Source organism: Scleropages formosus, chromosome 5, assembly GCF_900964775.1.
Source record: "Scleropages formosus chromosome 5, fSclFor1.1, whole genome shotgun sequence".
Lineage (NCBI taxonomy): Eukaryota > Metazoa > Chordata > Actinopteri > Osteoglossiformes > Osteoglossidae > Scleropages > Scleropages formosus.
Genome location: NC_041810.1, coordinates 12,712,882 through 12,773,829, shown reverse-complemented (window position 1 = coordinate 12,773,829; position 60,948 = coordinate 12,712,882). Strand labels below are relative to the sequence as shown.

The 60,948-nt window shown below is 44.2% G+C and overlaps 1 protein-coding gene across 1 annotated transcript; it reads left to right on the top strand.

Annotated features, from left to right (window-relative positions):
* Positions 1-818: 818 nt before the first annotated feature.
* dhx15 (DEAH (Asp-Glu-Ala-His) box helicase 15) lies at positions 819-23,674 on the top strand. Its single transcript, XM_018759726.1, has 14 exons — positions 819-986; positions 4,940-5,282; positions 7,098-7,291; positions 8,181-8,340; positions 9,296-9,514; positions 12,268-12,435; positions 17,236-17,322; positions 17,611-17,760; positions 18,245-18,353; positions 19,569-19,760; positions 21,194-21,316; positions 21,645-21,835; positions 22,584-22,753; positions 22,917-23,674. Exons 1-14 carry the CDS (start codon positions 916-918, stop codon positions 23,032-23,034), a joined length of 2,295 nt encoding a protein of 764 aa, XP_018615242.1. The 5' UTR covers positions 819-915; the 3' UTR covers positions 23,035-23,674.
* Positions 23,675-60,948: the final 37,274 nt, after the last annotated feature.

The window sequence follows — 60,948 nt, the reverse complement described above, 5'->3', positions numbered from 1 at the left end:
TAGTGTCTCTAGCAGTGTAAGTTACCGCGGTGAATAAGGTGTGTGGGCTCATAACACTACATAAAGTTCATTAGAAGTCGCTTTGGAGAAAAGTGTCTGCTAAATAAATAAATATAAATGTACTTCGCCGTCACACTATGTACTTCAAGACATGGGAATCAACCTTGTACAGTGTTTTAAAATCCACATTTATCCACAAACATCTTTTTGAGCTGTATTACCACAATTTTTTTGGTATTTTTAACTGCTTTATTGTTTCCTACCCTTTGTCTTATTTGTAATGGTTTTAATGTATTTTGAAAGTATTATTTGTAGTCAGTCACTTGTATAAAAATAACCTACAAATTCGTTTTATAAAACAGGCTGGTTGTCATGAAAGATCATAGGCGCATAATCATTGCCAGAGTATTTCAAGATGTCTAGTGATCCTATTTTTTTAAACTCAAAATATAATATGTCAAATTTGTGATGAGATGAAAAACCGTTTAACAGTTTTTGCCCTGCATCCTTTGATAACATTTTTGTAATATTTTGAAATAAAATGTTAAAATATATATAATAAAAATGAAGTGTTTTGGACAGACTGTCTTGTTTATCTGAAATAAGAGAAACAAACTACAGGAGGGGCAAGTGGGTCCAAACTCTTTGAATCACAGCGTTCCCCAACCACAAAGTTCACTTTCCTCAGGGTTTAGGTGAAGCCACCTAGAGATTCATTCGTTCACGGCAGTTACACGACTATGTCCGGGACAGAGTTCCACAGCCCGGTACAATAAACCCACGAGGGCTGATGAGGTAAGAACTTCCGGTCGCCATCTTGTGTCTCTTCCGGTGTGAGCGGAGAGGAGACATCGTCAGGGAGTGATTCATTTCCCTGTTAACTTCTTTTTTCGCATTTACTTTGGTTTAATCACGATGTCTAAAAGACATCGGTTAGATTTAGGGGATGATTATTCATCCAGCAAAAAAAGAATGTCTTCCGAAGGGTAAGTTGCGGAGCGAGTCGCTGTTGTTGTGTGAATCTGACTGAATCGCAAGACTCAGACTGAGCAGGCGGTCCACGGAGCGGCCTCGTCCAGCTACAAAACGGCGTCGGCTGTCAGAATTATTTAACACGGAGACACGTTTTCTTGAGCCCTTTCATCCGTGTCGACCGAGGATTTTGTTTGGGTGCGTGGGGTGGCGTTTGTGCGGTCTGTTCTCGGTCTCGCGCCGCTTTGCTTTGCTTCCTTCCCCGCGCTCTCGCGAATGGTAGCGCGTGCACGACCTGACCGGTATCTAGCTACCGGCATGGCGCTACTAGTCGTTTAAACTTTCGAATTGCCGGCTGTGTTCTTAATTTATTATTGTCCGCGGGGTCAGTCTTTCCCCCGTTTTTTTTCCCCTCAGCGGTCGCTCCTTTCACACATGTTTATGTTATCTTTTCCAGCAGCAGCCGCGAACTACAACTAGTCTAAAACACAAGTCACACAGTCTGTTCTGTAACCCCCCGACCCCGGCGTAGATACCGTGCCGGGCTTGGTTTCAACAAGTTGCCGTTTTTACTTTACTTACTAGAACCGTGCGATATCGCGAAATGGCTGGTAGAAGTAGTTTTTGAAGATAACGCGTAGATTGCGCCCCAGCCCGGGGGCTCATCATCATTTCATTTGTTCTGGGAGCTTCAACTTGTTCGTAACGGCTGCCGTTACATTTGAATTTATTTTGCATTCATCTCCAGTGAGTGATCGTCAGTTAGGTTTGAATTTTTTGTTTTTTTTTTAATAAAAAAAAAAGTATTTCAATAACGGGGAGCCAGTACGGTAGCTCATGCGAGGCAAGGAGGGGCGGATAACCGGCACGAGGCCTCTGTTTTGTTTCGAGGCACGTTTCTCAGCACGTGACACTAGGTCACGCGGGATCCGGTCGTTTGGTTGGATGACAGCATTTCCGGACAGGTGGGGTTCTACTTCACTTTATGCTTGTTTATTTAGCGAAGCCACGGTGTGAGGTTGGAGTGGTAACCTGCGTGCATGCATTTGTTCAGCGGTATAGTTTGTTGGGTGTCAGTTCAGGGAAAATGCTTTAATCAGGTACATGATTACAGCAGCAGGAGGTGGAATTCAGACTTGGGTCCTTCCTTTGAGTTGAAGGCAGCAGCTCGAACCACTATGCTGCCAGGGATCTCACTGTCGGCGTGGGGTCTGACGATGTGGTCAGGGCCTCTCGCCTGCTTCCTGGACATTAGGGTCCAAGACCTCTGAATGTGTGGTCACATTCTCATCGTCTTTGTCTTAGATCTGTGTACTGTATTCTAGTCACATTGTGTAGTTCTGACTTTGTCATGCAAAGAGACGTTTTGGCAAAGTTTAGCTTTAAAGGACGATTTGTAGCTGTTGACCTTGTGGTATCCAAATCACACTACTATTTTTGATCGTAATGAACTTGAATGTATTCACCTTTGGAATTGGGGACAGCTGGTAGCATAGTGGTTGCCTTTTTGTCTTACATGCTGCAGGTTCAATTCCCACCTCCAGCTGTAGTACCCTAGATTATCCTAAATTGTTCTAGTAAAAATTACCCACATGTATAAATAGGTAAATAATTGTAAGTACCTTAACACTGTAAGTTGCTTTGGGGAAAAGCATCAGCTAAATGAATAAATGTAGGTTGCTGGTTCAAATCTCACCTGTGTTGTTGCAGTTCTCTTCAACAAGGCACTTACTCTGAAATGCCTGAAGTTACCTAGATGGATAAATGATTGTAAGTAGCTAAACACCTGAAAGTGCGTTGGATGAAAGTGTCAGGTCAATTAATAAATCTAAGTTCTGCCATCTGTCAGCATTGCTGTTGACCCATGGAGTGAATTTTGTTTCTGTATTTATTAATGGAAATAGTCCCTAAACTGTACCAGTTTTTCTCGTTCTGTGATATGGAGCCAGATCTGTGACAGTTAATGCATTTCCCTTCTTCAGTAGTAGGTCATGAATTATTTGCGTTTTAAGTTTTGGCTAGATCAGTTCTGGCCAGACTTTGTTCATGTTTACCTGGAGCATCAGGTGAGAGGAATTCTGGTAGGCTGTGGAAATAAGATATGAAATGGTCGGGATTAAATGTTGAACATTTCTCATGCTGCTATAAAAGCAGTTATGTTTTTTTTCAAAAGCAAGAAATTCCACTGCTGCCGCCAGTGTACAAGGAGGTTTTGAAAGGTTGTGGTTCGACTCCTCTTCTTATACAGATGCTGGACAGATACTGTTTGAAACAGTTTGAATTCGGTCTCTCCAAAACCAGCTTCTTTTCCTCTCTGTCACATTAAACAATGTGCAATTTGGTTGTATGGATGAAGTTGAAAGTGGCCGGAAACTATGAGCATTGCACTGTCTTATAGGATGAATCTGTAAAGAAGTTGTGGAAGTAAGACCTTTTTTCTCCAAAAGTTTTAAATAATTTGTAATTGTACAGTTTCAAGTTTTTAAAAAATTAAATTCAAAGTGTTTCAGATATTTTTTTACAGTATTATGTTTTTGCAGATCCAAACCAGGAAATAAATTGTGGAACATCTGTATAATTAACCTTTTTATTGATTATGAATTTATGGTGAAATTGGATTTACGAGCAAATGGAGTTATGAATGAACTTCTCGTCCTAGGTATTTCTAGGTTATGGAGGTAGAATGCATGGTCTTTTTTTTTTTTTTTTTTGTAACTACAGGTCCTGTTGTAATTTTTACTTTCTTGGTCACTTGTATGTCACTTTTATACTTCAAATTTAAGTTTCGTACGTTAAGATTAAGTGATTGGTTTACCAAATACTCGCATAGCCTTTCCTACTGTAATTACTGAGGGTGAACTTCTGTCCTTTATTTTAATAATTCCCTGTATAATTTCTAGCTGCAGCGCTTTAATTCTGAAGGTAATGGTTTGCTAGCATTTATTAAACTTGGTTTGAACCTGAATTTTAAATAAGTAATCAGCTTCAAGCTGAGCTGTCATTGGACAAAAAAGTTTATGTTGCTGCTAAATATTGCCAATTTACAGATTAAAAATAGCCTGGCTATTAATTTTGACTCCCCCCCCCGTTTTGTTTATTTGTCTTCAGGTTATTTATAAATAGCTTTGCGCTTAGCGTTACTGAGTTATATACCTTTAAGTACTGTATTCTCTTTTTTTTAAGTTTAATGAAGTTCAAGGTATCTAATCTCAAGTTTTATTTCAAGCAATGCAAGTAACAACTCATTACCCACTACAGTGGTAGACAATAAGCAGTGATTTTCTAAAAGCAGAAATGGTATGAATAAAACATTAATACACACACACACACATTTTCTGAACCGCTTGTCCCATATGGGGTCGCGGGGAACCAGAGCCTACCCGGTAACATAGGGTGTAAGGCCGGAGGGGGAGGGGACACACCCAGGACGGGACGCCAGTCTGCCGCAAGGCACCCCAAGCGGGACTCGAACCCCAGACCCACTGGAGAGCAGGACACGGTCCAACCCACTGCGCTACTGCGTCCCCTTAAAATATTAATAATTAAAAGTAATACATAATAAACAAATGTACTAGTGGGATACCAGTAGTAGTTTTGTTTTAATTTTTACATTTAGTTTTGTCGATCAAGGAAAACTAATTTCACTGAAGATGGATTTGTGTTGGATGCTCTAAGAATTCTATTCCTCCTTTCTTTTCGATGAGAAAAGAATAAGTGCACACATCTCCTATTGATCCCTTAAAGGCCTTACCCATTTGGTACATCTATCAGTTCTGAATTAAATATATTGATGTTATTGGTGAGGTGCTTGTTTTTAGTCTCATCAGATTGAGGAAAAAAAAAAAAGAACTCGCCATAGGATGGGCTGTGTTCGTGTGTCACTAATGGTAATCATCAAGATTACCAAGATTTAGATTTGGTGTTTTTCACATTGCACAGAATAACCCAGTTTGTTTTCCATTGGCAGCAAAGACCGGGACCGCGATAGAGATCGTGATGAGCGGTCCAGGGACCGAGATCGAGACCGAGACAGAGACCGTGACCGAGATCGAGACAAAGAGAGCAGGGTACCCAGCAGTCCCCCCGTGAACCCACCACTTCCAGGTGGGGGCTTGCCACCATTGAAGCCAGCTGCCCAGCAACAGATAAACCCTTTCACCAATCTTCCTCACACGCCGCGCTACTACGAGATCCTGCGGAAGCGTCTGCAGCTGCCAGTATGGGAGTACCGGGAACGCTTTAGTGACATCCTCTCTCGCCACCAGACGTTTGTGCTGGTCGGCGAGACCGGCTCTGGGAAAACCACACAGGTGAGGTCTCTGAAACACCTGGTTTGGTACTCGCACAGTATAGTGGTTGAATTTGAAACTGCTTTACCAGAAAACCATCTGTAATAATAATGTGTGATGATAAGCCATGTGACTGGCCCACATAAGAAAATTAATAATTAATTTAATTTAATTATACATGGTGGTGGCAAGTAGCCAATATGGAGAACATGATCTCTTGAAGCGGCCATTTGTTTTTTCTCTGACGTGTTTTTACTCCCCTTCTGTAATGCACCAACACTAGAATGGCGAAGAATCGCACGTCTCCTTAGTCATGCAGTTTGACTGCTGCTTTACACTCCACTAGTAGCAGGGTTCAACTAAAAATGTAGCACATGTGAGGAGGTTTTACATCTGAGATGATGTTCAGATGTCAGTGTTCAAAGGTAGGATTCTCCCCTAACAATTTTTATCTGGTAATGTACACATAAGACAATCAAGTCAATTACAAAAGAGATTTTTATTTTCAATGGGATTAAAGTTCTATCATCCTTTAATATCAATTTTTATGTAAAAATACTTTTTAATATAGGATTGCAGTTCAAAGAGTTTCTAGCAGGCCGCATAACAAACAAATGTTGAATGGTTTCACGGCTGTGTTCACAGAAAGCACATTTGTCAGGGAACATACTTACTTGTCTCACTCACTTTGGGAAACATGAGCTACACAGGGCTAGTGTGGGGGACCAGTTTTCTGCTCTTTGGCATTTTAGGTAGACTCTGTATTGTAGCCTTCCTTTTCTCCATGTGCTACATGTTTGAGTTTTGTGTTGTTGGAGAGTGTTGCTGACAAGATTCTTCCTGTAGAACTTATGATGTGGAGGTTCTTAGTGGCTGGCTGCATAAAAGCATGCACAAGTATCTTTTGTGATGTGTTGGGCTATGTTAAGAACTTCCAGTACAAAATGGGACTAGCAGAAAGCCCTCGATGCTCATGCAGAGAGCAGTAAAAAAACTGTAGAACATCTGCTGGATTACTGCCCCATATAGACACCCACACCAGTGGATGTGACGAACATGGTTGATACAGATGTTCAACTTTGGCTACATGAAGCCAGTTTTACAGCTTAAAGCTTGCCTTATGTTGCTGTAGGTCTGTCTTTGATCATATGATAAATAAATGAACTTCTAGTGTTACTGTGACTGTGGTATAGGCAGTTAAGGCTCTGATGGGCCTCTATTCAAACCACATGTTCGAGGGGCTGAAGTTTTAGTATTTTTTGTTTGAATTTTGTGACCACTGGTAAGATCTTCAACATTCTCCCCTTTTCATTCTGTGGATTTGTTGGCTTATTAAATGTAGAGCTTTCTCATAAGAGGCTGAAAAGGTTGCCTAAGCTACTGGTCAGTCATCCAAGCTCAAAGGCTAATACTGTGGAAGGAAAAGCATTCAAAGTTTAGTTCTCTTAGAATATTTTGTTTTTTTTTTTTTTTTTTTTTAACCATTTGTGGATCTCCAGTATGTATGTAGGCAGGTTCTCTATCAATCTCACCAAACTTCAGCCCCACCTGAACGACATTCTGATCATTGCTCCTGCTCTCAATTGATATTCAGTTGATACACAGCATTCTGTGTTTTGCTTTGGGCCTCTCTTAAAAATCAGTTGGGTGTACTTCACTGGGTTGAATAAACTGTTGTTGGCTGAGAGCTGGATGATGTCTCCCCTTTGTGGACTTGCAGGCCCATCTTGGTTTTAGGTAGAAGTACGATGATAACACCGTCACCCTGTCTGTTCCTGTTCAAGAAGGCATGTGGGGAGTCGATGTGTATTTATGTGTTCTGTGGATTTTTCACAGATCCCCCAGTGGTGCGTGGACATGGTACGTGCACTGCCGGGGCCAAAGAGGGGTGTGGCCTGTACACAGCCCCGCCGAGTGGCAGCCATGAGTGTGGCCCAGAGGGTGGCTGATGAGATGGATGTCATGCTGGGCCAGGAAGTTGGTTACTCTATCAGATTTGAAGACTGCAGTGGTGCCAAGACCCTTCTCAAGTAAGACCTGTCTTTGTGTCACATCTCATTGTGTCTAAATAGCAATGCTTTTTGGACAGTATTTTAGTCGGTTGTGTTGATGTAGCTCCTGATTAGGGTTGGACACCAGTATCTGGAATTAGCTCCATATTGTTTACTTCTTAAATTTTATATTGGTAAATACCTGTTTTACTAATTTCTGGTACCATTATCGGTATTTTAGCTTCACAAAAACTTTATTTTCTATATTACGTCTCCCTTAAAAAAGAAAATGCAATAAAAATGGACGATATTTGTCAAATTTTGCTGTCATGCTTATTTAAGAAAGATGAGTCTACAGTCATGTGACCAAAATGATACTCGTTTGATTTAATCATAGCATAATCCATACTTCTCTTTGTCTGTGGCGCAAGTTTCCAGTGTTGGCAACTTTGGTGCTAATGTATTTTTGTGTATCAGGAAGAAGTGTGGATGATTGGAGAGTGTTTTCTTTGGCGAGTAATAAAGTTAGTCAAAAGAGGTTTCGCATGGATACATTGAAAGTTAATTTGCTTATTTTAAGAAAAATGCTGATTAAGTATTTGTAATAACAAACTGAAGACACATTAGCTTGTTCATCTTATTTGTAACAAAAAATGCAACAAATTTACTTGTTTGGTTTGTTTCATTGTCTGCATCAAGTTTATATTTAAACTGTTGTGCATAAGATATACAATACTGTTAATGATACTGTTAAAACACCATACTGGTTAGTTGGTACTGATGCTGTACCCTGTCACTTAAACTGTAATGGTGTCCAACCCTTGTCCACATGTATATTATTATTTAGTTTTTATAGTGCATGTAGTTTTTTTAAAGACCTCATAAGATTCAAATGTATGTTTGTCTGCTTTCCTTCCACCTCTTTAAGGTACATGACTGACGGCATGTTGCTTCGGGAGGCCATGAATGACCCTCTCCTCGAACGCTATGGTGTCATCATCTTGGATGAGGCCCACGAGCGCACACTAGCCACTGACATTCTCATGGGCGTCCTGAAAGAGGTTGTCCGGCAGAGAGCAGACCTGAAGGTGAAGTGACAGTGGAGAGGCACTAATGGAGAAGTTCACATGCAGAACCCCTTTATAGGGAGAGGAAATGGGTTGGGTGTTCTGGTTGGCTGAGTTTCATGGTGCTGATGCTGGTCCTGAATACGCCCCTCTTTGCTATTGTTGACAGTTGGTGATGAAGTCACTTAGTGTGACAGCTGCATGGCCTTTCAGGGAATGCTGGGTGATGATTCCCAGGTCAACCCGTTTACAGCCATCAATCCAGAGGGAAGAGAAGCGTACGGCTTTTATAGATGGAATGTTCTGGACACAATTCCCATAAAGCAGATGGGTAATGACTGCTTGTTGTTAGGAGTGAAGCAAAGGTTATACATGTGTTCAGAGACTGTTAAATGAGGTCTAGGTTATTCTGAATGATCTCTTCCCCGTGTCCCTTCTAAATCTAAAGTTTAATTTGCCTTGATTAAGAGCAATTATAATGTTTTGCAGTGCGGAAAGCGAATACCGAGACGGTGGCCCGAAATATTTAGATTGAAAATTGAGAGCCGCTTCCCATCAGAATCCTAATGTGTTTTATCTAATGGGCTCATTGGAACAAAATGTGCCGTCCTGGGTGCTGCGTGTACAGACTTATTTAACCTGGGGTAGTGGACTGGAGCCGAGGAGAAATGGGGCGGCATCCTACTGCTTCCTCTGTATGTCTGCAAGGCTAGCAGGTAGCCTAGTGGGTAAACATATTTTGTTACTGAAAAGTTTCAGGAGGGACCTCTGTTACTCAAGACTACAGCAAGATTCCTTACCTGAATTCTCAGGGAAAAAATATCCAGCTACAGTAATTTGCAGGACTTAATTACTTTGGATTCAGTGAGATGCCTACTGTACAGCTATGCAACCATAAATGAATCAATGAGCACATGAAGCTTTGTGCTCAGCTTGCCAATGGAATCCTAACTGTTTTCTCTTTTGGTGTGGATAGGTGATCATCATGAGCGCCACATTGGATGCTGGCAAGTTTCAGGTGTATTTTGACAACTGCCCACTGCTCACCATCCCTGGACGCACGCACCCTGTCGAGATCTTCTACACGCCTGAGCCAGAGCGAGACTATCTGGAGGCAGCAATCCGCACTGTCATCCAGATTCATATGTGTGAGGAGGAGGAGGGAGATGTGCTGCTCTTCCTTACCGGCCAGGAGGTGGGCATCCTTGGGACACTTTCGGGCTGATGTCATCACTTGTGGTCTCACAGCTGGATATAGGCCTGCTAGGGGTGAAGTCATTTTTCAGTTATGAACAAACTCCACAACACAACGTGTGGGATAATGTAGAAAATGTAAGCTCTTATTCAGCCGTCTTCTATAATAAAAATTTCATTGTCATTGTAGATCTCTTAGGTGACACATATTGACAATATCATATTTCACCATCAGCCAATGTGACTGTCATGGCAGATATTAATATGGATTAAGGTGTCACTCTTTTTCTTTAATGGGGATGGGTTTTTCTGAAAATGCATACATGCAATTTGTTAGGAGGCGTGTGTGGCTTCGTAGACTAGTTGAGCTCAGGCAGAGAAACAGGAGGGCCACCCTAACACTGTCCTTGTCGCTGAAGAACATTGCCCGAGGATTCCGGTGGTGTGCTATTTCCTTGCCGTTGGATATTTAGTTGTGATAAACCGGAGAAACAAATGGAGCGAGTAGTGAGTTGGTGTGTTTGCTGTAATGCTGTTTTAAGTTTTGCATTGGGGCCAGTTGTCACAGAATGTACCGGAAAGATTTTTAATCTTTTTAAAAGATCTTATTTGACATGTTTTTTTAATCTTTTTAAAAAGATTTCTAATCTTTATCATTTTTAATCTTTGAAAACATTTTTAAAGAGTGTTTTTGACTTGCGGATTCTGTCCTGCCCTTGTTCCTTTTGTGGATACTATAAATATCTCATTGATGAGCTTGTATTTCAGCCTGTAATTTTCCTTTTTTGTACATGTTTCTGTGCTAAGCTTGTGTTTCAGATGACTCTAAGATGCACGTATCTGTTTTGCATGCACCTCCTTAGCTTGCCCTGCATCAGGCTCTATGCCCATGGAAGCTCGGGAATGGATTGGTTCAGGTACTAGTCCTGTGACATGAAAGTGCTCAGAGAGCATGGCATCTGTTCCACAGGCCAGGATTAAATTGCAGCATCTTCAATGTCATGCTGCAGCCTTGGGAATGATAATGAAAAACAGTGTATTAGGAAATGGTCCCGGTAATTTCAGAGAGCGCCTCTGTAGAATGTTCTCTTCTGTAGATGAAGACATGTGATTCATTGGTGGGATGGGTGGGGGAACCACATGACTTCCACTCCCTAAGGAAGGAGCTGTGTTTTCCCCTGCGGCCTCATGATGGTGCTGCAGGACTACCTGAGGTGTCATTGGGTCTTGCTGTGAGTCTCTGCCAGGGATGTAGGTTCTGTGTTGGAAACGAGGGCGTAAAGTTAGTATTGCAGGAAGAGGAAATGGAACTGGGGTTGAAGGACAGCTGGGTGTCTGTAACCTGAGTTGGTGTCATGCTATAGACCAGATAAGATGGGGTAGAATGGTGTATTCCTGTGGAGATATACTGGTTGCTCAGGATAAATTTATATAAAATGTCAAATAAATTTGACATCCAAGAGATTTTAGTTTGTTGCTTGGTCTGGGCTGAGACAGGAGGGCTATGCTTCCATACTATAGTTGTATGTCTGTAGGGGAGTTGTTTTACAAATGGGGGTAATCTGTCTGTTTTCCATGGGATGTGCATCACCCTTTTTTCTCTTTCCTGACACACAATCTACAGTCAAGGGATTTTAAGGGTTTCCAGGCAATGTGCCGTTAGCACTAGACCCTGTTCCTCACATTGGTTGTTTTGTCCATATAAAACATAAAGAACTATACTCAAGAGGGTGAAGATGTGAAATGTTCTCCTTGACCTCAAACATCTCCTGAGGTAAAATTATCAGCGAGGAAATTGTTCAGTGGAGCCAGTAAACCTAGCCATTGCAAAAAGGAGAAAGGAGTGTTAATTCTTAGTTAATTGGTGCCACCGATGATCCCTTTAGTCACTCTGAATACGGTCAAGGGGAGATTTGGAGGATTGGGGATTGACTTGAAGCCTTTATTAGTACAGAGCTGATCTGCCTGCTACATTCTGTTAGTTTTGGCCTTACAAGGCTAGAAATAGATATCACTATACAAGTATTGCTAATATGAACACCATTATTGGAGTTACAAATACCATAGCGAAGATGAAGGTGCAAGGAGCTTTTGACAAGTGCGCCAATCCTGATATGTTGTCCTTCCCCTACTGCTTCTGATTGCCTTGCCATATTTACACACACTACCTGTGTCTGTGGTACAGAATTCCACATGTAATGTTCATATAAGGAACAGTTGCTCAGTGTATACTGTCTGCACAAATATTTAATTGGTTATCTATCAAAACCAGCATTTTCTCATTTAAAATCCAAAAATACTACAGGATGGCTTAATTTAGAAAAATTTTTTACATATATGCAGGGAAGTTGAATCTTTAAGAGTTTGTTCTGTGGTTTCTTTTTGGGTACAGCCACAGCCTTCTCCTTGTGTCTGTAGTGCAGATGTGTGGTGGATTGAAGCTGGGAGGGACTTACAATTGACTGTTTGCTGAAGAACCTTTGTTTTTAAAGCACATAATTGACTGGATTATGACTTCAAAATTACTCCTGTTTGATTGCCCAGAGGCTCTGTTGTTCATCAGGATTTTAAATCAGTGCCTAATTTTTTTTTTTTTTTTTTTTTTTTAAATATGTCTGGCAAAGGCAAAGATGACCACCACTTCTGGCATCTTCTTACCCCTGTGGTGGCCTGCCAGCAGTCTACCAGGTGATGAAGGTTCTGGATGGACCCTCTGGAAAGCTGTCTGTTGGTGACCCTGCTGGTGTCTTTCAGGAAATCGATGAGGCCTGCAAGCGGATCAAGCGGGAGATAGATGACCTAGGTCCTGAAGTTGGAGACATTAAAATCATCCCCCTATATTCCACGCTGCCCCCTCAGCAGCAACAGAGGATCTTCGAACCGCCACCCCCGGTGAAACCCAACGGAGCGATTGGACGGAAGGTGTGTAGCCAGCATTGCGTTACTTTGCAGCTCTTCCTATATGCTTGTCAGCTAGTTGTGAGGAACTGGGGTTACTCAGTGCTTTGCTGCAGAACTGACTCACAGCATTTGCTCTTTTTTTGTGTTTGTGTGAGATAGATAACTGGAATATTACTCACTCTGAGGCTAGGTAAAGCACCCATCTGTTCTTTTTGTCCAGTTCACTGCTGGTTCTCTTCGTTCCAGTTCCTATTCGGAGAACACAGGCCAGAAAAATGATCTGCTTTCTTAATGCCCCCCCCCCCAAAAAAAAGCATGAATTATAGATGTGCAGCCCCCTTGTGCAGCTGTGTGTTTTCCATTGCGTCCTGGCACTGTCACCAGCAGTTGTCCCACTGATTTCTGTTTCATCATTTTGTCAATTTATGGAAATCACGGTGATGCTAGTCGCTTTCAGCATTTGTTTTGTTGTTGATTTTAAAAAATGAGCACGTCACAAGCATAAATCCTAGCGGATTGTCTCTGTTGGCCCAGGATCTGACGGAATATTAACTTTGATAGTCACCAGTAAATTTGCAGACATTTAGTGCAACATCCTCTGGCGGTTTGATGAGTGACTCGTCTGCTTTGGCTTCCCAATAGGAGGTGATTGATCTGTCGATGTTGGTGCAGATTATTGATATCTTGAATTATAAAGTCGCTTCCTAAATTGTATTGTGTACCAGTTGCTGTTGAAAAAGAGCTTGAATTTGTGTTAACTTTCCATAAAATCAATAAAACGTTAATGCCGTGGATGCCAGGATTTGTACTATCAGTTGCTGCTGTAAAAACATTGCTTTTCCTTTCCTTTTTCTTTCTGAGCTCTGTATGCCTGCTTGTTCTGTTCATGATGGATCAGAATGGTGCTTCTTCCCCGGAAGCTATTGTCTCCTCTGTCCCTACAATTGACAGGACAGTTGCATTTGATGTTTTTAATGCAACTCTCACTGCCTCCTATCTCAAATAGTAACACCTCCTTTCCCAGCCCCCTGCAATGGTGCCTGGGTTGCATCGGAATTGTACTCCCTTGCTGGCCAGTTGGGTATAGTTTACTCTGCTGGCATTTCTTCAGGCATTTGTGCCATCTTTACTTGAATAAAAATGGAATGTTGTCAGAAACAGGTTGCGAGGGCTTGGTGAAAGTAAATGTATGGTTAACTGGGTATTGTTCCCTGAAATATGTCAGGCTTTTTTTGCAGTTTTAACTATTACTGGTTTTATTTTTTTTTTTGGTGTTGTCATGATGACATTGCCTTTGTTGTCTTACAGCAGTTGATTTTAATTTGCTCTGAAGGTGGTTAGGTTTCAGTGACTGACATTCTTCTATTCTTATTGGGGAGGAAATGCCCCTGTTGCACCCTTGCCTTCCTGCGCTCTGCCCTTTATTGCAGGGTGAGGGTGTGCAGATCACTGACTTTGAGAAGACTGTTTTCTCCATGTCTTAGTGTTATTAATGTTTAGTGAAACATTCTTATTATTTGGAATGCACAGATCTAAGCAGCTGGTCTCACAAAGCTTTTTTTTTTTTTTTTTTGTTCTTCCGAAATCTGAATCTTTGTTCTTGCTTCAGACTCCACTTTGGTTGTTAGTTTTCTGAAGTCTCCGATCTGTCAGGTGACAGTGAAGGTTTCACAGGTGTTCGTGTCATATAAACCTATCTCCTCATTCTACCATAGTCACATCACTAAGTACCATTAAGAGATTGATAGATCTGACCTCATCTGAAGACCTACATGTGTTGATCCGTCAGTGTGTCGCTCAAGATGTGGAAGTTGTGGTCTGTTGGGTTTGCCTCTGCTCCTTGCTTTCTTGCAGCTTCAGCTGCAGCAGCAAGCAGTCACTGCTGTTGTCTGGTGGGTTGCTTCCCTCTGCAGTGGAATGTGAATGTAATCCAGGATGATTCACTCAGAGGCAGAATTAGGCAGGGTTAAGGCCCAAGAAAAGAGAATGATCCCAGGCATTAATAAGAGAACACATGGCCCTTTCTCTTGGGACTGGAATGTGCTTTTAAAAGGCAGGATTTAGGTGTGTCTGAAGCTCAGAACTTTGGCTAGGCAAAGCAGACAATTACCCTGCCCCAGGTCCTCTGGTCCTTCTGGCATTTAGAGTTTTAAAGACTGTGGCATCCAAAGGAGGTCTGTGAAATCATGGCACTGCGTGGGTTTGCTGAACTGCTCTTCTCACCAGTGGAAACTGAGCCATTTGTGACTTTGGGAGGAGATTAATGTTAACAAATGAACTAAAAAGCAGCGTGGCCTGTGTATCAGGTAAACTGACCTTCAGGGCAGGGGTCCTTCTGAGATTTGCACCAGCTTTGGCATGCACAGACACGAGTGGAAGCGGCCTGATTTCACAAAAGCTGATGAATTGATGGGGTCGCTTAAATGCCAGTGCCCTGGATGCTTTCGTATTATTCACTGCAAATGAGTTTTATGAAGCAGAACACGACAATGGCTAAGGTCGGTTTAAATAGAAGACGTGTTCCTAGTGACCCTGGACTGGGCCTCGCTGTCTTACCAACAGAAAGAAATAACAAGCCTGGCTGATTAAGCATTCTCTCATTCAATTTATACTGAGTATAATATTATGCCTCTACTTATGCAAGTTGCATTTTAGTAATACTGAGGTTTTTACTTTTTTGAAAATGAGGCATGCTCTCAGAGTATTAAAAACAGAATTCATTTTTTTCATAAATTGCTAGTTCTGTTGAGGTTATCTGGGTTTTCTTTGCTATTTTGGGAGGTAGGAGAGATACCAAAGTGGAACTTGAAGCTTTAGGCTTTCTTTTGATCATATAAACATCCATCCCCTGCAGGAGTGGTTCCTGATTGGCACAGTACAGGTGCCCATTCTTCCAGCCTAGATTATGGCTTGAGTTGGAGCCACACCACCTGGACCTGGCTCTGCTCTACCTGGCATTGCAGTAGTGCATAGTTTTACCATATCCCAGGCAAAACAGAATTCGTGGGATGTCACATATCATTCCTACCCCATCACTGAACTGTCCCGTTGACTAAATTGCTGGAGAGGAAGACTTCTTAGTAGAAAAACAGTGGAAACAGATCTGATTGCAAAAACATAGAATTTTGATGGGATATTCTGTTGATCCCATTCAGAGATTCCCCCCAATCCAAACATTCCACGCATGCCTCTCATGTTGTTTGTCGTGCTCTATTAAATTAGTGAGTGCAGAAACGTTGGCGGCCTGCTGCTTTGATCCGCTCGTGCTCGGATCTGACGGTGAGGGTGGCTCTGTGCTGCAATTCGCTCTCTAGGCAGTGCTTCTTCAATGAAATGCAGTCTGATGTTACTAACATTAGACTTGGAAATCTAATCTTGTTCTTCCTCTTGTCTTTCCCTCTGAAGCTGCTGGTGTAGTGCTCCCCTTTCACGAGAACACGACTGGAGCATCGCTCACTTGCTCACGAGACTACCTTCTTAGATAATTGCACTTATCCACAAAGCTAATTAATTTTAATGCAACTTATCTCTTGTTTCATAGTTGGTTGTCAGTGTGAGTGATTTTAATTCGGCCTGGTGCTCTCGTTCTGCCACCGGGCACGTGGACCCCCAGGAGCATGAATCACTCTGTGTTTTTGTTTTGTTTCTCAAACGTGACAGGGTTTGTTGTTCTGGAGCAATTTACGGTTTGATTTACTGTATCTCTCTTGTGTTCTCATCTCTAATGGCTCCAGCTTTGACAAAATAATGAATTCCAAGCATGGAAGCTCTCAGACTCCAACATTAGTCTACCATCAGTGTGCAGTTTTTGTGACGAAAAATAATTATTGGCCTGAACTTTTTTGTGATGTGTGGATTAAAGGAGGATGGCGGTCTGCTCCTTTGGAAGCACAGTGGCTTCTGGATGACAAGGTAGCAGAACGTGGTGATAATTCACCCAGACAGCACGCTCTGGCGGAAGGGCCTGTAAGCTTGCCTGTAGTCGACTCGGCACTTCCCCTGTTCGGCTGCATTATGGCTCATGTCGGGTACGGGTTGCGACGCTGTCGGCAGGGTTTAATTCATTCAACTCTTGCCATGTTGCTCTGCCTTTTGTATTTTTTTTTTTTTTTCCGGGGGGACCTGTAACGGAGGCTGTATTCACTTTGGGAAGTTTTTTCTTTAGGAAGCATCTGACTATCTAATCAATAATTAAAGTTGTGGGTGATGGTGGAAATAGTATTCTGTTGAGACAGGGCACTTCTTTACTGCTTTCCTTAATGCTTTTGCTTGTTGTTTGTATTCCCTGAAGAGTATTAGGTATTGACATCATGCTCCATATTTACTAAATACTATGAATGATGCAAATGTGTAGGCAATTGCAGGTACAAACTGTTTTCTGCCGATAGCAGATTTACTAAGATTAAGAGTGTACATAAAGGCAGCTGTAATTAACAAATTTAATTACCTGTTTGGCAACATGAAAGGGAGAAAGTACAGAACTGCAGGCTCTGCTTAAAAAGAAGCAAATTTCTCTCGATGTATATCAATATTTCAAATCAGAATAACTTTATCCACAGATATAAAGCCTTAACTCAAGATTTTAACTTGCTTCATCATTGGTGTTGCGTGATTCTTGTCTTAAATGAGCACCAATATAGATGCGTTGAAGTCATGTGTGACATGAGCAATGAGGAATTCATAGCACCTACGTGATTGGTGAAAGTCACACATGCGTTGTTGGACTTATTATTGTTTGTGGAGCACATTATTTAAAAATGACTTGCTCTTGACTGACGAATGTTTGGTCCCTGTATTCAGAAGCTGCTTTCTTTCCTGCAGGTAGTGGTGTCGACAAACATTGCTGAGACGTCGCTGACAATTGACGGCGTGGTGTTTGTAATTGATCCTGGATTTGCCAAGCAAAAGGTTAGACTCTGTCTCCCGTTTGCGTAATCTCCCCTGCACATCTGCAGCTGTCAGCTGCAAAATCCCCAGATAAACAGTCATACGTGTTTCACTGCACTGGGAACAGAGCACCATTTTATTTATCCTGCTGACATTTAGGAGCACTTGGAAACCATTGTGTCAGGTGGAATTCATTCATGTTGCATGTGAGAATGGAACCAGTTAAGTGGGGGTTAGTTCAGAATGCTGGTTGTAGGCGCTTGTCTTCTCTGAAATACTGTCTTCTCCTTCTGTACCTCCTCTGATCAGGTATATAACCCACGCATCCGTGTGGAGTCCCTACTGGTGACTGCCATCAGCAAGGCATCGGCGCAGCAGAGAGCAGGACGTGCCGGCAGGACACGCCCAGGGAAGTGCTTCCGCCTCTACACAGAGAAGGCCTACAAGACAGAGATGCAGGTGAGCACCACTGGGGATAGGAGGTACTTAGGAAAGCCCCCCAGGCATTAGAGCATCATGTTTAAAATGTTCACTGAAATTGATCTACATGTTTAGTAACAAATATGCTATAGACTGGTGTAGTTCCTGTTAATGTTTGGATTTCTGTAAACATATTGGTTTAACTGGTAAACTGGTGTGAATTTTTTTTTAAATTATAAAAATTCATTGTGAGTTTGGCTGGTGTGTCCCCAGTGTTCGCTTTAGCCTATGACATTGGAGCAGATAGTCTGACAAATGTTCAGGCAAAAGCGAAGTCTTCACTTTTAACAGGGTAATTCTTTAACGTCAAGCAAAGTGCCAAAGTGAATTTTAAAACAAGTTAAATAGCCTTTCCAGCACTGCAGTCTGAAGGTCTCTTCTCTTGACACATGAGCCTACATGAAAAGATAATTGGATCTTTGCTCATTTATTTCAGTTTTCCTGGCTTTCTTCTTTTTGACAGGACAACACATACCCTGAGATTCTGAGATCCAACCTAGGTTCAGTTGTACTTCAGCTGAAGAAACTGGGCATCGATGACCTGGTGCACTTTGACTTCATGGACCCCCCTGGTGAGACTCGGAGGAGTAGAACAGACGCTGAACTCTGAAATCCAGTCCTGGAATGGCAGGCTGCCGAGTTGCCGTTCTGGGCCAAATGCTGAACCTAGCTGGCTCTCGGCCAGTTTGACACATGGGTTACCTGGAGGTGTACATTTCAAAGCAATTTTTCCTTCGGTACTTCAGTCTGAGGTGTCCAGCTTGTACTGTTAGAGAGCGATGTGGCGTCCCTCTATATCAAAGGCACATTGCAGTTGTACTCTTTTTGGTGGATCTTCTCTGACCTTGTTTGGTGAGGGTTCTGGTCTCATTGCAGATGTTGCCCTGGATAAATTGTTGTTTTGCTGTACATCATTAGACTATATTAATCCTGAATGAGCAAGATTCTGTGAGAGAGGTTTAATCGAGTGCTGCTTTGGCCTTGACTGCAGCCAGGAGATGATGTCATTGTATCCTTTTTCTGGTAGATGTGTCTTGATGGAGGTGGTGTGGCGGCCTAAATTAGACATGCAGCAGGGGGCTTTGGGTCATCTCTCATGAGACTGCAGATCAGAGTATAATTAACAAATTGTACAGTCATGAATGCCATTGACTTTTAGTCCTGATTGCATTTTAGTTTTGCTAAATTGAATAGAGGACTTCATTTGTTCAGCAACCAAGTCAGTAACCTTTGATATCTGTATGCTTGGAAGGCAGATTCCCCCCCCCCCCCCCCCCCCCGCCTGCCTCCACATTTAAAAAGCCGTGCTGCAGTTGCTTAGGCTGTTAGGTGAGCAAATTACTGAAATTATAAAGAAAAAGGTACTGGTTCATGCTGTTCATGGAGTCCTGGTGTTTTGTGACATTTGCAAGCCTGTGTTCAAAGTCAGCATGATATTAACTTTTCCCCACCTTTTAGTCTTGTGTTTTAATCAGTTTGTTTATGATTAGGAAAGTCCCTTTGTAGTTAGACACATTGTTGGACTTTAGTGTTTTACAGCCAAATGCCTCCAGCTTGTGGTTTGGGGGTGGACTGAGGGATTGGATGGGGGTGGCTTTTGTGTTTCAATCAAATAGGGTAAAACCGTTTTTCTTAACCCCATTTGTTAATTTAGCATTTCCCCTGTAATGTTATCTTCAGGCACTGAGGTTGAATGGGGGGGGTTCACTAGCTTGCATGTTTTAAGATGCTGCTGTTTGCTGCAGTGCACCGAGGCCTCTTGTTAATCCATTGGTTTGTCCCCACAGCCCCCGAGACCCTGATGCGTGCTCTGGAGCTGCTCAACTATCTGGCAGCCCTAAATGACGATGGTGACCTGACTGAGTTGGGTTCCATGATGGCAGAGTTCCCCTTAGACCCTCAGCTGGCCAAGATGGTGATTGCCAGCTGCGAGTTCAACTGCTCCAATGAGATCCTGTCCATCACGGCTATGCTGTCAGGTAACGCCAAGAAGGACGCTGCCACCCTTGTCATAGCACCAGCCAACTCCTTCAAACCCCAGCCTCACCGTGGATGAACATTATAGATGAACCTGCAAACAGGCTGTCTAGGAAACGGTTTGAGACTACAGATAGGTTGCCTGGGAAACTGCTCAAACCCACAGAAGGGTCATCAGGGAGTCTGCTCGGAACCTGTTCACAGGGCTACTCGGGAAACTGCTCGAAACCACAGACAGGAGACTGCTTTCTGCTCCAGCTTAGTTGACCGAGCCATGCTAATCTGGTGTGGCCCCTCTTAAGGCTGCTCTAACAGTAGTGATGTGTGGCGCAGAGCATTTGTGGTGTCAGTTCATGTTTGCTGGGATGGGGAGATGCACGTCCTAACCAAACTGAGTTTAGAGTAAGCGGCAGTACAACTGCTGCAGCAGTGACTGCTCTTTGGGCTGCTGAAGCAGAATGCTGCTCATCAGGATGAAAACTAGATACCTGTGATGTGGGACGGGGAGATTTGAGTTGTGTGGGAAGATGGGATTTAACTCTAGATGTTTGTTTTAGATGTTGGCTGCATTAATATCTGGTGTGCTGGAGAGCCAATGGTCTGCTGAGTTTGCTACCAAGTCATCAGTGTTGAGTAAACACTGAACCACTCTGTTGGACTTGCAGCTGGACAGAACGTTACAGTGCAGGTAGAGATGGACTTTGTGGGGGTGTGGAACCGCTCATAGCAGGCTGATGTGCTGGTCCTTCTTCTTTGCACATCATAACCTGAAACATGTCCTCAGTCCACCATGTTGTCATCAGTTTTTATTGGAAATTAGTATGCACGGACAACTCTGCCTGGGGTATCAGTGCAGTGTAACACAAAGCAAAAGTGCCCTTTGGCCACTGTGTGTTTTTGAATTTTTTTTTTTCCTTATACCCAGAAAAAAAAAGTTCAGTGCTCAATCTTAAAAATTCAGTTCAAGTTTTGTTTTCATTTTATTAATGATTTAAGTGGATAAAATAATTTTGTGGAGATGAGAGCTTCCAAGTGCTATAATATTCAAGGATGAGTTTTCATTGTATGGTTCTACTACACTGTTAGTTTTCATCTTCTGTCAATTTCTTCAGTTTTTTCCCTTTATTTTTTCCTGTGAGCTGTTTGCTTTGAGTGGCAGTGCCTCTCTCTTTCCTTGCGTCCTGTGCATTAGTCACGTGGGTCCGTTGACCATCTTCACCCTTGTAAACAGTCTGGCAAATATTTTTAGATGTCTCAGAACCCCTTGGTAGTAGACAGTTTACCCTGTTTTCGTATGGGACCAAAAGAACCTCCCCCCTCCCACAATTCCCTAGGGCTCTGTGAAGTCATGTAGCTGCTAGGCCTTGTTCCTGTGATTGAGTGCTGGACTCACCCCTCTGGGCGTCTGTGTTGGGCCCATACCAACCTGGTTTAGTCCCGCAGTGTTTCGTTCGTCCAACGGAGGCAAAGAAGGCAGCCGATGAGTCCAAGATGAGGTTTGCCCACATCGATGGAGACCACCTGACTCTGCTCAACGTCTACCATGCCTTCAAACAGAGTACGTACTGTTTGTGGTATTTGCCTTCACTTCCGACACGGTAAAATCATCTCTGAAGGTTTCTTGATTCACGTCATCTGCGTGGGATAAGATGAACCCTTTCAGATTGATGCAACTCTTGTCATGTTAGTGTGAAATGCTCCTCTAGTGCTTTGGCTTTGAACTTCTGATGGGCTTGTGTGAAATGCATTGCCCTTGAGAGGAGTATGTGATGTGTTCTGAGACTGAAAGGTTTGCCAGTTGTAACCTTTTCCCCCACATGAAATCTGGAAGGTTTATTGCACCAAACTTAGAACCTTTTCTCATTTATACCATCTACCACCTACAGACCACGAGTCGGTGCAGTGGTGCTACGACAACTTTGTCAACTACCGGTCGCTCATGTCGGCCGACAACGTGCGGCAGCAACTCTCCAGGATCATGGACCGGTTCAACCTGCCACGGCGGAGCACAGAATTCACCAGCCGGGACTACTACATCAACATCCGCCGTGCCCTTGTTACGGGATTCTTCATGCAGGTTTGTGCCATTCCCTCCCTTCCACGGTTGCTGTGTGATGATTGCATCTCACTGGTCAGTGGTCACTATTTCCTTCAGCTTCACCGCCCTCTTGACTTCAAAAAATACCATCGATGGAGAATTGTTTTTTTCCATTTAATAATGTGGTGGATTACCTGTCCGCAGGAAGTCTCAGCAAATAAGATTCTGTTTTTGCATAAGACCCAGTGGTTAATGGAGGAATTATAAATCAAGTCAATTTGTGTCTTAGTGGTGAGATATAAATAGCACTTTCAGAAACTTCATTTCCAGGCACCATGGAGGAGGCAAACCTGCCAAGTTGAATTACTCTGTTGGCATTTAAATATTTGTCAACATTAACCTTTTTCTGACAAATTTGCCACTTACATTGTAGTTAAGGTCATTTTCCCTCCATACCTTCCTTTGACTCGTATTTATTGAGATGATTACTTTGGCAGTCACAACAGCCGTACTCTGTGCATATTTAAGCTTTACAGGTAAACAAAAAAAAAAAAACAAAAAACACCTATTTGTGCCTGCTGATTATGCTGTTGCGGACTTGTCTGCAGCAAACACACTGAACAGTCTCCATTGTCTGTCGCTCTGCTTATGGCTCACACAGCTCTGAACCTGGAAGAAGAGTAGCACTGGGGTCACAAAGGCTAACGCCCCATCTTAATATCTGTATGCGCACATAGTTTATTTTAAACATCAGGGAGCAATGTTTTTCCACATGTTTTGTGACCAGGTGGCTCACCTCGAGCGCACGGGCCATTACTTGACCGTGAAGGACAACCAGGTTGTGCAGCTCCACCCGTCCACAGTCCTGGACCACAAGCCTGAGTGGGTGCTGTACAATGAGTTTGTGCTCACAACCAAGAACTACATTCGCACCTGCACCGACATCAAGCCCGAGTGGTCAGTGTCCCCTGCAACCCTCTCACATGTTTGCATGTTCTTTGGCAATTTATTTCCTCTGCGTTTGTATGGGGCTTTGGCGAGCTCAGTGTGTCACTCGTGTGTGTGTGTGTGTGTGTGTGTGTGTGTGTGTGTGTGTGTGTGCGCGCGCGCGTCTGTGTAGGCTGCTGAAGATCGCACCCCAGTACTATGAGATGAGCAACTTCCCCCAGTGTGAGGCCAAGAGACAACTGGAACGGATCCTGGCAAAGCTGCAAACCAAGGAGTACTCGCAGTACTGAGGGCAGCTCCGGCTGGGGGGAGGGACAGCGACCCAAATGGATCAGAACCCTCCCCTAGTCGTTCTCTGTGCGTCTGTTCACAGCCTTCGTTAGGGAGACTTTAACATTTTTCGTTACTGTTCAGATTGAATTATTTTTATAACTTTTGATCTTCTTTTGTTTGTCTTGTAGCACATTGTAAAACTGTCATTGATGGCATTTATGGAATGGGTGATATTTTTTCCAAAGCAAGTAACAGGTGTCACCTCATTTTTAAGGCTTTCACCAGGAGTACAGTTACTGACCATGTCATGCATGATCATTCATGTGGATGTTGACATTCCTTTATGTTGTGAACTCCAAAAACAGTATGTACTCAGATAGAAAGTCCTTGTTTATTCAGTACAGCTTTGTCTTCAGTAATAAAACTTTATGCCAGCTTTGGCAGTTTGACACATGTGAACTGTGTTCCACTTTCTATGAGTGGTGGGAAGAAATTCACCTGTAGGATCTCTGCAGAGTGAAACGGTTAAGTGTTTGGACTACACTTTTTAATAATCTCATTGTAAAATGTGAACGACTGTTTGCTACCACATCCATATATAACAGAGGAAGAAATCTGCAGGGTGAAAAATTAATAAACTGTTGGAGGCTTTAAAAATATGATTGAAGCTTTTTTTAAAATTATTTTTTAAATGTTGGCCTGCGAATCTGTCCTGTTGGCTGCGGTGAAATGAGTACTTGAAGGACTCGACGTTTACAGGAATTTTCCAAATGCGACTAATCAATTACAGCAGGTGTATTTTTAGCTGACATAAGTGGGAATACGAGAGGTAATGTGAGAGAAGCATTGTTAAATATAAACGCTGGGAAGGGAATCAATGGAAGGCCTTTCATGGAGCTGCGGAGAGGTTTACATGAATATTGCCTGAACTGGGTGAGCATCAGTGAGACCAGCAGCCTGATGCCTTTAATGCAGTTCTGAGAGTGTTAACGAGTAATGGCCTCTATAAACATTGAGTACTTCTCTCAAGGCTGGCCTCTGAATAGTCTCTAAAAGGCTTTGAGTTTCCTACTGTGATGAATGCTTGATTTTGTTTAGACACAGAGTCGGGAAAGCGAGTGAGAATACATTATTGATCTGCGGTAGGCCCGCCCACAGAAAAGAGATTTAGTGATGTTGTGGACCTCCGCACTTCTTGTTTCATCACAATGAGTGGTGTAGTTGGGAGAACTCCTGTGGAAGTAAACCATGGAGAGCCCAAGCCTTTCATTATTTACACCTCCCTCAGATGCTGGAGTTGTTTTCAACAGTACGATAGCTGAACTTCACAATTATTTTGTTTCTTACATGACACTTTTATCCAGAATGATTTTAAAATATTTTTACCTGTTAGTACAACTGGCTCTAGCAGTTCAGGTTAAGTACATGTCTCAGCAAAGCCCTCATCAGACACTTGCACACTAAATCTAAAGTCTTCGCTGTGTGGACTACTTGGGAACAAAGCCCAGAACATCCCGTGGCGACTCGCAACAGAAGATTAAATGAAATGTGAGCAATGGTTGTATCAGTGGGAGGCGTCCAGCCTTGAGTAAGATACTTATATTTCTCACTCTCTGGTTCTGGTTTTATGGTGTAATAAAGGGTGTTGTTCCATAGCACAGCAGTATGCCCTTTAAAAGAGACAAAAAGTTGTTCATTCTCAGGAGGAGCCAACACACTCACCATTGCTGAACCTTTTTTTTTTTTTTCCCCGCGAATATACTTTGACTGTGTTCCTGAGGAAAAAAAATCCAGGCAACTGCAAAACTACAAGCAAAATTTTCCTGTGTTCATGATCCAAGTTCCCTTGTAACGATGCAACTTAGTTTGATATGAGACAAGCACCTGTGTGCTTTTATGGCATATGTAAATTGTCCAAAAAAAAACACTTTTTTATTCCATTGTAAATATGAAGTTATTTGAAGGCCAGCCACATATGTATCTGTACTGAACTGATATCTCTTACTGTCCAACAGATTTTCCTAGTTTGGTAGTTTTCAGGACATCAACAAATGAACTGCACATCAATACCACCGATTCCAGTCCTAGTGTTCTGTCTCTGATTTGGCTTTATAGTTTGCTTCCATTAGACCAGTCTTATTTTCTCCCATTTACAGCAGTCTATAAATAGCTGTAAATACTGACAAAAAAAAAATCTAACTATTCATGCAATTGACCTGTTAAGTTGAAAAAATTGCAGTTCATCAGTAAATGGGTTTAGGAACAGGTTCTGTTTCCCTCTGCTACTTCTCGCTAGAAACATTTTTCAGTTGTGCCTGTAAGTATTTATGTATTCACAGTGGAAAAACAGTACATGAAATTATAGATGTTCAATTGAATTCCCCTGTCAAAGGCAAGTGCTGCTGTATTAGACAATGTTGCATTTGCATGGATATCCAACAGTGGCTTTTCAAGTTGCCTTTCTTTTTTGGATGAGTAAAAACTGCTTGCAGAAGGCAAAGTTTTAATATTCCATGTCCAAAACCCAGAAAATGACACATTGGCATGGCCAACCGGACTGTCTCATCAGGGGCTCCTGAACGGAACTGTCCTGGGTGAGAAATGCGGTCTATTCCCCTCTGTCGCCGCTGCCGTTTGAATACATTCATGAACAATGAGGGAGGGAGTCTTGCCGTCTGTTTGACTGCATTAGGGTGCAGGCTCACAGATGAGTTCTCTGCGAGAAAAGTCACGCCCTGCTCTGTCTGCTGTCAGGCTGGGATTGTCGGAACGTGCTAGAAGCAGACTTTTTCCCCTAAACAGAACAAGAAAGTAACGACTCAACACTTATCAGATTCAATACTTCATTATTGCTTTTTAACACTTTAGGGTGTAAAAGCTTACATGAAATGACCCTGCCCTCTAACTCTGCATATAAAAAGGTATGTGGTTTATTTCACTTTGACATTTATATGGAATTTTGATCGCTTATGACTTTGACCTCTGTTATAGCCTGAATTATTTTTTTTTCCATATTTTTGAGAGTTCTGAATGAGCAGAAAAGAATTTAAGTGAAAATCTTCCTCTTACAGACCCCTCGCTGTAGGTCAGCAGTCCTGACCAGACGTTCTGTGCTGTGAAGCATCAGACCACAAGACGTTTGGCTCTCAATGTCCTCTAATGGCACTTGAAAGGCAACCCTCTGCTCCAAAGACTGGAGGTCTTATAGTGAGTAAGGCCCTGTAATGTGCCAGGGTGCTGGAGGGCTTTGGAGTTCACTGCCTCCGTCATACTCCAGCGTAGGCTTGGAGTTGGCTTTTCCACGCCTTGTAATCAAATGTTTATTCAGTCGGATGCATGAGAACTACAGAAAATCAAAGCATTATTCAAAGTAAAAACCCTTGACGGCTGTATGAACTCCAGCGTTTAGTCCCTGTGGTGGATTATACACAAAAAGAATAAGGTTGAGGTTTTTGATGCAAAGCAGTCTGTTCTTGGAGGCTTTGCATTTATTTTCCCGCATGTGGGTCGTTGCCTTTCACACTCCTGTCGGTGTTGTCTGCATGTTTGCTCTGCTGACGACCCCTTTGTCTTCCTTCAGGGCCGACACTGCAGGGCTAACTGCTCCTCCTCACCTGAGTTCCATCGCAGCTCTGAGGGAAAGCCCAGCAGCCCTTATGATTATTTATTTGACACTTCCCTCCAAAGCAACTTACAGTTTTGGGGTTGCACAATACGCTACGGAAAATGATCCTCATTTATAAACCTGATTAATTTTTACTGTATCCATTCAATCTTCATCAGTCCTGTTCGAGGGTCAGTATCTCAATCAAGGGTACAACAGCACCAGCAGGACTCAAACTTAGGACCTTCCCACTGTAAGACGATGAGTAACCACAATGCTTTCTCTTGTGCTCTGCTTTTAGCGGATGCTGGCAGCGTAGTGGGTCCAGCTGCTGTCTTTGGTTTGAATCTCACCTCCAGCTGTAGGACCCTTGAGCAAGGTACTTACCTAAATTGCTCCAGTAAAAATTACCCAGCTGCATAAATGGGTAAATAATTGTAAGTATCTTAACACTCTAAGTCGCTTTGGAGAAAAGCATCAGCTAAATGAATGAATGAATGTAATATAGTGTCACCGGGTTAATTTAAAAGAAAAACATATTGTCTGCCTCCCACAGAAGGGTGGTACAACCTGCTACCTGTACAGTACTTCTCTGATATCCCAGAAGAACCAGGACCCCTTTCACCTACAGCTCCGAATGCACTGACTGTGGACTCCTTAAGACATTGTTACGGGTCTCAGGCTGTTGTATGAGATGGAGACAGAAAAGCACTTCAAACGAGGCCTAAAGTACACACTTGCCCCGCTCAGTTCGCGTTTCAAAGGCAACTCATCACATGGGGAGGGCGTTTGAAGTTATTTCAGCTTTGCCTTTTCCAGAGAAGAGACATGCAATTTGGTTTTTATTCTGTTTGAGTTGAAAATCACGGCTGCGATTTGAGCGGCACACGAGACCTGGGAAGATTAGCATGTTTATTTTAATATTCTCCGACTGCTGGGAGTCTTAGCGTTCAGCTGACGCTTTAAGCAGATACCTTCTTACACACAAATGTACGGGGACCTGTGAAAAATTGAAGCTGAAAGATTACCCGCCCACTGTAAATGAGTACGGCAAAGAACACAGAAATTTTGGCGGAAAAGAAATTTAGAGGCAACCGATCCTGAAAACAGAGTTCTTCCTGGGAGGGGTCAACATTTCCACCTAGCAAAACTCTAATTACAAAAGTACACTAAAAACAAGTGCTGCAATATATCGTATTCATGTTGTGGGCACATGGGCGAAGGTGAATACTTCGAAGATTCACACGTGCTCTGTCACAGGGCCCAACTGATAAACGTGTCAGGAGAACCGCTGAGAGGAACTTTGGAATTGGGATGTCGTTGTGTTTTACTCTAACCCTGCCAAATTGCACACTCGCCATTGGACAGCTGTTAATGCCCATGTTAAAGCAGTTTCTGTCCCCCCCACCGCTATAGCTGCCAGAATGTAATATGTGTTTCATAACTTACTGTGGCCTGTTTTCAAATAACTTGTTTTTATGTGCATCATATTCTTGGTGATTTGACATTCGAACAGCCAACGTGTGGAAGGTGCAGCATGTCGATAACAGCGCGTGGGGAGGTGGTGCCATCTTGGCTGGATAATGTATCCATTTCAGCATGTGCTGAGTTTCTACGTCCCCCCAGCAGCTCAGTGGGATCCTGTGGGGGACAATATTCTCACATATCTGAGAGCCAGTCTTCTCACAACAGTCCATGGCTGTAACAGCAGTACCAAGCACCCAAGAGCCAATTTGAGCCGTAATGGCTCCCTCCTGGTCTTCGGAGGTCAGAAGCAGGTGGGCCTTGCCGGAATGCATTTTGGGGCACCAAACATCATAGCCCCGTCAACCCCCATCCAGACCACCCCTCCCCAACCTACACCCCCGAATCCTTTACCGGCAGGTGTCTTATCTCCATCACGCAGCCGGAGAAAGCCCAATCTTAGAGCAAGATGGTAACCGGAATGTGACAAATCCATCTGTCCTGGTTTGAATTTGTATGCTAATTTGAAGTAATAGCCCCTCTGGTGACAGAGCAATGGAACAATTCAATCACGGCATCACTGACAGGCCCTGCTGCTCTGTCTACAGCCTGGCTTCAGCACAGACCGCGGTTAAGGCTGATATATTGAACTTGTAGAGCGAGATGCATTCTTTATGTTTCAATGAGCTGTGTGGAAATGACTGTTTTAAATCAATCTCACCTCCACTGGGTGGATCTGTTGAACCAGTGCGCTATAGGCACTGCTCAAAAGATTGAAATGAGTGCGTCTTGATCCTTGTTTTAATCAGACTTGGGCTGAAAGTTACAAAGATACAACAATCGTTACCAAGTTAGAAATATGAACACCATATTGGTACTATTCACTGTCATATCTCAGTACCGAAACCTTCAGTGTTGTGAAATAAAGTTGCTAAATGCTTCTAAACTGTTGTATTCAAAGTACATTACAAAATACTGTTGGTGTCTTCTCCATGCCATTCTTGCATTAAATGCCAGCTCAACTTGTTAGTGCAGCCAGCAGCAGAGCTAAGGGTCCTTTGAGATGCTGTCCTTGTGATGAAGTGTTTCCTCATCTCACCTCCATCTCAAGGTGTTGCTTCCTCCTTGGCTCATTCTGTCCACACAATGAGTAATAACATATTTGGTTACAGGATTGCGATGCAAGGCTTTTCAGAACTGAAAATGTTGCTGAAAACAAGCAATATGGGATATTGGCATTAAGGTACCTCTTTAGAGAAACTGGGCTTTGGTGATGGTTATAGGACACATCTCTTTTCTTTCTGAGCCACTTATCATGTAAACAACCCCCAAAGGATCTATTGGGTTTTTATACCATGTCCTTTATTAGTTGTCAGGTTCATAGAGATTTTCACGTACAAAACTAGTATGAAACAGTAGTACTCTCAATACCCTGTTTCTGTAAATGTATATTCTCTAAGATGTAATAGAACAGTAAGATTCTACATCTTAGACTAATTAGACTAAATAGACTTTACTGGTTGCTGCTTCTGAAAAACCACAGTGAATGCTTTGGTTTTTTGCGCAAAGGAAATTCCTTTATTGGTATACTTTATAAGTAAACCTCCAGGAATTGTGAAAAACCTGTTCTGGATGTTGTAGCAAATGCCTCTGTGTCTTTTTCTCCCCCTGTGCCACATTAGGTGGTGAAGAAACATTACAATGTCAATTTCTCCTTTCCATTACTTCAACCATTGAAGTGAATCCTGACAATTTATTTTAGCCTGTTCAATATTAAGCCACTCAACCAAAATTCAAAAGGTTACGTCTGACGCATGATGCACACAAGTCAGATTGAGGGGAAACACACACACGTACAGTACATAAAAAATTAAATGGCCACCTTGGTCGGGCTGAGCATGCGAGACCCATTGCACCGCACGTTAAAAATGGGACACCGTCGTCCTTGCAAAGCCGACAATTCGAAGAAGTGGACGGAGCACTTCCGCCTCAGAACAAAAGGAAATGCGGGAAGAAGAAGAACACAAAAGGTATGGGAACAGCAGTGCTATAGCAGAGTGTACCCATAGGAATTGTGGGTAAGACTTCATTGAAGCAGAAGGTCAGTATAAGCTGCAGGGTACAGCCACGAGAGAGCGGCCATTCTCCCCATCCAGCAGGTAAATGGCCTCCGCAGTCCGTTTTCATCAAGGGCGGACACACTTTCTGAACTGCTTGTCCCATACGGGGTCAGGGGGAACCGGAGCCTAACCCGGCAACACAGGGTGTAAGGCCGGAGGGGGAGGGGACACACCCAGGACGGGACGCCAGTCCGTCGCAAGGCAGCCCAAGCGGGACTGGAACCCCACACCCACCGGAGAGCAGGACCCGGTCAAACCTGCCGCACCACATAGTGGGACTGAAATAGGCACTGCCCACTTTGTTGACCAGTTCTGGACCTCATTCCATGCCAAGCTGGGGATCCAAGATGCCATTTGCCAACATTATAATTGCTTGTTGAACACTGGCTTAGAAATTGTTACTTTCTAGAATGCCCAGGAGGGGTGGGCAACCACTGGCCCGTGGACCCCCAGAGGTTTTTTTCTCTCTCAACCTTCAGTTGGGAGTTTTTGTTGCTTTCCCCGGTGGCCAGTTGGTATACTTGTAGCTCTATAATAAGTTCTTCATTATGGTAGCCGTTAGTTGACCGTCTTCTTTGTTTGTATCAATTTTTCTTGCTGTATGCCTGTGTTAAAGCGCTCTGTGTCACCGCGTGAGAAGACCGCCGTATAAAAAATGAAAATAATGATAATTCTCAAGCAGTAATTTTGTCTGTAAGATAAAAGGTGGGCTGCTGAATGTAGCCGAGCTGCCTGGGGTCACGAGCCTTGCGTCTGTCTGTGTATGGCAGAGGTGGTCAGGTCAGGTTGAACCTCTGACCCTTTGGGCGAAGGAGAGATTCAAGGCTCGCAGTGTGTGACACACTCACACTTACCATGCGCTGTCCTACAGTGTGTTCTGGCTGACTGGTCGCAGAAACATCTTTCTATTTTATTAAGTTTGTATTTCTGGTTACTGTGGCTTTACACAGGCAAAAGGAAGCGGTTAGCGGTTTTCCTACTGGATAGTTCTGCAGTGAAACCCACGTCGGATAGGCAATGTTTTGCCATTGCAGTGACTGACCCTTGACCTGTGTGAGACGGTAAACTGAGTCGCGTGGATCACTGCCACTGTGACACCTGCTGCTGCACTTCGCGGAGACAAGTTCAAAAAAGTGTATAATATCATAATATCTCCAATTTTATTATATTGATCGACACGTTGAGAGGATTTGTGAGGGAAAATAAACCCCAATGAAGAGAATGTCACGAGAAGGCACGACCTGTTGAACCTCCGTCATCATTTAAACGCTTTATTAGGTGTTTTTTTTTTTTTTTTTTTTTTTTCGTCGAGTTTGCGATCTGACTGCAGTCCGGTCGGTCTCGAGAGGGAGGCGCGAGACGGGCGCTAGTTGAGTTGAGTCGAGTTGAAGCGTCGAGGCGAGGCGAGGCGGGGGCGGGGAGCGCGCGGTGCGCTCTCGCGCCAATGAGGGCATCCCGGGCTTGGCAGGAACGCGTCCACGTGACCGTGGAGAGCACCGACACACGCCGGCGGGGCTCCTTCTCAAACACACCGCCGACAGGAGGAGAAGCGCGAAGGGGAGCGAGCGACAGAGAAGACGTCCACGGTGACACACACTCGTCCACACACCTCCTCGACGTGCAGAAGATGGACGGCTACACGCGCACCGAAGACGAGCTCTTCCCCTCATGCCTGCTCACCTCCACCTGGGAGAACCCCCACCACGAGCAGGTAGGACAGCTCCTCGGCTCGGGACGCCCCAGCGCCCCTCGTCCAGCTATTACTATATTTTTAATGTGTTTTCGGTGCAAAATGATTTTGACGTGTTCTTTCACACCCCTGTCAGAAACGGGGCTTCGGCGCGCCTCGACCCTGGGCTCCAGTGAAGCGATATAATGAAGTTCACGGGTGGGTAAAGCGCGTGCCCGTGTTTAGTCCCTCATTACTAAAAATCAACTTGACGCATCTCGAAATGCCACCCCCCCCCCCCCCCCCTACGCCACCAGCAGCGCTTCCCCGACGGTCCCGGAGTTCGCGGCGGGAGCGCGCGCGGTGTGGTCGCCTCGTCCGTCGTCACTGCGTTACAGTAAGAAAAAAAAGAAAAGCTTCCAATAAAACAAAATAAAGGCTGTCATTAAAGAGAGGAGTGTCTCGCGGCTGTGGGTACCCGTGTCCTGGGGGAGGGGCGCTCCACGGGACAGGTGGACGCGGGTCTCGCCTTGGGCACAGTCCTCGCGCGCCTGGAGGAAGGGGCGATGCTGCAGCGTGCGCGTGTGTGCATGAGTCCAGTGTAAAGTTACCCAGAAACCCACACCGTTGCCCGGATGGTAATAAAACCTGAAGAGGAGGGACAGTGTCATTGAGAACACCGGCATCAATAAAACAGAGCTGTGAGGGTGAGCCCTGCTCCCTCCCCATAACAAAGGGACGTTATCCCTTCAGCTGTGTGTGTTGGACATATGGACTTCCTATAGTCATGAGCAGTTCTGGCTGTTTGCACTGAGCTGTGTGAGCATGCACAGGGTGACGACACACTGGTCACAGAGTCGCTGCTTTTCCCCACATTGAGAGAGCACCTGGAAAGGACTTATTCTCCTTTTTAATGTTTCCATTTTATCATTTGTGAGATGCTTTCTTTCAAAGTGACTTGCAGCTCAGAGTAAACGAGTGTGCACCAACAAGAGGTGAAGAGCTGTAGACACAGACACAGAGTTATCAAAACACATTTTGTCTTAGGGAAGAACTGAGAACTGATCAGCTTTGGTTTCGGACCGCAAAGCAGCCAGGAGTGGACGAGTGCAGCATTCCTGCTGAGGTGTGGGAATTTGATCAGGTACTGTAGGTATTGGAGTGTAGATCCTTTGGCTGTCTTCTAGAGTATAACCAGGGATATGAGAGGAAGAGCAGCACAACAGTGATAGGAAAATTAGTGAGAGACAATGGCCTAGCCAAGGGAAGAGGTGTTCGTGGAGAAGAGTAAGGGGTCGAGCACTGAGCCCTGTGGAACGCTTGTTAAGAGAGACTCAGGGCAGAGAGGCCACACCAAACCACCTTATAAGAACTATCTGAGAGGTAAGAGTCAACCCATTTGGTGGCAGTCTTTTGATATCAAGCTGTTATGTCACGGTAAGAGTGACAACCCTTAGACAGGACTCTATCCCTTCTTTGAAAGTTACCTGTTATTAGTTATGAGATCTGTCTCAGGTGAAAAGTTAATGCAGGAGAGCTGGTGGTCAGGCTGATGCAAACCAAGGAATGAATGACTGAATTAAATAACATCTGTTTTGTTAATATCTTCTACTGAATTCATTGCTGCCACATAAACACAGAGGGAGGCAAAAGTCATTATTTATTCGAGTGTAGAGGTGGCTTTCTCTGTTTGACTCTTTTGGGGAACACACAGAAAAACCAGGATCGAGAGTGCAGAAGCAAAATAAATTTTAGTTAAACCACTTTGATAATTATGTAGGAATTATGCAGTTTAAAGAAAATGCGGCCAATAGAAACAATTTCAGCTTCAAGTTCACCCAAATGAAGGGCAATCACAAATGCAGTGTGCTTTCACCAGTAATATACCCACATTATCTCCTTTTCAATGTAACGCACCAGTATCGATCAGCTTGTGGATCTCAGCCTTGTATGAATATCAAGGCTGTGCAATTACAATGGACAGAACTGCTCATTTGCTTATTAATATAGCTAGATTTTATGATTTCATTCATAAAGGAGCAGTGTTGTAATTGGGTGTGAGCTTCCTTTGTAATGGGTGACCTGCAATAACCCAATTCAAAATATCTAAAAGCTTTAATACGGTTAATTCCCACCACGCCACTTCTTCATTCTGCTATTGCATGCATGCGGCCACACTTGTTCCATTTCTGATGGAGGCTAAATAAATAAGTGAAACGTCGACATGGTCTGTCCTTGTGGCCGTGTTGCCTGCCCAGGCTTGCGGAACCAGGGAGAACCTCTACATTATTCAGCTCTCACTCAGTGAGTCACAAAAGTCTGGAAAGCGTGTCTCCAGGTTCTGCACTTTGCCAGAAAAGGAAATCATTGCCAGTTCTGCTTAATTATTGCTGGATGGAATGGCTGTTTTTATATCTGTGTCCTCCTCTATGCGGGGGCAAAAACAGGCCCAGGAAGAAATCTCTTTTCCGTCTCTGCTTCTCCATGCAGCTGTCCAAGGTGCTGAAAATTTCATTACACATCAGCATGTCCTTAAGTTTCAGACACAGGAACTGTCTAGTGCTCACAAACTTCAAGAGTGATATATTCCGGCTGCTTCGACATTGCTGGCGAGTGTTTGCTGCTTCGCCACTAAAGAGTGATGACTGTCATACAGAGGAGCCGCTGAAAAGCACCTGTTTTCCACGGAGTTGGGAAGAGTTTCCCTACTCTGTGCTTAACTTGACAGCGCCACGGCACGATGCCCTCGTTTCAGTGCGGTACCGATTCTACTTCTGCTTCCTTTCACCGGTTTTCGATACGGAGTCTTGTTCCTGGTTACACTGGTTGTTGTGCTAACAGGATCTGTCAGTGAGCTGGATGAGTCGCATTTTCATTGTGAGTCTCTGGTAGTGATGACCCACCTGCCTGCTTCCAATGACAGTTTGAACATCCACACATTTAACACTCTAGCTGAATTGTTTTGGTGTACAGTATTTCTGGTGGAGACACATGCAGTATAGGCCATAAATTCCAATTAATGGTGCTTGTAAAGAGACTGTTGCCGGAATAATCAAATATCAGAATTATCAACATGACTCCAGATCTCCTTTAGTGTCTACTAAAGAAGAGATGTTATGAAAGAAAGACATCCAGTGTTCTTCATCTTCTTCTGGGGCCACCTTCCATCTTTTCTCCCATGCTGTCCTTCCTCCATTTTGAAATGTGTGGCTGTTCTTTGCCCTTATTCCTGGGAGATGTGGGGCAGTTAAATTTTTTTTGCCATTAACATTAATTGTGCTTCGCTCTGGATGCTGTTTTTCGGTCCTTGAGTCGATCTCCCAGGACCTGACTGTGGTGGGTGTTTTTAATGGAATCATCGTTTCTTTACTTTGCCACATATTGCTTTTACATGGATGAATAATGATGTAATCAAACTTTGTGATGGCATGGCCATTTTCCCAAACACTGACACCGCTTGCTGTTGGCCTGCTGATGTGCTGTTTACTGTGTGTCAAAAAGAAGACTGGGAGCTTTTGCTTGTCGCCTGCCGCACCAGGAGACTTGAGCAAGGCCATGCCCACAGGAGACGGTGCTTCTTATTGACCCACAAAGATTGAGAGGAGAGGCAGTTGGGTGGAGCCCAGCAAGAGCTCTGTTGGCTGTTGATATTTGCTTTTGCTATGTTTTCAAAGAGGAGAAGTAGTACATGGCACACATGTTAACAAGCCCCAATTCCAGGGAGCGGAAGTTATAGAGATCCAATATTAATGATAGCTTGTGTTTTTGCTGCACATGTTCTCTTGATATCCTGTGCCATGATCAGTCGATTTGCAAACACTGCCATCTTCCTTTTTCTGTCACTGGTCGTGTGGCTAAGAGCTGAGAAAGAGAAGAATTAGCAGAGCACTGAAAATGTAGCGTAACAGCAGATTGCTAAAGCGGATTAAAATGGAAAACTGGTATGGCATTAAAGTGCAACTAGATATGTCTGGTTTCTACTGAGGCTTAAATTTTGACAATTTTCCTTGTGTGTGGAAAGATATTGTGCCATGAAAATGGCTGAATAAAAGATAATGCAGACATGTTTTTGTTCAGGTGGCATTAGGACATATGGGGCATAAACAGTATTCCCACTCTTTATCCAAAAGTCTGAGGTTTTCCTGCATCAGGCAGTCGCCACCTTTGTATGAGCACATGTAAAAGCATGTTAACAAGCATTTTTGAATTATCAAACCAATCTATTCTGCAGGCGGAGCATTTTTTCAGGTTGGGGAAACCACATATTGCTAGTATCTTATGTTTGGGGAGACAAGCGACGCAACAGGGTGACTTTCATCTTTTCATTTCAGGGTGTTTTTCTGTGGGCAGCTCATGGGTGCAATGGTATCTAGCAGTGTTTGGTTAGCATATTGGCTGAGGTAGTGATCCTGGAGGGCACTGGTTAACATTGCAGCCTGAGCTGTGATTCAGATGTTGTGGGTCCGTGAGGCTGAGAGGCAGTACTAGGTTTCATGAAGAGTTCAATATGGGGAATATCCACCACCACTTCCTGCACTTTCCTCTTTATTTGATTAGATTGTGACCTTGAGTTCTGCTGCTCAAGCACTCTTCCCATAGGTTTCCCACTTTGCATCTGCACTGGACTGGGCAGAAGGGTGTGTCCTGCAGGAAGGTGAGGCTGAAGCCCCGCCTTCTGGACTGATACCTGCAGTATGTCTTAGTGTGGTCGCAGTGCCTGCAAGTGATCCACGTTGAGTAGTTTCGGATTAAACCTCTGGAATTCCTTGATCAGGGCACACAAGACAGGAACAACTAGGACACAGGAAAGAACTGGTGCCATGAGAGAGGCCTGCTGTAACCTTTAACCTTTACCCTGTTTCTTAGGTAAACATCCAGCTATATGGACAAGTAAACAGTAAGATAATTTATATTGTAGTCACTTTGGGTAAAGGTATTGGTTAACAAATAATAAGTTGTTTTGGAAAAGGCATGGACCTTAATATCTTTTAAAACTGCTTGCATGAGGCATTCATAAAATCCATCTAGGTGTTTTCTTTCTTCTGATGGTGTGCTTGTGCAACATTGCAGAGAACCCTGTATGAGGAGATAACCACTGGTTACCTGGACATTTGTGCTGAGCTTTCGGTTTGTTTCTGAGCAGGGAGTTCCAAAGTGCTAACGGCTGTGGTTTCATTTCCATGTGAGCCCTGGTCACAACGTCGACAATGAAAGTTGCTGGATTTAAGATGCCCGGACTGTCTGTACAGCACTGACAGAGAGGCATGTCTTGCATTGTTTCATGAAGGTTTGACTGGAGTTGTGGTCAGGTGAACTGCCTGGGCTGTCACTCAGGGTTTCGTGGGTATTATTTCCGCAAGTGTAGTTAAATTTTAACTTGGTCATTAAGAACAGCGCGGGCCTGTAATTTGTCAGACCCAAACGCACTGGGACTTGGGTTGATGTTGGGTTGAAACCAGCAGAAAAAATGATTAAGAACATAATAACTCCCGGATTCCAGGCTGTAGTATGGTCTACCTCCCAAGTTAACTCCATCCCCTGACCCTGCCCCTTTCTGATTCTTTTTCCTGACTCCACCTGCCCCCTCCCCCGATCCCAGTCTCCTGAGCAGAGTTCTTTCTCTGTAAGCAGAAATCCTTGGTAGGTGGAGCTAATTCATTTGATGGTTGGTGGAGGGTATCTCTCTCAAGAGGGACCACCTCACTTCGTTTTTGCCTGCCCGCCTCGTCGGTGAGTAATGAGCGAGCGCCGCAGAAGATGTAGGAATGCAAGGTGTCTAATTCTCCAGTGCCAAGGCAAAGGGTCTAAGCCTCTGGGGACACGAGGCATGTTGGTTGAACTTTAAAATATTGCTGTATGCAACTGAATCCAGATGCCTCAGAGTAACAGTAATCACAGACATGATGTTAGCATGGTGTATTGGTGACTAATAATGCAGTGCATGCTGCTTAGGAGGAGGTTAGCTGTCTTTTGAGGATATGCTATGTATTTAAGGGAGGTGTCAGATGCAGGGGGGTGCGGTGGCGCAGTGGGTTGGACCGCAGTCCTGCTCTCCAGTGGGTCTGGGGTTCGAATCCCGCTGGGGGTGCCTTGCGGTGGACTGGCGTCCTGTCCTGGGTGTGTCCCCTTCCCCCTCTGGCCTTGCGCCCTGTGTTGCCGGGTAGGTTCCGGTTCCCCGTGACCCCGTATGGGACAAGCGGTTCTGAAAGTGTGTGTGTGTGTGTGTGTGTGTGTGTGTGTGTGTGTGTGTGTGTGTGTGTGTGTGTGTGTGTGTCAGATGCGGGACTATTCTGGAACTCCATTCATTAATCCAATTTCAATTACTGCTTGTCCTGAGCAGGGTAACTGTAAACTGGAGCCTGTCCTGGCAGCATTGGGTGTGAGGTGGAGAGGAAGTATACCATCAGTACATTGTATGATAGCCAAACATGCACACGCTTACTCACCTATGCACACCCGATTCACTTGAACTGCATGTGTTTGGACTCTGGGAGGAAACAGGAGCACCCAGATCAAACTCACACAAATGCAGGGAGAACAGACAAACCCCACACAGACTAAGCAGGGATCAACCCATGTTTTTTTGCACTACCCAGGTGCTATGAGGCACCAGTGCTTCTCTCTGCACCATTATTCTGGAACTCGATAGTTTCTGTTATTTTTACTAATCATTATTTAGGTGGTACCTTTGTCTGAAATGACTTACCATATTAAGTTTGTACACATAGCTACTTGGTTCTTTGGATTGTGGGAGAACGCTCATGTAGGGAGAACATGCAAACTCCCTGCAGACTGAGGCAGATTCAAACCCATGTCCAAACACACAACCCAGTAAATGTGAGGTCCAACACTATCCACTGTGCCTCTGGAGTACTTTAACCAAAGTTGTGTTAATGTTGTAACTGCAGCTCGGCCTAGATGACTTGAACATTGACATCCTGGAGCTGGAGAGCTTTGCTTTTCTGCAGGTCTTCGTGGGACTTGGTTGTAGGGTTGGTATCTTCAAATTTCAATGACAGAAACCACTGATGGGAGAGATGGACCAGCTCGTCTTTTCTCCGACTTCCTCTCAGGCCTTCATGGTGCCTGTTTCTGGTCAAAATTGTTTGGATTGTGGTTGTGTTCATTCCCACCCCCACTGATCTGAAGGTCCTCGTTGCTGTAGAGTATAGATTGATTTTTTTTTTTTTTTTTTAAATTTGGGGGGTGGTTAAACGTGCCCTGCAGATATCTCCCTAGCTGCAAAGCCCATTCCACCAAAGTTCCCTTTTCTGGAAGAATTCCTGCCGTACATCATTCAGCCGCGCATTCCACTTCACCTGGTTTTAGATGCAGCCCATATATTAAGTACTTTTCAATTTTTCAACTGATTGAATTTGTAGGGGTTGCTCTTCAATGAGTTTTGGGAATGATGTAGAGTATATTTCCCCAAAGCAATATTTAGTGTGCCCATCCTGTGGGGGAATTTCACACCCTGTAGAAGGTTTGGTAGGAATTCAAAAGGAGCCTTTTAAAGCTGTGGATTTTACTGATATAAAACTGCCATTAGAGCTCCTTGCTTGAAAACCCCATTATTGTTCCTTTAATTAATCGGCGATGCGTAGAAACAGCCGAGGGATGTGTAAATTTGTTGAAGCAGGCACATTTCAGAAGCACACTGTTTCTTTGGGAGATGCCAACAAATGCACACCTGTGAAAGGTTCACTTATGCCTTTGCTCTGATGCACTAAATAAAGATTTTAGATTAAACAATTGGTCCAGCGGGTTTAGTTGGTACCCTCTGTGTGACGTGTCCGGGGTTTGAGTCCTGCTTGGGGTGCCTTGCGATTGACTGGCGTCCTGTCCTGGGTGTTTCCCCTCCACCTTCAGCCTTGCTCTCTGTGTTTCCGGGATAGGCTCCTGCTCACCACGACCCCACTCGGTTGTTGACCTTGGTTGGATTAAACAATGGGCAGCATACCTTCAACACTGTGCTTTGTCAACCCATCTGAATTAGAAATTGGTGTCACTGAGGTTTCCCTGTATTGAGAAACCGTTATTCTGGTTGATTTACAGAGGTTGTCATTACATAACATGTAGTATAGAGTCCTGTGGATGTACAATGAATCAATAACTGATGATAAGGTGCATGGAGAAGAATTAAGACATATCAGCTTCTATGAGTATCAAGTTTTGCAGAAATGATTTAATAGGTGTAATGTATTCACACACACACACACACACACACATTTTCAGAACCGCTCATCCCATACGGGGTCACGGGGAACCGGAGCCTACCCGGCAACACAGGGCGTAAGGCCGGAGGGGGAGGGGACACACCCAGGACGGGACGCCAGTCCGTCGCAAGGCACCCCAAGGGGGACTTGAACCGCAGACCCACCAGACAGCAGGACTGTGGTCCAACCCACTGCACCACCGCACCCCCGTAATGTATTCATTTCAAGGTTTTGTCACGTCTATGCCCACAACTCAACCGACAACACCTGACTCTGCTCCAGCACCTGATTAACCGCTCACCCTTTAAAAGACCCTCCTCAGCTCCCATACCTTTGTGGAATTTTGTCAGGGACAACCACCCTTCCTTGTGACTCCTTGCTCATACGCGTCTCCAGTTCTCAGTTTACGTTCTCCGGTTTTGACCCCTAGCTTTGTTTCTCGACCACGTCCACGCGGATCTTCGTTTCAACTCTGATTGCCGTTCAACCGACTCTTCGTCTCCTGACCTTACCCATGGATTCCCGCTCTGACCCCGACCGCCGATCACCCGACCCTCTGCCTGTCCCCAATACCGAGAACTTGCATGATCCTCTGACTCTAGACGAACGACTCCGCACTTGGGTCTTTCTGTCCCGGTGACCTGACTTGACAGGTTTCTTCATACTAGCTGGATAACTGTGTTTTTTATGATTATTATTTACTGTTTTTTATTTGAGACTTTTGTCCAATGTGCCTTTCAGTGTGAGATTTGAACATTAAACTACTTGCAATGTTTTACCCATTTGTATAGCTGGGTATTTTTTTAAATTTATCAATTAAGGGTTAAATACTTTGATCAAGGATACTAAAGCAGGAGGAGAATTCAAATCTTATAATGTAAATGTTTATTTGTATCTCAAAAAACTACTAGGAAGGTGATTAGGAATTGGTGATATTCTGGTAAAGTTTTATGTAGCTACTTGTGTGATGAACATCAGTGCATATGGTGAAGGAAAGTAACTGTACTTAAGAGTCACATTTACATTAAATTTACATTTATTTATTTGGCAGATGGTTTTCTCCAAAGTAACTTCCAACAAACTCTATATAGTGTTATCAGCCCACACCTTATTCACCAAGGTGACTTACACTGCTAGATACACTACTTACACACATCTGCAGCTATGTCTCTTTGTCCTAAAGTAATGCACAAATTGTATTTTCCATGAGATGTACGTTGCTTGGGAGAAAAGTGTCTGTTAAATGAATAAATGTAAATCTGAGACCTACTGGACCCTGCTTTTGCAGGACTTTGGGTTAAATAAAAAAAGAAAAAAAAACCACAGTACTATATCCAGGTCTTCTCCAGACCTTTTTCTGTTGCTGATACAGAGTGTTTTCATGAGTTGGTTGAAATCCTCTACATTTTTTTGTGTTTAAATCATTTTTGGTAACTTCATCTGTAGGTTTCCAGGTTTGAGTACTTAGTAGTTATCTAATGGCATGATTAACCATGTCCTCTGTCTATATTTACAGAAGATCAAAAGGTGTTGATTTGTGGTCCAGGTTATTAATGCACATCTTCAGTGGGTCATTTGTATTGCTGAGGGTTAATGTACTGGTTTTACCTGTTGCTCTCAGAGTCCAAACCTGTTTGTGTGTGACACTCACCATGCTTAGTAACCGTGTAGAAGATTGCAAGGTTTTCGTATCTTTAGGTTTTTGTGTAGTGCGTCACCTTCTTTCAATGGAAACCTTCATCGGAGAGAGGTGTGTGTTGCTGGGGAGGTGGTTGCTATGACGGCAAAACAAGTTGCAGCATCGCACCTGGAGGCTGTTGGCTGCTAGTATTTGGCAGTGATGTGAAGACCTCACAGGAGCCTCCCTTCCACATCATCTCCTGTTCTCAGTCGAGATGTCCACTGGGGAGTGATGTCTGAAATGATTGTGAGAAAAACAGTCAGTGGGTCACAACAAGGAACCAACTATTCAAGGAGTTCAATTGTCCGCTTTCCCTCTTAATTCAGTCAGCAGCTGAAGCAATTTATGCAGTAATCTCTGTTTAAATTACTGGCGCTTTCATACAGGTATTTTTTCCAATTATGACTGAGGATAGGCAGTTGTGTTTTTTTGTTTGTGCTATATATTATATAGTGTAATTCAGCTAAATGTTCAGAAATAGTATCTGTAATCATGTATTACCTTAATTTACATTAATTTAATCAAAATCCTAAAAATATCTGTATTCTGCAGATATTAGTAATAAACAGTAAAATCTAAAGTGTATTGATCTGACATCTTTTCTCAAAACAAATTAGTGTTAACTTTGTAAACTAAGCTGCTTACAGTGATTTAACCACTTAAATAGCAAACTTATTGTTGTATCAGTTCAGTATAAGTACCTTGATTAACAGCATTGGTGCAAGAGGTGGGATTCAAACCTGGGACTTTTTCCCAGGGTCCCATATGGGTCTCTACATAAAGTAATAAAATGGAAAGTTAAATGTAATGAAGCTAGCTAACGCAAAAGAGAATTTGTGGAAAATGTGATCTCAGCTAATGCTGCGTTCCTTGATCCAACTGGCAATCTTTGAAAGTAATTACATATCTTAGGAATGCTGAAATACATTGCACAGACATTTTTCAGTTCCATTTCAAACATTCCACATTTGTTCATTATCGAGGGGAGAACAGTGATGCAGAAATCTGATTAGGCCGACTGGAATAATGAACCGTGGTGGCCACACTTGGGTATTGGCATTGTCTGGTTGAGGACCCTGTTGAGACTGTCCTTCATCCGTCATTCATCTGCACAGTGCCCTTTATATGGCACTACTGTCATCATACTCATACTCATAAATGACTGAAATGAATGTAGCATTTATTGCTCTCGTAGGAGAAGCAGGGGTACTGGGCATGCTGAGAATGCACGCAAGAGATGCCAGTGTTTTCATTTAATAATGAAGGGAAAAAAAATCTGGGACCTATTCCATTTTTATAGTCTTAGAAATTCCTGATGATTCCTGGAAAGCAACTTTAATTATGCACATTCCTGGCTATGTGCGAGAAAGTTCATTTTCGGCTCGTTCTCTAAGGCTGAGTCATGGCCGTGGCTCATTAATTATTTATTCGTCTGTTATGGCATGAAAATTGCTGGGACACCAACATGCGTACAACCAAGCAAATCTAATATGCACCCCCTGTGAACCTAGCTTTAACTTCATCTGTTTTAAAAATCATTTTTCTGTCATGTCACATTACTCTCAGGGCTGAGGACTGGCAGCAATAAGGTGAATCCTGAATAGATATTATTTCAGTTACTTTGCTACACATACAAACACTCTCATGTGTGCAGGATGACATCCCCAGCTGGACTGTATTCTCAGTGGTTGCAGTGAGTTGGAGCTCTTTTTGGATGTTATAGAGGGAGGGCTCGTTGCATCTCAGATGTCTGTTTGGCATTATGTCTGTGTGTTTTTGCGTTCTAGCAGCTCTTTTTTTGTGGTTGTAGGTAAATGAAATACTATCTACTCAGAGGCTTGCGTCACTATGGAATGGATTTGGTTCAATGAGCACAGATGGTGTTTACTGTGAACAGAGGATGAGGATGTGGATGGGGTTTTGGTGGGGTAGATGGTTCATGGGTGGCTTGGCTGATGCTTCCCACCCCTAAAGGAACCCTAACACTTGAAGTGTTTCCGTCTTCAGCAGCTGATCTTGGCATTTCACTACAATGCCTGCATTTGCTTTTCGGTTTGTTCCAGCGTAGAGCAGATTCCCCGTAAATCCGAGTTAAAAAAGAAACAAGTAAGAAACAGAAAGGAAAAAAAACACTGAGCCCGTGATGGGCAACTTCATTTGGTATTCTCCAGGGACAGGTTTTTAATTTTTGCAACTGCCTCACAATATAGTCCCACTGCCACTCACTGCTCACTGGGAATTTACATATAAAGTGTCTGATAAGCATATTCATGTGTTGCCTGGGTTTGGCCAATTCTGATGCAAAACAAAAGGGAAGAAATGCAAAATGATGTGTTTTGGGTATACATCTTACAAACTTTGAACCTTCTTGTAGATTTGTGTGGATGCTGTAGAAGGTTCATCAGATGTGGGTGGAGCAATCAGTCAAAACAGCTCACAATCATGACAGCTTCCTGCTCTTGTAGGTAATGAGTGCCTCGGCTAACAGTGAGCTAACAAGAAGATGACAGAGAGCTGACAATGAGCTAATGTCATGCTACCGGAAAGCTAAAAGTGAGCTAACAATGAGAACAGAGGGCTAACAATGAGCTAACAACAAGCTAATGACAGGCTAACAGAGCGCTAACAATGAGCTAACTACGACCTAATGACAAACTAATGACAGACTAACAGAGTGCCAACAACGTAAAAACAAGACCCAGCCCCTCAGTCAACATGACCTTTTGGAACACAAGGGTGTTCAAAGGGAAAGGTGATTTGTGACAGCTGGCAAACAGTTATTTCCGACAGGTGCCCAGGTTCTTCGTAAGACCTTTAGTACTGGAGTTCTCCAGTTCCACATTGATCAATCAAATGACTGAGCTGGGAAAAAAGGGGAAGGCAGCATTCGCAGGTAACTAGAGATGGAGACAACTGGTTCTCTTATTCCGCCTTCAGTGAAGGAGTAGCCACTGTGCTCTCTTGTGACCTAAGAATCACATCTGCTTGCAGGATTCCTGACATGGAGCCCCAAGTTTGCCAGCCTCTGCAAGCTAATAAATAAACCACTCACTGTTGTTCACAGTACACTGCCTGTTTTCTATTAATATGTGACTAAAAAGAAATGTGAAATTGGTTAGCTTTGGTAGCCAATAATCCACTGTCTGCAGATTGCATTCTCCCAGAGAAAAGCTGCCCTTTAATGCTGGGATTGATGGTGTTTCAGCACTGTACTCCCATTCAGGCCAGCCTCAAACCTCTACGACAGTACAATGTTGTTTTCACAAATAAACCTGAAATATCTCTTTGTTTTTCTGCAGCAGACTAAACACTGCTACCATCCACCACCTCGGAACATGCTGAGACTAAAAAAGTTTGTTCAGTTGGGAAATGGTTTTTCCCCCACAGAAACTGGCAGATGGCTGCATGCTCGAGCTACGGTGTGTCTCGCACCTGTCTCAAACATCAGTGCTATGTCAGACATTGCATTTATCAGCAAGTTTCTCTGCTGGCGCTTAATAGTCAGTGTCTATAGGCAGCATCTATTGGCAACAGGTGAGAGTGGACTGCGGACTGTGTGTGTCATAAGAATCCTCAGCTAGCTAGTTTGTTAGAACAGCCATTCACTCTTTAGCTTGAGTGAATCCATGAGGCTGGAGGAGTGTGTACCTGAGGAGGTGAATACAAGGAGGAAAACCAGGCGCTCTGTCCTTACCACACACACTTCTCTCCCACAGGGTTCTGCTGTGATCTGACAACGAGAGCAAGATTAAATAGGTTGTATTTATGAATTATTTATGTCCAAATTATGTTCCAATTTTAAATGATCTATAATAGATTAACTGCTCTTTCTATCATTTTTATCATGGAGGAGTGCTTTAATTTAGTCAGTAGTTAAATGCAAGTGCAATGAACAATCCTAGTTATAAAAAAAACAGATTTATAGCATTAAACGTGTTAAACTGTTTCATATGAAGTAATCACATCTAATGGGACCTCAAAGTTAAATATAAGACATGTAGTATGTGAATATTAGTAGGAGAGAAAATAGTCACATTTACCCTTGTTTTACATTACTGAAATACAAATGAAGGTTGTTTTAAAAAAAAGATCTGAAATAAATTTTGAAAGTGATTTAAAAAAAAAAAGCGTGTGTTGCTTGAAGAGTTTGATAAAGTGTCATGGATCAGTTGCAGTGTTTGGCTCAGATACCCGATAGAGAAGCTCTTAGCGATACAGCAGTGCTTCTCCTTCTGGCAAGCCTTACTGTCCAAGGAAATACATGGGTCCAGGGGAGATCATGTTGTCTTAAATTAATATTTATCATTGTTCGGTTGCATAGCAGATGCTTTTTATTCACGGCTGTTGGCATAGCTACATTTACATTTATTAATTTAGCAGATGCTTTTGTCCAAAGTGACGTACATCTCAGCAAAAATACAATTTATGCATTACATTAAGAGAAAGAGACATAGCTACAGCCATGTGACTCAAGTAAACCTAGTCTGTTGCCTACCACCTGCTGCACTGAGGCTCATTGTTCAAGCAGGTGCACAAAACACAGGATAGACAAATCCCAGTACCCTCCTACCAATTTTTTTATAATATTCTAAATAATAATAAATACACAGACTTTCTGAACCGCTTGTCCCATACGGGGTTGCGGGGAACCGGAGCCTAACCTGGCAACTCAGGGCGCAAGGCTGGAGGGGGAGGGGACACACCCAGGACGAGACGCCAGTCCGTCGCAAGGCACCCCAAGTGGGACTCAAACCCCAGACCCACCGGAGAGCAGGACCCGGGCCAACCCACTGCGCCACCGCACCCTCCAGTAATAAATATTATTTAATATTATAATTTTTCTTATAATACTATATTGCTAGAAGTTGTAATGTTTTAATCCTTTCAATAGTTGAGACTTCACTGAAGAGTCTTGATCAAGAGTGTGAAATATTGACCTGGTCTTACCGGTCAGTCTCTCAGAAGTGGACTTCTCTTCGGTTGGGGAACAAAGTGTTTCTGAACTTGATTTAGAGGTTGGATTTGTCTTGAGCACCAACTGGCCTTGGAGGCAGGGTTTGGACTGTATTAAAGACCTACTGGTGACAGGTGTGTGAATTCAGTGTCTCTGCGAACACACCATGAGAATCAAGTAGTGTAGGCTGCCTGGGAGTTACTGATGGCCCACTGAGACGAAGGGGGACATATTCCTGCTAAGGAATACCCCCCCCCCCCCCCGAATGACTGGGAGAGCTCTGTACATGGGCAATCCTAATGGACCTGTACAGGTGGGACTGGATCAGGTGCAACTCTTTACTCCCATGCTACACTGGGATGTCCTCACAGACATAGTGAAGGTGATAAAAAAAGACTAAGGCTGGCAGATCACACTATGGTGGTCACTTATTTTCAAGGAGATGGTAAGTTTTAGTATTCCCCTGCCAGGATGCCAAGTGGCTATGCTGCTCATTGTCCAGGGATCGGGAGACTGGGGAAGTCACCATGGTGAGATATTAATGACACCACCATCTGTGAGGAACGTGCAACCTTTCTCCTTACTGACAGCTTGGTGAGCCCAAGAATGGAGGCCGCTGCTGCTCCTCCGAGCAGCTACCACCTCGCGTCCCAGCAGCCCTGAATAATTCCAGCATTGCAGGAATGTAAAACACAAATGTGCTGCTGTAATGCTGTGTTTGTGTTCTCTCTACAAGTGGCATCCTCCTCCACCCCGGTTTTCAGTAGCTTACCTCTACGCTGGTGTGGGATCAGTCTGCTTTGTTCCGTGTGGAGGCAGGGCATGGGGGGCATTAATATTCATGAGCTGTGAGATCTGTTCCGTCACCCCTACCAGCGTGAGGTGCCTGTCTGAATTCCCCATTCTTACAGGCTTTATCAGCCGAAGCCAAGGTAATACTGCTCGTAAAACACCAAAGGCTTATATCCCCCAAATTAATTTAGCAACTTTTAATGGAGCCCAACATGAACCTGGCTATGACACTCTCCTTTTTCCGGGAACAGGGGAAAAGAAAAAGTCCTGCAGTGGAGATGATTTAATGTCACTTCTTCAGCGAAAAGGCCCAAGGCAACTTTACTTCCTACCAAACTTCTTTTGAAGTTCTCATCTCCCTGAATGCAAACCTTAATAACGGGATTTGGCAGGAACCTGCCGTCCTGGACGGCAGCAAATTGGAGCACCTCTACAAAACATTGACACCACTTGACATTTTCCTTTCATTTCGGCCGTTGCCGTGCAGACACAAACCTGCACAGACAGGTTGAACCCTCCCTCACAGTACATGGAAAGGATGGAAATGTCTCACTTATATTTGCTAATTTCTGCATTTAAAATTACCGTTCTTGAGTGAGTCGGGATGCGTGTGGTGCTATACTGGAGTGTTTGTTCAAGAGGCCAAGTGACATGTAGGAACCAGTCAGATCTGTCCCAACCAGGTGGGTGTCAACAAACTGTTCCTGATGATAAAAGTTTATACAATAAGTCCCCCTTTCCCTTGTGCCCTGGGTCCCCAGAGAACGACCCTCAGGTCCTTTTGGGGCTCATGGGGTCCTCCAGTTTCCGTTGTCTGCTGTACTCACACTGAATGTGGACTGCAGCCAGCTCTGTGCCTCCCCAGTTTATTTACACCTTCAGAACACCCGCACCTCACAGTAGGGCCGCAGAGGCCCTGGGCCCCAGGGCCCCAGGGCTGGGGCCAAATCACTAAGCATCTGTTGACAGAGCCATATTCAAATGAGCCCTCCACTGTCATGGTGACGGTTTCCAGTCCTGCAGCCTGAGGACTGACTGGCTGTTGAAAATTTGCTGCTTGTTGTGAATGTTTCTCTCTTGTTTTATGCCCCGCCCAAATAACATTAGTTTTTTTAATGGCAACGGAATGTTAATTGAACCGCAATGGCAGCGCAAAGCGGTTTGAAAGTGAGTGTGTGTTACAAGTGAGTGTGCAAGAAACATTACCGTGCTGTAGCCACAAATCAGTCCGCCTGGAGCAGGCCTGGACCGCTGGGAGGGAGCTTTGCCATAATGTGCTGAAATCATAACGATCCTTCATTTACATCGCGCCTGTCCCACGGTCCAGCTTGGGAGATCTTTCACATGCTACTGAGGGGCAGCCTTGCGGGAGTACGCCATGCTTTTTATGTTGTTTTTGCGTTTTTTTTTTTTTTTTTTGTGTGTGTCAGTGTATATCATTAGATATTGGATGAGAACCGAAATGCAACCACACTGTATTAATATCCTTCATGCTTGGATCCCAACTGAATTACGACCAGACTGTATCAATACCAATATCCATTATCCTTGGACCACAACCAGACTTTGACTGGATGGATTTAAAACCTGAAGTGACAGAAATGAACAGTTTACTTGTGGTGGCAATCAGAATCATTTGTTTTAAAATGGGAGGCCGTGTAAAATCCCTTGCACAGACAGAAAAACGGGTCTGTGTGTGTGTGTCCGCGTGTGAGCATAAAGAGGTCGTTTCAGTGTTTTTGTGCTGTAAGCATTTGGGTGTATAATTGTTTGTGTGTATATTGCCTCTTATGTGTCTTTGCAGATATACTATAATATGATGATGTTCTACTACTTGAAATAACTCGAGAGGGAAGGCATGGAACTCGTGCTCCCTGGTGCACAAGTACCTCATCTTTCAACTCAGCTGGCAGGAATGACAGATCACATGGCACACTGCTATGCTGTTACTTTTCAAAGTGAGCTATTTTGAAAGCAGAATAAGCTTTTTTTATTTGGTAATTTTTGTAACTTACATTTATTTCTGAACAGCTCTGTAAAGCTCCTCTGATGAACTGTCTAGGGGTCTAGAATAAACAAGGTGCGATAAATCTGAGTGAAAAGCTCAATTTAAGTGGAAGTCAATTGAATGTTTAATGAGCACTGTAAGAGAATTAGAGAACGTGACTGGTTTATGATACAGGAAGGAACAAAAAAGACTGAAAGAGCTCAGATCAGAGAGCCATGCGATTTGGTGGATTGCCTCTTATCGCTGATGTTTTGATCGTGAGTTGTTGAACGCTAATTAACAAATGGTTGTGCATCAGGAAGTTAAACCAGCGGAGTCCCCAGCTCCTGCTGCCCTTGTTTCGGAAGCATCCGCGGGCGGCACACTTGTGTTCCAATGTCTCTGGAGGTAATCCTTGGAGGCACTTTGCCGCCATTGCCTTTTCTTGTATATGTCTGAAAACTGGCTTTAATTTCACGGGCACCTGTTTCACAATGTTGAGAGGAAGCAGTCCAATTGGAGACTTACATAACCGCTGGGACTCTGCCAAGGCCTAATAACAAAAAAGTGTATAAAGTGTATTCTGCACGGAGAGTGTGTCCTGGGTTGGCTTCCTGCTCTTCAAAATTTCATTCAAAAAATTTTGGTCGTTCATGCAAAATTCCATTTCTTCTGTTGGCTTGTCCATGCAGGATGGTTGAGCCGTGGGTCAGAGGAGTCTCTGATTTATGGGTGCTTGGTCTTCTTGTCCCTCTGCACACACTCGCATGCACACAACCATGGGGACGTCTGACATGTTTTTGGCAGCATCAAAGGACTTCTGCCTGTTCTGCAAATTTATTATGCAGGTCCCCATGGGATCAGAGTGGGCGAGTCATTTAACCCCAGGGTTGACTCCACAAGACACCCAGACTGTTGCTTAATCACAACTGAGTTGCTGAACGGCGGTGCCAGCATGAATTCAGGGGATAGCTGTGCAGGCCAGTCGAATCTCCCCAGAACCCTAACCCTAACTGAGCAAGCGAGAATGCGCCACCAGTTTAAAAACCATTCTCTTTTAGGAAGCCTAAGATAAAATGGTGGCTTTAAATGGTCAAAATTGTTTATATTGGATTATGCTAAAGCTGACTGAATTACAAGCAACGGGCACAAATCTCATTTCAGATGTTTATGCAAAATTCTTTTGACACTACAGCCCCCTCAGCACCATATGTTACAACAGAGACGGCGTTATGGTTTTGAATATGCCAATTCTATGGAGTTTTTGCAGTGCATGGAAACAAAAACTGCAGAGGCCTCTTATCAGAAAGCAAGTGACAGGAAGCCACAGGAATCCACGCTGGAAACACCCGTCCGCGTGCACGCGCCTCTCACCTGCGCTATCCGTGTCCCTCTTGGCTTAATGGATTCTGGAATCGCAATTGTGAGCGCGGGAGTTTGTCTGCGCGAGCCTGGCGATTCGCCGGAAAACTTATCAAAACCCAATTTCGCTCCTGTGTGCGGAGTTTGATGGCACCCCCCCAAACCCCTTTCCCTTTATGGCTTATGCTCTGCAAGTCGCTGCAGATGTTGCCGCAACTACGCAGAAGGCACTCGCAATCAGACGGGATGGAAGCAGACCCAGCTGAAATGAGTAAAAATTAGTTTCTCATTACCCCTCTCATTGCTCCTGTAAGTAGTCTGCATTCCGCGCAATTAGAGCGGCAGTGGTGGCCCAGCGGAGGAGCAACGGCAGCAGGGGGAATAAGAACCCCGTTTGGATGCTGCTCTGCTCTCCTGCTGCCATCCTTTCCCTCGACTCCCTCTCAGCCCCAGAGTGCCGCAAAAACGAGATGCCCCCGGAGATTGCGCACATCTGTGTGTCAGAAGCGTGGCCCCACTTCACACTGATTCATGGCACTGACATCTTGCATTTTCGTACAGCTAAACATTTATACACTCCTTAGGTGTCCTGCTGGGAGTGAATTACTGCATGAAATATGGTGAGCCACATTTTTTCACGTTTGTGTTTTGTCTTGGTGTCGTGCATCTATCTTTGGCTTGATGTTTCCATTGTCAGAATGCTAAATCATGAGGGTTTGTTTCAATAATTAAATGCATAGTTTAAAATTGAGGGAAAAAAAGAAGTTCTCTGTGATGCGATGAATGCATTCATTTTTACTGAAGTTTGAAATAATACTCGTTACATGTTTTCTGTACAAAATGTGAGCAACATCTGAAGCAAGATAGGTTACATGGGGCAAAAAATGTTATTGCAAATAAGTTTGTGATTGCAAGTGAGACGTACTGCAGATGCAGAAAATAAGTTGTTGGTAGGGTGGAGACTCTTGATTTCGCTGCTTTGATTTCCGAGGAAGACTTTCTGTCCAGAGTTTCTGTCCAGGGACTCCATCTGTGAGACAAGCTCTCAAAGTCTCAGGCTTGAAATCAAACTTGGATGACTCTTCAGAGGCCCTTTGCCACTCCCCAGGAGTGTGTTTCTGTGCGTGTGTCTGTTTTGATGCAGCATGGCAGAGGAGGCAGAAGAGGGGCAGTGGGAGAGGGAGGCTGAGGAGTGGCACCCATAGTAATAGAGCTCTGCTTCGAGGGGGGATGCCATTCCATAGGTCCCGTGGCAAAGAAAAGTGCCAGTGTGTTTATGCTACTGCAGCAAGTCATGTGAAATACCTTCATCAAGTGTACAACAACAGGGCCTTATTTGGGACTTACATCTGCAATCATCAGGTCTCACTCAGTCCCAAAAAGGGGCATCTTATATAAAAGCAGAAGTTTGACTCCGTTGTTTGCCGTATAGCATCCTGATGTGAGTGCACGTGCTCCCCCTCCTCGGCACCTTTCCCGCTCTACTGTCACCATGCTCTTACCCCGTGTATCTGGAGGCGGTTGCAAGATGTTACAGCTGGGGGCCGTGCTGTTTTTAGGCCCTCTGCCAGCGGGGAGTCAGTAAAAATAGAGCTGAGTGCAAGCCAGGAATCTGCATGCTATTGATCGGGAAGCCAAAGACGGCCGGAGAGCGCTCCTCGCTCGCCCGCCGAAGGTGTCCGCTCTTGTGCTTTTTCGTTTCTTTTTTTAATTCCTGTCTTTTTTAATTTAGTACCTCTGACAGTTGCCCCACACACAGTGCGTCACTAGCAGGTGTGACATCTCAGTCCCATGCTGGAATGCTGGAGTAGGAAAGAATGTTTTTAGCTGCCACCGGGTGCAGAGCCCCACCTTCCAAAAATACCGCCACACCCACGTCAGCGTGTTCCGGAGCGGCGCAGGCGGCTGGGGTCATCCGAGGGCAGCGCCAGGATCCTGCGGTGCGGCTAAAAGCATGCGACTGGTGCCGCGTGATCATTTTGGCGGTAAAGAGAAATGGGGGGGTCACTGGGCCAGTTCATGACCCCCCCTTTTATGAGCATGAGAGAGTCACCCCCCCCCCCGCCTCGTGTACCCGTCTGACGTATTTGTGTTAGTAGCGTATAGGAGTGTTGGGTATCTGTGAGGTAAGAGCTCCCGGGCATCATGCCGCTCTGGGATCGGCCCGAAAGAGAAGGGTGTCCTAAGAATAGTGGCGATTATGGAGCCACTGCTCCCTTCCTCCGAGCCATTTTTAATTCATTGACTGTCACGGCTGCCAGCTCCTGAGATAATTCCACCCACCGGAAGGGATGCGAATTATTATTACTGGGAAATCAAATTTTCCCAGGACCATTTCATCTTCCTGTTTTTTCACTGCCACATACGCTACGATCTATATTTAGAGTGTGTGTATGTATGCACGTGTGTGAGTCAGAAGACTTCCATTTAAACATGTTTAAATGTAAGGAGAAGGAAGTCGGCAGCCCGATACTGTCATCTCGGACTGTGTCCCGCTGTGCAGAGGTTTATCTCTGCACTCCCCATGGCGCTGTGTTACCACACACATATATATATATATATATATATATATATATATATATATATATATATATATATATATATATATATATATATATTCTCTCTCTCTCTCTGCATGCAGTGGACGAGTCACTTCGTAATGGAGAGCCGTCTGTAAACTATGCAAAACAAATGTGTTTTATTCGTTCCTGTGTGGAAACGGTTGGGGGTTGGGGGGGAGCACAGCTGATCAGAAGAATCTTTGATTCCAGAACAGACTGCAAAGTTTTACTCGCATTTATTTGGTCAGAAATTGTAATTAATTTGCCAAAGATCTGTTTTCATTATTGATTGCAGTAGAAATGTCCGCTTTTGCTCAAATCCCTCAGATACTGTATTTCTTTTCATCACAGCGGTGTTACATCACTGTTAATGTTTGAGAGAGCGAGTGGCACGCTGGTTTAAGACCTGGTCTGGTTTCAGACTAGATTAAGTGTAGCAGGACCAGTCCTGCTGCTAGACCTTTCTTCAAGATTCTTTACTTGAAAATAAATCACTGAAATTTTAAAAATGTCTGGAATGACGTGGTAACAGGCCAGAGGGTGGGGGTGTAGTTTTTTCACTGTGTGGGTCTTTGTAACAAAATCTTGGAGGTGTTGGGGGTTGAGCAGATTGCACCACCCCAAACCAGTGGGTTTTTGTGTCCAGGCCCCTTTAGCCCCAGTCTGGACACAACTGTGTTACATGGTCTCAATGATGAGTCTTCTCTCCTGATTTCAGATGAATCTAATCTCTTCCATGGCTGCCACCTCCTGTATTATTTACCCAGATGTGAGGAGACCTATCATTGAGGAGGAGGGGAGGGGTTCAAGACAGGCTGAAGTCAAGAAAGCTGTGGAATGAGCAAGGGGGAAAGAGACAGAGAGCTGGTTGGAGCAGTCTGGCAGTTGTCTGTTGGCCTGGGTGGAGCGCGGGGGACAGGAGAATACTGTGTTTACCAGTGTATTTTTGTCTTTCTAAAATAAGCATGGAGCAGAAAGCAGTGTTAAGGTGCGAGGTGTTGGCTTAGGGGCTGTGAAGGTGAAGGGGTGCATGAAATAACTGAGGGACAGCAGAAGAGAAGAAGCAGAAGGGGATGTGGCAGCAGCTCCTGTTTAATTCAGATGATGGTGTAAGCAGTTTGTCAGTCATGGGTTGGGCATTGGCTTTGTGCTGGGGTGCAGGAGCAGGCGGGGGTGCTTGGACAGCACCCACCTCTTGCCTCAGAGCGGCACTAATCTAACAGAACGTGGCTGGGGTGGGAGCACTGGGAAGCAGGGAGGTATTAGCTGGGCCCCATCTGAGCATGAAGGGCTGCAGGAAAGCATTTTACCAGCTCACTGCACCCATATGGCATTAGCTGAGAAAACACCACAGTTGACATTTTTGGAGCTTGGCACTGCTATAAATATGGTGCATTAATATTAGTGGTGAAATCGTTAGGGATGGATGGGACCTCGTGCTTGTGGTCCTGCAGTATGGCAGCATGAATGCGGAATGTGTCACCATTTGTGTCGGGGTGACTCATCACTCTGCTTAATATGTCATCTGTTGGGGCACCAGGTGGCGTAGTGGTTAGAGGTGCAGTCTTGCACTTGAAGGACACTCGAGTGGTTTGAATACCACCTCCCACTGCAGTACCCTTGACCAAGATACAGTAAATTGATTCAGTAAGAATTACCTGGCTGTATAAATAGAGAAATCACTGTAAGTCGTTTTGTAGAAATACCTAAGTAAATATAAATGTAGTCTAGTTTGTCTCTTACTGTCCTGTCTAACATTAACGTGAGCAACGGCAGTGGTGAACTGGGTCGGGGTTTGAACTTAATCCAGATGGCGCTGTTGCCCCTAGTCATGATGTTCACACTTTGTTTCTTTTTCTTGTACCCATCAATCACAGAAGTGTCCACATGTGGTGTGAGGGGCTGTTCGAGTGACAGCCTCTTCAGATGAGGGTTCTGTGTCAGCTGAAGTGCACAAAGCGTGACGTTGCGTGTCAGTCATTTGGGGTCCTGCAACGGAAACTACTTGTGGAAGAAGAGTTGTTGGGTCTAAACTGGGCAGGGTTAGAGGGGGTGGGGCTCAAGGGCAGCGGTCCAATATCGAGGAAGCTGCTTGTACAACGGCTGGCCCACATTGAGGACGGGAGGAAAACAAGTCCAGAAGGGTTATTAGTCCGCTGTCAGGTTGCGTTTCCACCCTGTGGCCTCCCGCCGCTTGCTCTGTTTCCAGTTGAATATCGATCAAAGGCTGCCAATGTGTGCCCGTCCTGCCTTCTCCCTCGCTGTTTGAGAAACGTTCCCACCAAGACGGGCTGCTTCCTCGCCAACTCCATTGTCCAGGTGAAGGCTGGGTCTATTCCGTTGTCCGGTGCTCACTATCGCGTAGCCTCAACCCCCCACCCCCCCACCTCCCTCAAATAATCTTCCGATAAGAAATAACACCACAAAAGATTAATTGTATCCATTGTGAATGCAAACTGATATTCCCTGCTCACATCCATCTTGGCCCCCTCTCCGCGTGTCACACGGGCAGTGGGCTCCGGGAATATTTCTGAGGAATATAAAAGCTAGTCAGCTGTAGAGCTTAATGAAAGTCATTTTCTCTCCACAGGCTCGGCTAATGTAAAATACAGCTTTAGGGACAATTGCTCTTTCTGTAGTGATAAAATAACTAATTCTTAAAGGGAGTGTTTGATAATTGAAAGTGATGGAAAGGAACAAAATTAGAATGAGCGTAATTTACTGATTGAGAGTACCGGCCTCTCTTTCACTGTTTCTCACTCTTTCTCGATCTGGACTCCAATAAGACTTGCAGACTCTGATTGGTATTTATGTCTGTATCTTGCCCGTGTCTGTGCTGGACTCCTGTCACCACCCACTTTTGCCTTTCCTGCTTTGGCACCTTTTTTCTCACGGAGAGCTCATTTAAGAAATAGAAAGCGAAATAGGGTTGGAGACAGGAAGTACATTGGGACTTTGGATTGCAGTTATGAGTTGAATGTAAACCAGTCTCTGTGTGTTTGGGGGTCCTCCCATGTGTGTTCAGGGCCATCCTCATGTGGTTGGGCTTCTCCTCTATGTAGGAGCTGCATAGTATTAATCAGGGCTGAACGAGTCTGCTTCGAATATCGCAGAATATTTTATTTTTGATGCCAGCGTCTTAAACTTTCCCAAATTTTCTGTTCTTTCCATCTCCCTCTCCTCTCTCTCTCTCGATCTGTGCTGCTTTCTCTTTCTGTATCTCTGTACTTCTGAAAAGGTCACTCCCATTTTACCTTTAATACGGTTTCATCTCTGTGCTGCACTGTAAGTACATTTCTGGAGCTCTGTACAAGAGGGCTTTGAGTTCGAGTCCTAGGCAGCATATGCTGTTGTATAACCTCTGTCAGGAGAGTTTTAACTGAGAAGTATTGATAGTCAAAAGTGGGTCATAGAAGAAACCATAGAACAATCTGGTGCCATTGTCATTCCCTGCAAAACCGAGACACCCGGTCTAGGGCAGAGACACTAATTACTGAAGCCTGATAACTGCCAGCTACCCCTGGCCTCTCCTTTCAAGGGGGTCAATGTCTGCTTCCTGACTCTAGCTGGGGTAGGGGGGCAGGGCACATACATCTCCACCCATTGTCCATTTCACCTGTCCACACTGGTCCAGTAAGCCAGACCCTTGAGATCGATGAATAAACTACACAACCCTCAATATAATTACAGCTAAAATGCAGTGCAGCGAGGCACGGTGTGGAGGGTGCCCACGAAACTGCTCCCCAGTGGTGACAGTAAACTTGTGGTGCGCATTCACCTGTGAAAGGAAGAAATGGGCTGATCTGCTGCTGTTCCGTGGCCCCCTTGTAGCCCTGCATCACAGCGGCAACAGGGACACCACAGGCCACTAAGCGTCATGCACGTATGTATGAGGTGGCGCCCCCCTGATTGTTCATTCTTACGCAGCTCTTTCACAGCAGTGGCACCTTTACGTAGTATTGTAGCAAAGTTTCATAATTAGCATGACGGGCCACAGAGAGATTTGTTTTTACTGTGGTGGTGCGCTGACCCTTGTCTCTGTCATGTTCCACGTTAACTGCCATCACGGGCAAATATTTATAGATGAATTAAGAGGCTTGGGAACTTGAAAGGTATAAGCCTGCCTGTAACAGATCAATTTTAGAAATTCATTTTTATTAAAAAATGGGTAGATGGAAAGTCTTAAAAGGAGCACATTGTTCTCCTTAAGTGACTTTATTTTAGTTCGATTGCGGTGTGTCTGAAAAAATAATAGCTTATCCTCTTGAATAGAATATTTTATATCCGTATCAATTAGATTTATTACTCTTGCAGCAAGATTTTTCTTTTATTTAGCAGTTAAAGTATGAAAAACAATGACTCCTTTTCCTGTAGCTGTTCTCTATTTTTAAATTGCATAGATAAGATATCGGCTTCTCTGCTCTGGGGCAGACTATGTGGTGGGAATGAAGAGCGCCCCCTGCTGACGCGTCACTCCTTGCTTTCCATCAGTCATCTCCCCATCTGGAGAGGACATTCTGCTTCTTGAGCAATTTACCGCTGACAGTTTCCGGCTGCTTTGCGTAAACAGCTGACTGTGCAGGTTGCTGGAAACGACTTCTGAAAAGAGGCTTATTTTTTAGTATTTACATCTGTGAAATGTGGCTTTAGTGATGCACGCCACCAGGTGGGAAATCAGAGCTGCGAGTATTCAGATGTCTGGTCTGCTCGTTATGGAGATGCCGATGGAGGTGCAGGGTTGCCCCAGGTCCCGTTTGGGCCCACCAGAGCCCTCGTGACTGAACTGCGTGTCCACATTCCCCCTGTGGGTAATTTATTCTTATTCTCTCACTTTCCCAGTATACCCAAAATTATGCACGCTGCTTTTTCACAGGTTCCAAAATTCCAAACATCTCACTTCGGCTTTTATTTCTTTGACGTATTGCTTGGAGGAGTGTAATCTCTGCACGGGCTTGCTCTTTATCACTGCGTTAGTCACTGCAGCCATTACGGAGGGTCTGCTGCTCCGGCATCCCAAACAGGAGGCGCTGCTGGCTGCGGAATAGCAATGAGAGGTGCTGGCAGAGTGGATACACTCGTTCACAAATGTGCTCAAATCACCTTTCTATTAATTAACTGTCGTTAGGCCAGGATATTGATCCTGGCCCTTTACCAGTCTCTTCATCAGGGGACAGGTAGGTGGAAATAATCTGGGAGCTGGTTTAATGTGCCCCAGGTGAGCAGCGCAGGTACAGATGGATGTTGCTCGGTTCTCCCCTCTGCTGTGTTCTTTGACCAGGTCTTATCTGGTGCCTTATCTCAAAGTTGGCATTTGCAATGGTTTCCTCTTTCTTGTGTCTGTTCCTCCTGGTGATGACAGCCTGGGACTCTCAGTGGACCACAACCCTGCACTACACCAACAGGTAGACTCTTGTTTGTGCTGTGCAACATGTTCTTGTTAGCATGAAGATCAGGGACAGAGGGATTCTGATATATCCACATGGCTTGATGTTTCCCCAGCGACGATGTTTGATATGTCCCCAATGAATACGTTTCCCCAGTGAAGACGTTTCCCAAGCGACGATGTTTGCTGATCCTTAAGGATACTGCAGATGTTGCTTGCCTTTTTCCATTTCACTGTGTTCATAAAGCACAAAAACACACATGACAAAAGCTTTTTTGAAGTAAGCATAGTGTATGACATTATACATCAAGTATCTGATGATTTGAATAATCACATCAATGGGAAGTTAATTCAACAAGGGCAACAGCAGTCCCACAGTAACAATATTAACAGTGCAGAAATTCAGTGTTCACTGTTCCGTGTTTATATTCTGTACTCATATAAAGAAATAAATCAGTTGGACGAGAGCATCTGAAAACCCCCCAATAAGGAGTGGTGAAGGCAACAGGTTGAAGATGGACTGTCTGCTCGTTGTTAATTAAAGTTCACGTCCGCATCGTTGTGCTTATTTCAGCCATTCCAGCCACCAGCTCTGAAGCAGAGATCTTGCCATAAGGCATCGATCAATAGCCTCTTAATGTTTTCTTAAACAATCAGATGGTAATCATTTAGCTGCATGCCAGGAACTGCCTTTCAAACCTCAACGACATACCTTTTGTTTTTCTAATGGAGACTTTGTGCCTCAAAACTGCAATCCATGGTCTAACTGCTGTTATTTTACATGGGCACCAAAGAAGTTATATTTTCCGTTATTTGAACTTAGTCTATTGCGAGCATTTGAGAATCTGTGCTCTACATTGGTAGCTGTAGCTCTTTGAATAATTTGTATCACTTTTACCACTATGTCACAATCAATAAAACCTTAATTCTGATATCACTGTTTCTTCACTCTGTTAACATCTGCATCGTTCCTCATCTTGTGATTGACCTCCAGCACTCAGGAACTCCAGTCATAAGCTGTAAACACTGTGGAAATGAGTTGAGTTAAGGCAGTTGCAAACTCCTGTTCTGTTGGGCTGCTCTTTACTGCTGTTTCTCAGTTTGAAGGGTAAACACAGGTGCATTTGCTCTGATACAATTGGAAATCTTGGAAAATTATAGGGAAAAAAAATGCCATTAAAAATAAACTGGAAAATATTCATATGTTCAGGTATTAGTAGCTCAACAAGTTGGCACTTGTGGTTGGTCTCTCTATGTGTATCTGGCAACCATTCACCAAAAGTACATGGCACAGTTCCAGAATGACATCAGTCTGAAGTCTGCACGACCCGTTTCATTGATTGTCTTTTGAAGCTGAACTGTCCTAGGTTTGAAAGTGATGGAGTCTTTCTGGGAACATTTCAGATTGACAGATGTGCTTATTATGATAGATGTCCTGTCTGTGTTTTGAACCCCACTGCAGTAAGATGATGGTGTTACAGATGTCCTCTTGGCCACATGGACATTCCGGCTACATACTGTGTAAAAGGGCCCTGTCAAGGGTTTTGATCAGAGTCTGATTTCGTTTGTTCAGAGCTGTCATTTCGGGCCAGGCTGGCTGTTTGTATCAGCTAAACCTCACGCTTTTCAAACTCATCCACTCCGCTCCAGCTTCCCTGGTGTTCGGCTCCTTTCTGTTTTCCTAAGCATATGGTTAACATAATCATACAAGCCCTTCTACATAATAATGTGGGATTGAGCTCACAGAGCAAGTCTGCATTGTCATTCAGGTCCTGCGTTCTTTATTAAAACTTACATTCCTTGCATTCTAATATAGGAGAAAAGGAGCACAACAAGCGGGTGAGTGCGGGCGGCCCGCAGTTTCCTTGGCTCACTCACCAAGCCTGGCTTCAGACATCCCTTGCAGGATTACTGGCTGGGCATCAATTCAAGCTCCGGGGACACAGGGGACGGGTTGTTCCTCTGCCGGGGGACCAGCTCCGACTCACCACCTCCCCTATGAAGGTCAGCATAAGCAATCGATAGCGTTCCAAAAGTCATGTGGTCCAAACTCCTCTGCAGTACAGTGTGGGTCATTAAAGACCAAGGAGCTAGGACACAATGAGCGCTGTTTCCTGGACGGAGTGGGTCTGATGTTC

Coding starts and splice junctions, on each gene's coding strand:
- dhx15 (XM_018759726.1), top strand. CDS start 916: ATGTCTAAAAGACATCGGTTAGATTTAGGGGATGATTATTCATCCAGC. Junction 17,323..17,610: donor CTGGATTTGCCAAGCAAAAG/GTTAGACTCTGT, acceptor TCCTCTGATCAG/GTATATAACCCACGCATCCG. Junction 18,354..19,568: donor TGACTTCATGGACCCCCCTG/GTGAGACTCGGA, acceptor TTGTCCCCACAG/CCCCCGAGACCCTGATGCGT.